The sequence below is a fragment of the Melospiza melodia genome, unplaced genomic scaffold (genome assembly GCF_035770615.1).
Source record: "Melospiza melodia melodia isolate bMelMel2 unplaced genomic scaffold, bMelMel2.pri scaffold_34, whole genome shotgun sequence".
Taxonomy (NCBI): domain Eukaryota; kingdom Metazoa; phylum Chordata; class Aves; order Passeriformes; family Passerellidae; genus Melospiza; species Melospiza melodia.
In genome coordinates, this window is record NW_026948659.1 from 9,340,375 (window position 1) to 9,402,890 (window position 62,516).

A 62,516-nucleotide genomic window follows, 5' to 3' on the forward strand; every position below is an offset into this window, starting at 1 on the left:
AAGGAGCACAAAGGCGTCACCATGGTCCCATTGGTTCCACAGGGCCCCTCAGTGGAACAATGGACCTTTGATTCCATGAGGTTCCTCAGTGTCTCTGTGGCCCCTTGGCTCCATGTGGCCCCACTTTTTCACAGTTCCAGGTGGTTCCATGAGGTCCCACAGTGTCCAAATGTTCTCCTTTTTTTTCTGGGAAGCCCCACAGAGCCACAAGGGACTCTTGGTTCCAGAAGGCCTTGCTGTGTCACAATGGACTTTTGGTTCCAGGAGCTTTCACACTGTCAACAATGGTCTGAGCACTGCAGTGTCACTAGGGATCCATTGTTCCATGAGGTTCCAGAGCATAACATGATCTCCTTAATTCTGGAAGGTTCTGCAGTGTCCCAATGGACCATTGGTCCCATGCAGCCCCACACTGTCACAATGACCCCATGACTCCAGGAGCTTCCACACTGTCAGCAATGATCTCCTTGGTTCCACAAGGCCTTGCTCTGATACAATGGACTTTTGGTTCCACAGGGTTCCAATGCATCACAATGGACCCTTTTTTCCACGGGGTTCCACAGTGTCACAGCTGAGTCCTTGGTTCTGTCAGTCTCTGTGTCACCAAATGTCCAAAATATCAGATTAAGCCTCCTTAACACTCATTTGCTATTTCAGAGGGGATCATTTCTTCAGGCCTAAGGCCCAACATGGGATAACTGCTATCCTTACATGGACATGTAATTCTACCAGTGTGTTGCTCATATACAGTCGCTAAATGTGAATTACAATTTACCCCTTTCCATTAAACCCATCCCAAGTTCCCAGATTCAGTCCTTGTTTTCTCTATCCCTGCACCCATGAGCCAGATGTCTTCTTCTTCTCTTCCAACCATCCTTGCTGAGAAGCATGCCTGGTTCCTGTGCTGAAAGTTCACAGGCATGAAATTGGAATGAACCCTTTTGGTATCAGCCCCAGGCTTTGTGTGGGCAGGATGAGGCAGGCAGGAGGCAGAGTGTCACAGATATCTTTTCATAAAAATCCTTTCTTTTAGGATTTGTCCTTTCTGGGAAGCTGAGGCCCCAGAAGAAAAATGTAAACAATTATTATCTGTTGTTGTGGAATGTACCAGATGCATCTGTGATTGGTCTTCTGTGAGTGTTTGGCTTTACTGACCACTCACAGGAGAGATTGTCCTGCTTTCTGCCTGGACACAGAAACTTGTTTTTAGATTCCTATTCTATTCTTAGCTTAGCAGCTTCTGCAACTTTTCTCTCTATTCCTTTTAATATAGTCATAAAGTATTATATATCTTATATTAATAAATCCAGCCTTCTGATCATGAAGCAAGATTCTTGTCCATCTCTCTCACCCTGAGGAACCCTCTCAAGTCACTGCAATGTCTGGTGACCCCTCGTGTCAGAGCAAAAATTAATTTGATAAGACCAGAGGAGCAAATTGCTGCACTGGGTAAAATCCTGTATGTGTAGCATTTGATGGTTCCTTTAGAAGTGATCACAGAAGTGGATTCAAGCCAGGAGCTGAAGAACTGAAGATCCTGATTTGGACAGAGTTCACAGCCAAGGCTGACCACAAGTGAACCTTCTTCTGGAAGACCTTCAGGACAATGTTAGAAAAGAGCAGCAGAACCATGGAGCTGGCCAGAGCATGCTGGACTCTTTCAAAAGGTACTGTTGGCATTTCTGTCCCTGAGGATTCAGCCTTGCGTAGTTTGTGGCTGTTCATATGGGGGACACACTCCTTGGAGGAAGAGGTTTGTTTCTCTTCTTCAGAAGAGAAACTTATTGCCCTCTGGCAAAAATGGAGTGCAGAGAATGGACTTTTCCTATCAGCAACAGATCTCTATGAGTTCTTTCGATGGGCAAAGCTTTTTGGGTTCTTTGCTGATGTGCTATATGCCTTGGATGTTTTCATGTGGGAGTTCATGGACTCCATTTTCCGATTTGTTTGGGGTCAGGGGTGCGACTTCCCTCCTGTCTACCCAGCATTTAGAAAGCTCTTCCCAGTTTTGAAACGGAGAGCAGCTGTTTTTCCATGGATTTCTAACTGCTATGGGCTTGCTCCGTTCCCCCCATCCTCAGCGGGAGAAGATCCCGGTGGGGGATGAGATTCTGCTTTCCAGCCCCCACTGCTTCGTGGCGGGGGGGGGGGTGAAACTTTGCTGCGCGAAGGAGTTTTTTTACTCTTTTTCTGGAGCCTGCGCAGATGGAGCCTTCTCTTCCCCCACCTTCTCCCTCGTCGGCGGGATGGGAGGGGGTGGCTCCGCTCAAGCCAGCGCCGCGGCTGCCTCCAAGACCTGCGCTGCCTCCGCCTCTGCCGGCCTCTTGGGCCCCGCCCAGCTCAGAGATGGGGGTGGTACTGGTCCCTGAGGCCCCCCCACCCCTGCCAGCACTGCTGCCCCCTCTCCGTACGGTCCCGCCCATGGCTTCACCGGCTTACCCGCCTGCGTCTAAGAATTCAGAAACAGAGCTTCCTGCGCCTGTGCCCTTGTAGCTAGGAGACGTCCTCGACAAAAACACAGACTCGGCGCGACCTTCCTGGGTGATCCCGGCTCCGCTTCTGCTGGCTTCCCCGTTTGCGCCGATGTTGCCAAGCAACAGTGATCATCCGCCACCGCTTCTTCCGGCTGCTCCGGCGCTGCCCGTGGCTATTTCGCTGCCACCCCTCCCGGCTGTTTCGCTGCTGTCAATGTGCGTTCCACTGGCGACTGCAACTCCGCGGCTGACTTCAGAGTCAGCAGCAGAATACGGCACCGACCCCGTGCGATGCCTGCAGCCGCTTTCAGAGCCAAGGGACAAAGCAGCGGCATGTTCCCATGCATCCCCGCCATTTCCTGCAGCTGAGCCATTGTTGCTAGGCGACGAAGACACGTCTGCAGTTTCCAGCTCAGCGGAGGAGGAATCCTCTCCAGCCCCCTCAGCCCCCCCACCACTTGCACCGGCCACCCCAGCAGTTCTGCCGCTGGCGGAGACTCTGTCCTCCGTGTCTGCGTCAGAGGCTGCCCTGGAACCGGGTGTTCGAGCTCGGACCATCCCGGTCCGGTTGCCTCTGTAGCAGTGTCCTCGGCGGCTGGTCTCTCCTTCCGTGGAGGAGGGGGTGCTCGCCAGCTGACTGTGGGGGCAGTGCGTCTGCCTGCATTCAAGATCAGCATTCTCGGTGGGTTGGGGGTGTTTTGTCGGGGATTGTTCCATGGAGGCTGCCAGCTCTGCCACCTCTCTTGCGCCCTAGCAGCGGGGGGCAGGTGCATCCCGAGAGTGCTGCCTTTGGTCCCCAGCCCGCAGGGGGTGGGGGTGATGCCATGGGGCGGATGGGAGACACACCTGAAGCATTTGCATTGCAGAGAGAGAGGGCACAGCTGGAGGAGCTGATGGCTTGTTTGCTGTGGGAAACAAACATTCCTAGAACGAAGATGGGATTTCTGGGGAAGGCTTCTATTTCCCTGCTGCTGGCATGCCTCGGTTGTTTTGGGGAAAGGAAGCATCTCACCACCCATGCTGCCATTTTACTGGCAGCACGGTGCAGGCCTGTGGGAATGCAGAGCCTGCCTCATGGGTTTAGCCTGGGCTGTTGGGCTCAAGAAGTTCCTGGGCCAGGGCCATCACTTGGCCTCCTGATGCCTCTGGGAGTTGTGGTTTCTCCTATGGTTCCCCTTTTCTGGGCCAGTTTTAGGGTTCCTGCTCTGTCATGGGCCTGGGTCCCCAGGGCCTGTCCTTCTATGGCACTGCTCTGCTCTGCGGCTGGTCTTTTCAATTTAAAAAAAATAATTTAAAATTAAATAAAAAAGATTGAAAATAGCTGGTAGCAGCTCTGGAACACTGAAGCATTGAAGGGACAGAAAAGGACATTCCAAAAATTGTTCAAATTGTTTGAAATTATTTTATGACTGTCAATGATTTTTGATAACTATTGATGGACTTTTTGCAGCAATTCTGATTCAGGACCAAAAAGGACTTTCAGATATGTCCAAGAGGAAGGATTTTAGCCCATGGACTGTTCCTGAAACTCAGCTGCTTGGACTTCAATATTCTTGGCATTGTTTTTTGCATTTTCTTAGATTGTAAGATTGTTTTAGTGATTTGTTAGTATTGTATGTTATACAGGTGAAGAAATTTCCTGTTCATTCCACATCAGCATTTTTTCTTTTTAATTTATATAATTTGGAAAGGTGACATGTCACAGACATATTTTCATAAAAATCCTTTCTTTTAGGATTTGTCCTTTCTGGGAAGCTGAGGCCCCAGAAGAAAAATGTAAACAATTATTATCTGTTGTTGTGGAATGTACCAGATGCATCTGTGATTGGTCTTCTGTGAGTGTTTGGCTTTACTGACCACTCACAGGAGAGATTGTCCTGCTTTCTGCCTGGACACAGAAACTTGTTTTTAGATTCCTATTCTATTCTTAGCTTAGCAGCTTCTGCAACTTTTCTCTCTATTCCTTTTAATATAGTCATAAAGTATTATATATCTTATATTAATAAATCCAGCCTTCTGATCATGAAGCAAGATTCTTGTCCATCTCTCTCACCCTGAGGAATCCTCTCAAGTCACTGATATAGCAGAGCTGTCAGCAAAGGAAGGGGCCAGCCAGCTGGGGCAGCCGGGGGATGCCAACAACCTGCAGGGACAGAGGCGCAGGGCAGGGACACCGTGGGACAGCCTGGGCTGCACAGGGCACAGGCATGTGCAGCAGCTGCAAGACAGCCCTGCCAGAGCCAACTTGGGCAGCACTTTGGCCATGGCTGCTGGGCCTGGGCCTGAGGCAGGAGCAGGAGACAAGTGACCCTTGCAGGCCTGGGGCCTCATTGCCTCCTTGTCCCTGCTCAGCAGCCTGGCAGGGGCCGCCCCATGCTCCTGCCCTTGCCATTGCACATCCCCACATGCCAGTGCCCATCCCGGCAAGAGCCCTGAGCAAGGAGGCAGGGACAGCATCTGCCTGGCCAGGGGCTGGGGCTCAGGCCTTGGCCCTTGGCATTTCCTCAAACACATCCAGCTTTGCTCAGCACCAGAGACACCTTGGCCTTGTTTGTCCCCAGCTGTCATCACTGCCTCCAGTGTTCTGCTCTAACTGGAACCTGGGGACACTTTGTGAGTTGTGTTCCTAAGTGGAACGCGTTACAACTTGAAGAAACCTCAGAGTTTCAATAAAACTTTGAGTTGTTGAGAAGTTTTCTGAAGACACTCTGAGGGACTGAGTCTGATGTAAACAACGCCAAAGCCCTGTGAGAATCATTTAAGTTTTCCTAGTCCAGTGATGAAGAAAGATTTAAAATAACTTTTTAGAAATACAGATTTCTATTTTAATTGAGTTTTTATTTTTTGTTTTATTTCTCCTTTGAGCAGAGGTGGTTGCAGCATTCTGTGATTGTTATTGACCCAGGGTCTCTCCTCATCAGTTCTTGCCTGCTCACAGAAGCTGTGCCTGGAGCTCTGACCCAGTGTGGACAACCTTGCTCCACATTGCCCATATCCTGTCTGTCCTCACTCCCCTGGGACCTGCTGTGCTTGCAGAGCTGGCTGCACTCAGCCTAAGAGGGGTTTTCCCTTTTTGTAGTTGTTCAAGCAATCTGAAACTCCTGAGTTTCCCCACTGCAAACAGACACACTGCTCAGGTGTGTGCCAGCCCCAGGTGCCACCAAAGGCACTGCAGAGCTGCCCTGGGCCAGCTGTGAGGGTGGATCATCAGCCCAAGCTGCACTGGGCCACTGCAAGGGGCTGTGGCCATGGGCACTGCACTGACCCCACTGCTGGGTTTGGCTGCCATGGCCACCGAGAGAAATTAAACTGTCCTTGGAAACCCTGGGGAGGACTGGGACATACTGGGGAACACTGGGAACGCTGTGGGAGACACTAAGACATACTGGGAGTTACAGTGTCCCCTCAATGCCCATTCAGGAGCCCCCAAAAGCATCCCCGGACCCCCTGGGTGCTCTCAACCCCACAGATGCCCAGTACAGCCACTTCTGGGAATTCATCTCCTCTCATCCCCCGCGGTCCCAGATCCCCTCAGAACACAGTCCCGCGCCTAAAACTCCTGCTGTGCCCCACGCCCTAAAGAGCCCCGTTGAAGCTCCCCAAGCCCCCCCGCCGTGTGCTCCTGAAACGTTTACGTTACACCCTGAGGATCCGAAGATATGGCTCAGACGCAAAAGTGTCTCCCAAGAGCCTTCCCGAACCCCCAAACATCATGTTCGAACCACTTCTGGGACTACGGCTCCCATCATGCTCCACGGCGCCTGCACAGCGCTATTTTAGTCGGGACTTCATCTCCCGTCATTCCTCGCGCCCCACCGAGAGCCATTGCAGCTGCGCCCAGAACTCCCGTGATGCTCTGCGGCCCCGTTAAACCGTATGATACCCACGCCTACAACTCCCATCACCCCCTGCGCCCCAGACAGTCCCGTTCGAGTCCCCCAAGGGCATGCCTGTACCTCGAAGGGCCCCAAATTCCCTTCCGTGACCTCCAAGGGCCCCCCTTGATCCCCAAGTGCTGCTCCGGACGCTGAACTGTCCCTCAGAATCCCTGAGTGCCCCTCCAAGTGCCCACCCAGCTCCCCCCAAGTGTCCTCCAGACCCTCAAGTTCTCTCTGAATTCCCTCCCCAGACCCAAAACTCCCCAAAATGTGGCCCAGAAATGTCTCCAGGGACCCCTAAGTGCCCCCTTTTACCATGTCTGTGAAAATTATTATAATGACAAAAGGATTTTTAATAGGACTAATTAGCATAAAGAAGAGAAATCAATAGCCAACACTGGTCAATGAATTAATGAAGGGAATTGTGTTACTTAGAACCAATGACCAATAAATCTTTTGCTTGCTAAAAATGTATGGATTTTTACACATAAATATAAAATTCAGTAATACAAATACAGAATAACACTACTATATATAAATTAGAACAAATAATTTTCATTTATTTATTCATTACTTTTTTTTACAGGAAAATGCATAAAGTTTTTATGCTTTGGATTGTCATTCTGTAAGAGACGGTCCAAAGATCCCTCATCTGCCTCACAACTGCTGTCAAGGACAGAGATTGAAGCCCTCCCTGTAATGGGTTAAAACTTTAGGTTTGTTCATCAAAACTGACAAAGTTATTCCAGTAAGACTGCTGCACAACCTCTAGTTTGTTTACGTAAATTTCCAGACTTTAAAGGATAAGGAAGGTGAAACCAAAAGACAATAGGTTTCACAAACATTTGTTTATCTGTTTAGTAAACTGTTAATATGGGAGGGGGGTTTGCTATGATTGATAACACTGTATCAGCTTATCCGCTCAGTAAACCTAGGATTCCAGGAACTCAGCAGATTGAGCCTAAAAATTCCAGGAATCAGACAAAGGAAATTTACCAACCTTCATCTTCAGACCCCAGGAGGTGGACTATGACCACCTAAACACAAAAGAATAATACGCAGAGTACTACACATCAACACGGAAGGAGGACTGTATAAGAACTCCACAGAAAATCAGAAAAGCGTGACAGTGGTGGAGCGGAGACTCCCCGGTCACCCAGGGCTGATTTGCTTATTGCTTTGCCCGCTGTAATCAATAAATTCTCAATTGGTTTTACGTGGCAAATTGTCATCTCAATTTATAACACTCCCCAAGGACTGAGATGACATCCTTAAAATTCTAAGCCAGGCGTGCTGGCCTGACTGGAGCGGGATGTCTGCCATAGGAAGCAGGAGGTTTCCCATAGGAACCAGTTCTGAAAAAACGGGCCCTGCTCACTTCTGGCACTGGTTTGTGCTGTTCAGAACTGGACTGTCTGTACCTGTTCTCAATGGATTTATTCTCCACTGTGCCCTCCATGTGCCGTCCTGCTCCCCTCATGGCGGTAGCTTATAAAAGACCTCTGAGTTAACCAAAGACTTTGAGCCCCAGCCCCTGGCCAGGCAGATGCTGTCCCTGCCTCCTTGCTCAGGGCTCTTGCCGGGATGGGCACTGGCATGTGGGGATGTGCAATGCCCAGGGCAAGAGCATGGGGCGGCCCCTGCCAGGCTGCTGAGCAGAGACAAGGAGGCAATGAGGCCCCAGGCCTGCAAGGGTCACTTGTCTCCTGCTCCTGCCTCAGGCCCAGGCCCAGCAGCCATGGCCAAAGTGCTGCCCAAGTTGGCTCTGGCAGTGCTTTCTTGCAGCTGCTGCACATGCCTGTGCCCTGTGCAGCCCAGGCTGTCCCACGGTGTCCCTGCCCTGCGCGTCTGTCCCTTCAGGCTGTCGACATCCCCTGGCTGCCCCACCTGGCTGGGCCCTTCCTTTGCTGACAGCTCTGCCTCCTGCCTGCCTCTGCCTGCCCACACAAAGCCTGGGGCTGATACTAAAAGGGTTCATTCCATGTTTACCCTGCCTGTGAAATTTCAGCACAGGAGCAAGGCATGCAGTGGCTGCTTTCCCAGCAAGGATGGTTGGAAGAGAAGAAGACATCTGGCTCAAGGGTGCGGGGATAGAGAAAACAAGGAGTGAATCTGGGAACTTGGGGTGGGTTTTATGGAAGTGGGTAAATTGTAATTCATATATACTGACTGTGTAGAAGCAAGACAATGGTAGAATGACATGTCCACGTAAGCTTAGGAGTTTTTCATCATAAGAGCTCAGGCCTGGATAAATGACACCCTCTGAAATACCAAATTAGATTTCAGGAGCCTTATTCTGATATTTCAGAGATTTGGTGACAGCAGGGCCTCATGGCATCAAGGAGTCAGCTGTGACACTTGCAAACTCATGGAACAAAGGGTCCATTGTGACCCAGAAGAACCCCATGGAACCAAAATCCATTTTGGCACATTGGGGCCACATTGAACCAATGGTCCATTGTCACACTGCAGAACCTAGGAGACCATTGTGATCCTGAGAAACCTCTTGGAACCAAGGGGCCATTGTGACCCAGCAAGGCCTGGTGGAACCATGGGTTCATGGGGACACTGCAGAACCTCACGCAACCAAGGTGACCATGTTCTGCTGCAGAGCCTCATGGAACAAAGGGTCCATGGTGACAGTGCAGAACCAAGGAGACTGCTGCTGGCAGTGTGAGAGCTCATGGAACCACAAGTCCATTGTGACACAGGACGGCCTGATGGAACCAAAGATCCCTTGTTAAACTGTGTGGCCTCATGGAACCATGAGCCATTGTGACACAGCGTGGCCACATGGAGCCAAGGGGCCACTGTGACACTGCGGATCCAAGGAGACCTTTGGGACTGAGGAACCTCATGGAACCAAGAGTCCATTTTTCCATTGTGGGGCTGTCAGGAACCAAGTGGAGCACAGTGACATTGCGGGGCCTCATGGATCAATGGAGACTGTTCTGACACTTTGGGACCCACTGGAACCAAGGGGCCATTAGAGCATGGCAGGGCCTGGTGGAATCAAGGGGACTGCAGTGAACACTGTGGGTGTCCATGGGATGAAGGGTCCATTCTGACACCGTGGAACGAAGGATACCATTGTGACACTTTGGGCATCATGGAACCAAAGTTCCATTGTGACACTCTGGGGCTTCATGGAACCATAGAGGCCATTTATAGACTTGGAGGCCTTGTGAAACCAAAGGGCCATTGTGGCACTTCAGGGCCATGTGGAGTCAAGGGGACCATAGTGACACTGTGGGGCTGCATGAAACCAATGGTCTGTTGTGACACTGCAAGGCCTTCTGGGATCATGGAGACCATTGTGACACTACAAGGCCTCATGAAACCATGGAACCATTGTGACACACTGCAGTCTTGGCAGGCCAAGGGGCAGTTGTCACACTCTGTGGCACCATGGAACCAAGAAGGCCATTGTGACACTGCAGGGCCACATGGAACTAAGGAAACATGAAACAGTGTGTGGAGAGCTTGGTTCAAACATGGCTTAAAGAAAGAGGCCATGAAAATGTACAGCTGATGGAAAAGTAAAAGGCCACTGTAAGGAGCAGTTCCCAAGCCTGTTTCTGTAAATAACTAGGTTCTCAGGCACATTTTTATAAACAGCAGGGTTCTCAGGCAGTCTTCTCATAACAGGTAAACATTCTGTCCTTGGCTGTTTTGGGAACAGACATGGAGGTTTTGAGAACCATTCATATCAGGGTGAGAACACAAATCTTGGTTTCAATAAACAAACCACAGGTGTTGAAAACAAAAGGAGGGGTTAGTGTTTAATCTGTAACCCATGATGAGCTCGGGTTTTGCAATATATATGAACTTACTTAACACAATTATAAAAAGTGCCTGATGAATCAATAAATCGGAGTTCGATGCTCATCAATTGGATGGTTGTCTGTCTTCACTTTGTCAAATGGGGACCCCGACGTGATACTGCGACGCACCACAGGGAGTGAAGACATGGGTCGGGTTTCCTAGCAGCCGGGACAGCAGAAGCGCGAAGGAAAAAAAAGCGGAGAAAAAAGAAGCCGAGATGCGCCATGCTCTGGGTGATCGTAAAAGCGAGCCTGGCCGAAACGTGGGGCTGGACCTCGAGGAGCTGCAAAAGCGCTTACAATTTATATGTATGGAGAGGCAAGCCGCATATGATATTTTTATTGCTTTTTTGCAGAAAAGGCAGGTTAAGGGGATAGATTTGCAGAAAGAATTACCAGGACTTTTAGCTTATGGTTATGATAGAGGGGTTTTCCTTAGCCCTCATACAGTTCATGAGTTAACGGAATGGCGCTAAATTCAGTGATATATTATGGCAGGCTACTTTAGAGGACGATAAAACTGCCAAGAAGTTGGGTAAATCATGGCGGGTCGTTCACAATGAATTGCTGCATTTTCAGGCTGAACAAAAGGCTGCTCAACATGACGCTCATGACCGTAATAAAGTTTACGATCAAGACAGGGAATTCGATCAGGAGACAGGAACTCCATTGGGCCCTGCAATGAGGATGGTTTTATTACCTGCCTCGCCGCCCCCCTCGACAAGCCAGGCTACACAGAGCACGTTATTACCCGCTTCGCTGCGGACTACGCAGAGCGCTTCTGAGGCTCGCGTACCTGCCGTACCACAGCAGCCATGGCTGAAACTGCCCAGTCAACTCCCGAAAAACAATCAGCCGATCCCTGGGGCGGAAAACGACCTAGCGGCAGCTATTGTGAGGGAAAGACGGGACACGTGGGCTGCCTTGGCAAGAGATGCAATGGAAAAGGGAGATCAGGAGATTATAAGTGTGGCTACTGAGCTGGCTTGCCTGGTTATCTTCAGTCCTCAGGACGGGGGCGGCATGCAGGCAACTATTACTGCTATTGTTTGGAAATTGTTGTCTCAACTACGAGCTACTGTTAGTCAGTTTGGAGTTAAAAGTGAGCCAGCCAAACAAATGCTAGATTATATTTTTGATACTAGCCTCCTTCTCATTAATGATTGTCGTGGATTAGCTAAATTGATTTTTACCCAAAATCAGCAATTGTTATTTAATGCTCATTGGCAAGCGCTTGTTAATGAGTGTGTGGCAGTTCAGAGGCAGCCGGGTGACCTTCTCCATGGCATCACTGTTAACGAGCTTATGGGCCTGGGACCTTTTCTTTGTATCTAGGCTGTCGACGGAAGGGAACCAGGACATCAGTTTGATCATTACAGGCTCAATTTTATTGATCAGTACGGCGGGTTAAATACAGTTAATAATGAGCTTCATACATATTGCAAAAGTTGAGCTCAGGATTGGTCAACTTACATATCAGCACCTACGCCTACTTCTACATTCCTATGGTTCTACTTTTGATACTTTCTACATATTCTTAGGATATATTCAGGACTAATCTCAACTCCCTATCCTCATGTTGCAGCAAGGTCACTGCTGACTTTTCCTTTCAGCTTGCTGACTGCTGACTTTTCTCCTTCAGTTTAACCAGTGGCATTATATCAGTGTGGCCTTTCTCAGCTAACCAATTATTAATAATGCTCTCCACATTTCCCCCGTTTTCTTCTTGTGCAAGGAGATTAGTTTGCCATGTTTTTGCTATTGTACGGCTGACCATGTTTTGGATACAGTTAAAGATACAAGGCAAAATAAGCAAAAACAGTAAAATTACACCCAGCAGTCCTATAGCATAGATCACAAGGTTCCTCAGCCACGGTCCGAGTCCCAGGCCTTTAAGCCATTCGTCAATTCCTAAACCGTCTTCTTCCTTAAGTTTGTGAAGTCCCTGTTGTAATTCTTTTATCTTAGTGTGAATGGACACTGAATGATCAGACAGATTCATGCAACACATTCCCTCAAACTCTTCACATCCATGCCCTTGTGCTAAGAGCAAAAAATCTACAGCAGCTCTATTTTGCAAAACAGCATGGTTAACACTTTGCACATCTGCAGTTAGCATGTCTAGAATTTGTGATGTCTTGTTCAGCTCATCCTTTGCCCAGCATCCTAATTGTTTTGCTAAATTCATGGCTTTATTGGCAGATCCTCCTGGTAAGATAGTTGAAACCACCACCTGTTTGAATGTGCCCCAAAATCGTGGATCTCCTATCTTGCTGCAGTCTAAGTCATGTATGCTACGTTTTCTCCTGTTTGAATTTTGACTCAGCTGCATTAGCAAGGACACATTAGGATGAAACAGTGACAATTTTCCCAAAAAACAGGGTCCACCCTGTGGTTTAGCTGGTATACCATTCCATGCCCTGTCTCCACAAATCAAAAATATTCCTGTGGGTAATTTCATTGGTGCTGTGATATTTGTGCCGTTACATTGATTGTAATGCTGTGGAGAGAATTCACTCACATTCAGGGATGAATCTAGGGTGGCCCATGTTTCTTTAGGTTGGTTTAAATTCTGAGCACCCGAAAGTTTGAAGCTAAACCATCCACCAGGTGTAGTGTTAGATATGCTGGCATTTGTACTTCCAAAAAGATCCAATTCCTCAGGAGGAGAGTGCAAAGAGGTGTTAAGTGATTGGATTAGTAAGCATTGACGATAGCCATCACTCTGACCTGCAGTATACCCTTGTTGCACCGGCAATGTGATGTTTGACATGTTAGACATACATAAGGTTTGATTGTTTATCAAACTGCAAAATTCTCCCGGAGACCACACCGGAAGTCCCACCAGGCATGTTCGAAATGGGTTAGTGACTCCTCCAAGACTAAGACAAAGTGATGATTGGTTAGTTTGATTAGCAAGCGTTACCCATAAATTTTCCCTTGGTTGACTAAAGTGTGTTACTCCTACTGCTTCAGTTGCTACAGCATTGAGCAGTATTACAAAAACAAACCTCATTTTTCTTTCTGCTTACTTTGCTTCTCCTTTTCTTCCTTCTGCTTACGTTGTTTTTTCTTTCTTCGCTGTCTTTTCCCTGATTTGCTAGATTGTCTATTGTAAGGCTGAGTCAATTCTTGAATATACTGATCTAATTCTAAATCAGCATCCTTGCTCACAAGTATAGCACGAGGTAAGTTTGAAGGCAAATCAGCTTTGCAGCGAGCTGCTATGATGCGTGAGGCTTTAGTAATTTCAAATATTCTAAGGTTTTCCTGTAACTTCCACCTAAGATATGCTATAACCACTTGTTCTGCACTCTCAAAGAGCTGTAATCCTGTCCGTCCTGGCAGGCCAGTACTTTGTTCAAGAGCTCTAACCCAGATATGATTTCGAATCCACTTTCCAAAACAAGATGTACACCATAAATATCCCAATGACTTCTGTGAATACCAATAAACCTGATTACAATCTGCACAATGCAAAGCTACCCATGCATAGCATTTATCTTTATCCTTTTTGCAAACATAACAAGGAAGCGAATGTAAGTAAGGACCAGTATAAAATTGTGTATCTTCAACCCAAAGCAACCAATTCAATGGTGGTGATCGCAAAGCCTCTTCAGCCTTTTTACTATATGAGGCTAACAGCTCAAGGTCTTTCTTTAACACAAGGCGTATCTTATTTCGTAATCGTAGTTCTTGTTCGTTATCCGCCTCAACAACTATATCCTCCTGAGAGTCCCACAACTGTAAAAGTGTTCTAATCATAGAAAATTAATTAGCAATCACTGATACCCCTATTCAAATGAGACCGTTCCCTTTTTTACCTTCTTTTTCTTATCTGTCTTCAATCTTGCTGCTCCTAATTTCACTGGTCCTGCCACTTTCAAACTTAATTTTTGCAACTTATCAATGCAGCAATCTAATGCTCTATCAGGATCCCCTTGGAAGGGTCCTACAACTGAATGCTGTGTTAAAGGCACTAATTTCCTACACCTTATAGAAACTATACGTGATTTACTTTGAACCTTAATTCTATTTACAATACATTGTATTTCCCATTGATAATAAGCAAGAACCTTCTGTTCAGGAGACTCATAAAGATTTAAAGCTATATATGCGTTTTGCCCCGTTTGTCTCCTTAATTCATCTTGCCAGCTTTTTCCCCACGTATGCTCGTGTTCACAAGTATGACACCACAAGTCCCGTAATAATGATTGTTCTATCCAAAAAGTTCTTTTACAACCCCCACAACGTAGAGCTATCCAGGCAGCACAATGTGGATTGTGACAGTCAAGGCAATGTAGTTTCGCTGGATCTGTTAAGTGAAAAGTTGATAATGAGTCAATGAAACCAATCAACTCCTGGGCCGTCCGGTAGTGACGTGTCAGTGCTCTGTCCACCGCTTCCGAGTACCCCTTCAATTGAAACAGTAGTGGTTGTAGGACTAGAAGCAGTTTCTTCCCCAGCCGCTCCTTGTCCTCCTCCGTAAGGCGATCCACCAGAGGCTGCATCAAAAACAGGTTTAGTCCACTTAGCAGGCATCCACAAAGGCCCTGTAGGTGAGGAAACACAAAGATACCCCCGACCCCAATATAATACCTTTGCAGGTTTTTCCCATAATCCTGTACTTGGGTTCTTATACTTAACCCAGACCTCTGTTTCCTTAGTATTTTCCTGACCTGACCTCGGATGATGTTTCATTGCAGGGGGGGTATCATCTTCCCCAAAAATGCATAAATGATTAATCACATATAAAACCTTAGCCAAACATGCTTGTGGATCTGTCAAATCTTGATGTTTTTCAATATACTGCTTAAGGGTACCGTTTGCTCTTTCCACTATTGCCTATCCAGTAGAAGAGTGTGGAATACCTGTCACATGCTTAACAGACCACTGATTCAAAAATTTCCGGACCCTAGCACTTACATAACCTCGACCATTATCGGTTTTGATACACTTTGGAACTCCCATAACAGCGAAACAACTTAACAGATGTCTGATAACCTGTATAGCTTTCTGTCCTGCCTGAGCCGTAGCCCATATGTAATGACTATATGTGTCTATGGTGACGTGCACATGCTTGACTTTACCGAATCTAGCTACGTGTGTAACATCCATTTGCCATATCTCATTTATTTTTAAACCTCGAGGATTAACCCCGATGCCTAGACCTATCCCACCATTATGATAACTACATGTTGGACATGCTCTGACAATGGCCTTGGCTTCTGAAAAATTCAGCTCAAAGTGTTTTGCTAAACCTCTTGCATTTTGATGATATCTACTATGTGCTTCTCTGGCCAATGTGTGCTTGTCAATAGGACAAGAATTATCAATGGGTAGGGTAACCAATTTATCTGCACGTTCATTCCCTTCTCCTAAACCTTCAGACCACTTATGGCTCCTAATATGAATCACAGAATATGCTGCCTTTCTTTCTCGTAAAGCCTTCCTTAACTGTATCAGTAACTCATACAATCGTTTATTATTCACTTCCTTAATTGCTGCTTCCTCTATTCGTTTGACTACTCCTGCAACATACATAGAGTCTGTGACCACATTTAAAGGCTCCTGTAAGTTGGACACCGCCCATACTACTGCTAACAATTCCAAAGTTTGTAAGCTATCTGCAGGGTCTGCTGTGAGGAGTTGATGCTTCCATTGTCCTTTTTCTTGCCAGGTAACAGCAGCATGCCTTGATTTCTTTCCTGCATCTGTAAAAACTGTAATAGCTCCTTCTATGGGGTTTTCTTCTCTCAAAGGTCGAGTAATCCAGTTCCATTCTGTCATCCATTGCAAAACTCTAGGCACTAATTTACTAGTCTCTACTTTAGCAGGTGACATCAATAATGCTTCTTGTAAATTCTTTGAATTTATCAAGTACCAGTCCAAGGTTTCTTTTTCCATAGGTAATCTAATAGTAGCAGGTTCTCTACCATCCACTTCAAGAATTCTGAGACGCCCCTTTTTGATTAATGCAGCCAATTGTTCAATTTTTGAAAATATTGTTTTCTTATGCTGTAGTGGTGGTGATAACCATTCCAACACCCGTATCTCCCCCGTTTTCTTTTGCAACTGAGAGAGAGCACCAAGCAAGTGGCAAGGGCTATTCCAGATAGTAAGGTCAATGGGGTGGTCGAGTTGTCGACGAGACACATACCCTTGCTGTACACAGTTACTAATTTGCTGCAAGGCAAGATGATGCTCCTTTGTCAGGTGTACAGGAGTAGTAGGGTCCACACCTTTTAACAAAGGCCGTAGGGCTTCTAATAAGTGATTTGGTATTCCCACAATAGGCTTCAGCCACTGTAAGTCTCCCAGCAACTTCTGTGCATCATGTAGAGTTTTAATGTCCAATTGTAATTCCAATTTTTGTGGTATTACTATTTGATCCGTCAAAGTCCATCCCAAATATTTCCAGGCCCTTGTAGTCTGAATTTTCTCTGTAGCAATAACAAGTGAATATGTAGCAAGAGTATTTTTAATGGTGTTAATCTGTAAAGAGGAGAATGGCTGTTGCTGTGCAAACAAAATATCGTCCATGTAATGATATATTATAGTTGCTGGCCATTTACGACGTAGTGGCTGTAATGCTGCATCAACATAAAGCTGACATAAAGTGGGAGAGTTGTGCATGCCCTGCGGAAGAGATGTCCATTCAAATCTTTTATCTGGTTCCCCACGATTTATTGCTGGTAAAGTAAAAGCAAATCTCTTCATGTCATCAGGATGCAGGCCAATAGTGAAAAAACAATCCTTTAGGTCAATAATTAAAAGTGGCCAGTGTTCTGGAATCATAGCTGGATTTGGAAGACCAGGCTGTAAGGCCCCCATTGGTTCCATTTGGTCATTTACAGCCCTCAAATCATGTATCAAACGATATTTCCCTGATTTCTTTTTGATTACAAAAATAGGTGTATTCCAAGGGCTTGTGGACAGTCGCAGGTGTCCCTTTGTATACTGTTCCTGTACCAATTCATGGGCATGCATAAGACTCTCCCCTTTTAATGGCCATTGCTTAACCATCACCGGTGTATCCGTTTTCCAGGTGAGTGGAATGGGGAAAGTCCAAGCAATGGCAATTACCCCAAAGGGTGCTGATTAGTTAACACCACTCCCAATTGTGTTAAAATGTCCCTTCCAATTAAGCAGGAAACTGTAGGAGGCAGTTGAACAATTGAAAACACAGCAGATATTTGTTGATTCTCAATGCACACAGACAAAGACGGCGACCTGCTTGCCAATGTAAATCCTCCTACTCCTGTGAGCATGTTTGATGAAGGAAATAGAGGCCAATGTTGTGGCCAGGCTTCTGGAGAAATGATGCTAGTATCTGCTCCTGTATCCAATAATCCATAAAGGGTTATGCTTTGATGCCCATAGGTAATTTCAACCTTTTGTTTTGGTCTATTTTGTAAATCCACAGTTAAAAGTGTAACACCAGTAGAGCCAAAACCTTTTTCATCCCGTGTTTGACCAGTAAATGATTGTATTCCTGATGTCATTTGTGACAGTGGTACCAATTGTGCAATGCGTTGTCCTTTTGTAATTTTAATCGGAGGATAAAGGGTGTAAACCATAATTTGTATTTCCCCTGTAAAGTCCGCATCGATAACACCAGGCAAAACAAATAATCCCAACATAGTTATAGAGGAACGTCCCAGCAATAATGCTCCACATGTTTGTCCATTTAGTATAAGAGGACTCTTTATTCCAGTGGGAATCCTCTCAGGCTGGTTTGTCATTAGTGTGACGTCTACTGCTGCTGATAAGTCCAAGCCGAGGCTCCCGGTTGTTGCGGGTTGCAGACAGGAGGTGGCAGCGATGTCACGGCAGCTGCTGGTGTCTCCGATGTCACGGCGGCAACTTGTGTCTGGGCGCGGCCCCCATGATTCGCGCTCCGCAAATGGTTTCCCGACCGGCGCCTACAAGCCGTAGTGTTGTGGGAGCTGGATCGGCAGTGTTGACACCATACGCCAGTTGCTCGGCACGTTCGGCGTGTATGTCCTTCGTTGCCGCATCGGTAACACTTGATGAATGGCTTCGAACCTCCTTGAGTGAATGCCAGAGAGCCATTTCGGAGAGGAGCAAGAGCAGCTAGCACCTGATTTTGAGTGGACTCTGCTTGCTTTTGCAACCCCAATCCTAATTCCTTTAAGGCTTCTGCTATAAATGCCTGTGAAGCTGTTGGCATTAATGCCATTCGCTCTAATGCTTCCTCAATAGTCCAATTTGCCCCTAAAGTAGCTAACACTCTCTGGGTTGCTGGAATGCTATTTTGCAAGGTACACTGCTTCAATAGCGCCCCCTTCATGTAATCTGCCACACCAGCCCGATCTATAGCAGTAGCTGCTCTATCAATAAAATTTCCAAATGATTCTTCCCTTCCTTGCTTAATACCCATATAAGCCGGTAACCCTCCTGGCTCTTTAACCATATCTATTGCAGCACGCACCAACCTCATACACTCTCTAAGTTTATCAGCTCCCGATATCATCTGTGCCTCTGTACGCAAATATGCCCCTAAGCCCATCAGCTCCTCTACTGTCACCCCATGTAATGGGTCTCCCTGGGCTCGTTGTACAGCAACCGATTCATTTACCAACGCGTGCCAATGGGCATTAAATAATAACTGCTGATGCTGAGTGAATATCAACCGAACTATTCCTCTTAAATCATTAGGACATAAAACCTGAGTATTAAAAAGATAATCTAACATTTGCTTAACAGGTTCACTTTTTACTCCAAACTGACTAACCGTAGAACGTAGCTGAGTTAACAGCTTCCAATCTAAGGGAGTATATTCTGCTATATTATGCGTAAGGTTCCCCTGTGCATCATACTGTGGTGTGTATGTAACTGGACATGCAAGACTAGAAGCTATTTCAACCGCCTCACCATCCCCCATTTGCATTACTTCTTTCGCCAAAGCAGCCCAAGCTTCCCTCCTCTGTTTAGCCATCTCCCCCCATGGATCACGGTGTGCCCCTGGGATGGGATCTGGCCCTTTAAGGGTGCTATGCTGCAGGCGCTTCGGTGCAGACACCGAGGTTTGGCGCGGGGGGGGCAGTGAAGCAGGGGCTGGCTCGCGCGGGGGAAGCGGGAGCCCCCCCTCCCCCGCTGGAGCTGACAGTGAAACCGGAGCCGGCTCACACGGAGCCAGCCTGCGGGGGGCAATCAGCCCCCCCGCTGTAGCCGGCTCGGGCGGGGGAGGTGACCCCCCCACCGAAGCTGTAACCTGAGCCAGCTCACTGAGGGGAAGCGGCGGAGGCAAAGCTGGCGGCGGAGGCGAAGCTGGCTTGCCCCTACCTCCACCATCCGACCCGCCTGAAGCTGGTGGCGGAGGCAAAGCTGGCTTGCTCCTACCCCCACCATCCGACTCGCCCTCCCCCTCTGACAGGAAAGGTGCAGACGGTTCCACTGCGCCTATAGAGAAATCCTCCACACCACTTTGCTGGGGACTCTTAGGCATAAGTACCTTAGTTACAGAAGGTGCCAGGGGATCATCTTCACGACCATACCCTATATTCCTCTTATGAGCTTCTGTTGCCCTTTCTGCTGCCTTTCTCTCAGAGACCTGCTGAAGTAACGTGTTATACACCACCCGCCATAACTTCCCAAATTTCTTTGCTGACTTATCATCATCTAGTACTGTATCCCACAATATTTCCCCAAACTTTCTCCACTCTGATAACTCATGAACTGTATGAGGATTAGAAAAGATACCCTTAGCATGGCCATAAGCTAATAACCCTGGTAACTCCTTTTTTAAATCTATCCCTTTTATCCCACGCCGCTCTAAATAGGCGGTAAATAAATCATATGCCGCTTGCCTATCCATACCTATTAATCAGCGCGCGCTGTTGCAGCTCTCCAGACTCCGGCGACACGTATTGGCTTAAGTCACAGTTGTGAACCTTAAGGGTGCTTCAAATTCCGGCACCGTCCCGGCTGCTGGGACCCAAACCCAACTTCCAGACCGTGGCGTAATCCCTTTTTCTTTTAACCCGAGAAAAAGGGCAGAGATTCGGTTATGCCCGCATTCTCCACCATTTGTCGACGGAAGGGAACCAGGACATCAGTTTGATCATCGCAGGCTCAATTTTATTGATCAGTACGGCGGGTTAAATACAGTTAATAATGAGCTTCATACATATTGCAAAAGTTGAGCTCAGGATTGGTCAGCTTACATATCAGCACCTACGCCTACTTCTACATTCCTATGGTTCTACTTTTGATACTTTCTACATATTCTTAGGATATATTCAGGACTAATCTCAACTCCCTATCCTCATGTTGCAGCAAGGTCACTGCTGACTTTTCCTTTCAGCTTGCTGACTGCTGACTTTTCTCCTTCAGTTTAACCAGTGGCATTATATCAGTGTGGCCTTTCTCAGCTAACCAATTATTAATAATGCTCTCCACACTAGGCACAAGCTCTACTGGGCCAGGAGAAGTGCCGGGAGGCTATGAGGTTAGTTAGACTCGCTATAGAAAGGGTAGAAGAACCAGGAGGGGTACCTGTGTATATCGGAATCAAACAAGGCAGAGAAGAATCGTTTGGCTCTTTTATTGATAAAGTTGCTTCTGCAGTTGAAAGAGCTGGGGTACCAGAATGTATAAGGGGGGCGCTACTCAAACAGTGCACTCTTCAAAATTGCAATTCTGCTACTAGGAGCATACTTAATACCCTAGGTGCCAATTGGACTATAGAAGAGGCATTAGAGAGGATGGCCTTAATACCTACCAGACAGCAGGCTTTTGTGGTAGATGCGATCAAACAGTTAGGAATAGGCTTGCAAGAACAGGCAAAGTCCTCTCAGAGTCAGGTGTTAGCTGCTCTTGCACTGCTCCAAGCGTCAGCTGCATTGGCACCAGCAAATAGAGGAGGCCGCATGAAATGTTACCGATGCAGAGGCATGGGCCACATGCGCCGGGAATGCCAGGCTGCAGGACTCTGGTGCCAGAAATGCCGTTCGGACGCTCATAATATGGGCGCTTGTAGACGGAAATCGGGAAACTTCCCCAGGAGTGCGCTTCGCAGCAGTGGCTGTGCTCAGACACAAGTCGCCACTGCAGCAGCAACAGCACCCCTCCTGCCTCCAACCCACCACAGCAGGGAGCCTCGGCATGGACCTGGCAGCCACAGTAGATGTTACGTTGATGGCCCCGCACCCGCAAAAAATCCTGACAGGGATCCAAGGACCTATTATCATGCAGGATAAAGCGGTGGGTGCTTTGCTCTTTGGAAGATCATCTGCATCTATGTTGGGACTATTTGTTTTGCCTGGTGTTATTGACGCGGACTATACGGGACAGATTATGGTGATGACATACACCCCTTTTCCCCCACTTCAAATTAATAAGGGACAAAGGATTGCTCAGTTGGTACCACTTGAACAAATGACTAAGGGAATACAATCCATAAAAGGTCAAGAGAGGGGAGAAAGTGGTTTTGGCTCTACGGGAGGCCTTACCTTGTTGACTCTAAACCTTTCTGAAAGACCCAAGAAAAGGGTGGAAGTAGAGTTCAAAGGACAAAAAAGGTCATTTTCAGGCCTACTGGATACTGGAGCAGATTCCAGCATCATTAGCCCTAGCTGCTGGCCTCAACACTGGCCTTTGCAGCCAGCAGCCACTGCAGTAACCAGGGTTGGAGGATTTACCCTAGCTAGCCGTTCGCCTTCCCTCCGAGTTCACATAGACGGAAAACAGCTCACAGCGATTTTTTTCAGTGGTCCAGCTACCACCTACCGTGCAATGCCTTATAGGGCGGGACATTATTCCCCAGATAGGGGTGGTCTTGACTAATGAACACCCTTTGGAGTAAAAGCCATTGCTTGGACTTTCCCAATTCCCATTACCTGGATTGTTGACACCCCGGTATGGGTTAAGCAATGGCCTTTGAAAGGGGAAAGTCTTCAACACGCACATCAGCTCGTCTCAGAACAATTTCAACAGGGACACTTGCGCTTATCTACTAGCCCCTGGAATACTCCAATTTTTGTAATAAAGAAGAAGTCTGGAAAATACAGGTTGCTCCACGATTTGCGTGCTGTTAATGATCAGATGGAACCTATGGGCTCATTACAACCTGGATTACCTCACCCGGCCATGATTCCAATGAATTGGCCTCTGCTGATTATTGACCTAAAGGATTGCTTTTTCACTATTGCCCTCCATCCACAGGATATGCGACGGTTTGCTTTCACATTGCGTGCGATTAACAGAGAAGGACCTGATCAAAGGTTTGAGTAGACCGTACTTCCACAGGGAATGCGCAACAGCCCCACCTTGTGTCAGCTTTATGTTAATGCAGCATTACAGCCACTTAGGAAACAATGGCCTAATACAGTGATATATCATTATATGGATGATGTATTATTTGCTCAGCCTATGCCTTTTACACAACAACAAATCCAGAAAATAAGGACCACACTGGCACAATATTCTCTAGTAGTAGCTCCTGAGAAGATCCAAACAACTGCTCCATGGAAATACCTGGGATGGTCCATGACAGAACAAACTGTCAAACCTCAGAAATTATGACTAAAAACAAAGATGACCACTTTAAATGATGCTCAAAAACTTTGGGGTGATTTACAGTGGTTAAAACCAATAGTGGGAATACCCAATGAACTACTCAATGAGCTGCGCCCGCTGTTAAAAGGAACTGACCCAACTTATCTGGTGCGTATCACTGACAAACAACAGCAGGTCATTCAGCAAATTATGGACTATGTTACATATGGGCATGTTTATCAAAGGGATCCAGACTTACGCATAGACTTGACCATTTGGAGTGGCCCACAATATCTTTTGGGAGCACTTACGCAATGTAAAGAAAAAACGGGGGAGACACGGATATTAGAATGGATCTCCCCTCTGCTACAGCAAACTAAGACTCTTTTTCAAAAAATTGAAATGTTAGCGGATTTAATAAAGAAAGGCAGAGAAAGGATGTTGCAGATGGCTGGGGCAGAACCAGCTACCATCAGGATGCCAATGAAAAAGGATACTTTGGACTGGTATTTGACTAATTCAGAAGAACTGCAGGAAGCTCTCTTAGGTGCATGTTACCCCATTGAAACAGATAAGCTTTGATCAGCTTTGATTCAGTGGATAGGGGACTGGGACTGGATAACTCGTCCAAAGCGAGAAAATTCTCCTATATCAGGTGCCATTACTGCATTTACAGATGCTGGCAGGAAGTCAAGAACTGCTGCAATAACTTGGCAGGAAAAGGGAGTATGGAAACATCACATTCTGCAAGCGGAAGCAGTGGACAGTTTACAAACCATGGAACTGTTAGCAGTGGTATGGGCAATGGCACAGCTTAAGGAACCTTTGAATGTTGTTACAGACTCTGTATGTGGCAGGAGTTGTAGCAAGAATTGAAGATGCCTCCATAAAAGAGGTGCAAAATCAAAGACTGTATGAACTGTTAATGCAGTTGAAGAGGGCCACAAGATCCAGGGAGCATGCTTATGCTGTAATTCACATTAGAAGTCACAAATGGAATGTTGGTTTAGGAGAAGGGAATGATAGGGCAGATAGATTGATTACCATTACCCAAAGCACACCTCTGTCAAGTCACCAATTGGCGCGAGAAGCCCACTCAATGTTTCACCAAAACACAAAAGGCTTAAGTAGAGAATTTAAGATAAATATATAACACTTAGAGAAGCTAAAGCCATTGTGAGGGCCTGCCTGACTTGTAGTCACCATAATGGGGGAGGTGGTTGAGGCCTAGGAGTAAATCCACGAGGCCTGCAAACAAATGAATTATGGCAAATGGATGTTACACACGTCCGTAGTTTTAACAGACTAAAATACGTACATGTGTCTATTGATACTTATAGCAAATATATATGGGCAACAGCTCAGACAGGAGAAAGAGCTATACACGTGGAAAGGCATTTGTACAGTTGCTTTGCAGTGATGGGTACACCAAAAAGAATTAAAACGGATAATGGTTCTGCCTATATCAGTCAAAGGATAGAGAGATTCTTAAGAAGTTGGGGAATTGAACATGTTACAGGTATCCCAAATTCCCCAACAGGGCAGGCTATCATCGAAAGGGCAAATGGTACCTTGAAAAAGTACTTAGCCAAGCATGAGGAAGTAACTGACCGCCAGGCAAAGTTGTTAAAAAGTCTATTTGTGATCAATCACTTGTGTGTATTTGGAGATGTAGGGCAACCCCCGGCAGAACTGCACTATAAGCCACAAGAGACTGTTGAGCAGAAAAAGGAAATATGGGTAAGATACCGAGATCCCAAGACAGGGTTATGGAAGGATCCTGCTAAGGTCCTGTTCTGGGGAAGGGGATATCTCTGTATTTCCACCCCTGCAGGAGCATTGTGGGTACCTGCCAAGTGGACTAAACCTGTTCTTGATGCAGCAATTGGTGGACCGCCTCACGGAAGAGGACAAGGAACATCTAGAGAAGAAGCTGCCCCTGATCCTGCCACCACTACTGCTACAACTGAAGGGACACTCAAAAGCAATCGGCAGGGCAATAACACACCGTTGCCGGACGGCCAGGGAACTGATTGACATTGTCAAATCATTATCATCTTTCCACATAAGAGGACCGGCAAAAGAGAACTGCCTTGAATGCCACAGCCCGAATTGTGCTGCTTGGGTTGCACTGTGTTGTGGGGGTTGTGATAGGACCTTTTGGGTGGAACAGTCGTCGCTTTTGCGTTTGTGGTGTAGCCCCTGTAACTATAAACATACATGGGAACATAATTGGGAGGGGGCACTACGGAGTCAGACAGGACTAAACACCGCCTCAGCTTTAGATCTTTATGAATCTCACGAGCAGAAAATCTTGGCCTACTATCAGTGGGAGGTACAGTGTATTTTGAAAAGAGTTAAAGCTCAAAGTGGGTCATACATACATACATAGCCTCTGCAAGGTGTGGAAAACTGGTACCCTTAGCACAACATTCCGTTGTAGGGCCCATAAGAGGAGATCCCAATAAGGCATTAGATCACTGCATTAGGAAATTACAGGGGTGTGGACTACAAGTGTCCGGAACGGTAAGGTTAAGAACTGATAAGAAAAAGAAAGCAAGAGAAAGAACAGAAAAATGAGGTTTGTTTTTGTTATACTGCTTAGTGTAGTGGTGGCTGAAGAAGTAAGGGTAACACACTTTAATCAACCTAGAGACAATATATGGATAACTCTTGCTAGACAGATTAATCAGTCATCGCTTTGTCTCAGCCTTGGAGGGGTTACTAACCCATTTCACACGTGTTTGGTAGGACTTCCAGTATGGTCTCCTCAGGAATTTTGCAGTCTTATTAATAACAGCACTCTATGCATGCGCAATATGACGAACATTAAATTGCCCTCTCAAAGAGGGTATACTGCCAGTCAGAGTGACGGCTACCACCAATGTTTACTAATTCAATCACTTAATACTCCTTTGCACTCCCCTCCTGAGGAGTTAGATCTTTTCGGAAGTGCAAACGCCAGTATGACCAGCACTTCAAACGGTGGATGGTTCAGCTTTGATTCCTTAAATCTTCAGAAGGTGAATCAGCATAGACGGACATGGGCTACTCTAGATTCATCCCTAAGTCTGGACACGGTGTCCAAGCAACTTTATAATCAATGTAAATGCTCTAGTATTATGACACCTAAGAAATCGCCCACAGGGATATTTTTAATTTGTGGAGATAGAGCCTGGAATGGTATACCAGCCCAGCCGCAGGGTGGACCTTGTTACTTAGGCAAATTATCATTATTTCACCCCAATATATCCATATTAATGCAATTAAGTCAAAATACAACCAGACAGAGGCGTAGCTTACATGACTTAGACTGTAGTCAAATAGGAGATCCATGGTTATGGAGTAAGCTGAAACAAGTGGTGGTTTCAACTATCCTGCCCGGAGGGGCTGCAAACAAAGCAATGAACTTAGCAAAACAACTAGGGTGCTGGGCTAAGGGTGAATTAAATAAAACATCACAGATATTAGCTATGTTAACTGCAGATGTACAAAGTATTAATCATGCTGTTTTACAAAATAGAGCCGCTATAGATTTTCTGCTTTTAGCACAAGGCCACGGGTGTGAAGAGTTTGAAGGGATGTGCTGCATGAATTTATCTGATCATTCTGTATCTATTCATGCTAAGATAAAAGAGCTACAGCAAGGGCTTCACAATCTCAAGGAAGAAGAAGGATTGGGGATTGATGAATGGCTTAAAAGTTTAGGATTGGGACCATGGTTAAGGAACCTTGTGATGTATGCTATAGGGATATTATGTGTACTTTTAGTGCGTTTACTTTATTTTACCTTGTCTTTGTAGTTGTATTCAAAATATGATTGGTAGGATGATAGAGAAAACTTGGCAAACTAACCTCCTTGCTCAAAAAGAAAGAAACAGGGGAAGTGTGAAGAGCTTGGTTCAAACATGGCTTAAAGAAAGAGGCCATGAAAATGTACAGCTGATGGAAAAGTAAAAGGCAGCTGTAAGCAGCAGTTCCCAAGTCTGTTTCTGTAAATAACTAGGTTCTCAGGCACATTTTTATAAACAGCAGGGTTCTCAGGCAGTCTTCTCGTAACAGGTAAACATTTTGTCCTTGGCTGTTTTGGGAACAGACATGGAGGTTTTGAGAACCATTCATATCAGGGTGAGAACACAAATCTTGGTTTCAATAAACAAACCACAGGTGTTGAAAACAAAAGGAGGGGTTAGTGTTTAATCTGTAACCTATGATGAGCTCGGGTTTTGCAATATGTATGAACTTAATTAACACGATTATAAAAAGTGCCTGATGAATCAATAAATCGGAGTTCGATGCTCATCAATTGAATGGTCGTCTCCCTTCACTTCGTCAACAGTGCAGGACCCCATGGAAACAAAGGACCATTGGGATATTGCAGGGCCTTGGGAATCCTGGAGGCCATGATGACACTTGGAGGTCTCGTTGAATCAAGGGGCTCTGCAGGGCCTCATGGAACCAAGGAGGCCCTTCTGACATTGTGAGTCCCCATGGAACCAAGGGTCCATTGTGATACTGCGGCACCAAGGAGACCCCTGTGACACTGCAAGGCCTCATGGATGCAAGGGACCATTGTGACACTCGGGAGCCCTATGGAAACAAGAGACCAGTGTGACACAGGAATGCCTCATGGAACCATGGAGACCATTATGACGCATGGGGCCTCATGGAACCAAAGGAGCATTGTGAAACAGCAAAGCCTCATTGAACCAAGGGCACAATAGTGACACTGTGGGGCTTCAAGGGACCAAGGGGAGATTCTTAAAGTGCAGAATCAAGGAGACCATTGTGACACTCTGGGGCATCATGGAACCACTGGTCCATTGTGACACAGCATGGCTGCAGGAAACCATGGGGGCCATTTCTACACCTTGAGGCCTTGTGAAACCAAAGGGCCATCTGGGCACTTTGTGTCTCCATGGAACCAAGGAGTCCATTGTGACACTATGAGCCCCTGTTGGGCAATTGTGGCTCTGTGTGGCACCAAGGAACCAAGGGCCCATTCTGACACTAAAGGAACTAAGGATGGGACATCCCCATGGAACTAAGGATTCATGGAACAATGTGGGACTCGTGGAACCAGAGGTCCATTGTGATATTGTGGGGCCTCATGGAACTAAGGGGAGGGACAATTGTGACACTGTGGGGCCCAATGAAAGCAAGGGGCCGGTGTGACACAGCTGGGCCTCATGCAGCCAAGGGCCACTGGGATCCTGAGGAACCCAAAAGAACCAAGGGGCCATTTTGACACTGCAGCTGTAGAGACCCTGAGAGGCATTCCCTGGGTTAGGGAGACACAAGAAGCTTCCCTCAAAAGCTGTTTGACCCCATTGGTTCCTTCCCCTTGTTCTGTGTCCCTCAGCCCCTTCCTCCCTATTCTCCCATTGGCCCCATTTTTGTACTGCCCCCATGGCACTGATCAGCCCCTTCCTCTCGAGATACAGAAACCTGGACTCCCCCCAGGAGTCCTGCCTTGTGACCCTGAACATCTCACCGCACGGCTGAATTAAATATCTGTGGATACCAAGCAAAGGCCCTTTTTGGTTCTCTATATTATTGTTTTGCATAACTTCTGCTTTGTCAGCCTTGCAGAGCTGAGCTGGCATCCTGCTTGCATTTTGTGTGACTTCTGCTTTCCAGAGGTACATCCTCAATCAGTTTCTCCAAGGCTGTTCTGTTCTACTGTCCTTGACAAGAGTAAATGTTGTTCTGTTCTCCTGTCCCTGTCTCAGTGCTCGCCCCACATGAGGCGTCTGCAACCCCCCAACCTATGGGCCTGGGGTGGGCAAGTGTTCCTGGGGGACAGGGATGGGACAGCTGGGCTGGACTGACCCAAGGGATGTTCCATTCCGTGTCACACCATGATCAGAAATCAAGTTAGAGAAGCGGGAGGGCAAGAGTGGTAGGGAATATTTTTTTTTTTAAGATATTTTTCTTTGAAAAAAGCAGCTGCAAATACAGAATCCTCTCCTGCCACAGAGTGGTAAAACATTTTCTGCTGATAGGAGATTTGCTTTTCTTCTGTTTATGGTCTTTTCTTTTTGTGGTTGGTTTGTTTGTGGGGTTTTTGTGTTGTTGCGGGTGGGTCTTGCTTTGGTTTTTTTTGGTTGGGTTTGGTTTTTTTCACTATTGAACTGCCTTTCTTCTGATGCATAAGTTTTTCCTGCCTTTTCTTGTGGCTTGCTTGGCACCTGCTGGCCTGGTCACTTGGTGTCCCTCCGTGCAGGGACAAAAAATCTCCTGCAGGTGGGGACAGGCCAGTGCTGGCAATGGTGGTTGCAGGGGCTGGTGTGGGACAATTGTCCTGGGGCACCTTCCCAGGCTGTCCCAGAACAGAGACACAGCCCAGGCCCTACTCTGCTGCTGCCCCAGGTCCATGCCAGCAGCTCTTGCTGTGCCAGGACACTGCTGTGAGCCCCCCTGCACACTCCCCCCCCTGCCCCAGGCCCTGGGCTTTGCTGTGCCAGGGCATTCCTGGAGCACATTGCTGACAGCAGCTCTGGAGGGGAGCAAAGCCTCCCTGCCCTGCCCTCAGGAGATGCCCTTTGCTGCTGGAGCTGCTGTGCTGGAGCCCAGCTGTGTCCCAGCAGTGCCCATGGCCTGGCCCTGCCTGTGGCCACAGCAGGGACACGCAGCAGGACAGTGACCAAGCTGCCAGAGCACTCCGGCCTTACAGCCACAGCAGGGCTGGCAAGGACAGGGTGCAGTTGGGCAGAGCAGATGTGGGAAGAGGCAGGGGCATTTTCCCTGGCTGTGCTGCTGTGCTGGAAGTCTCTTCCCTCCCCATCTGCTCACAGGCACTCCCCCTGCAGGGACAGAGAAGGGCTGAGGAAGAATCCTGGATAAACAGGCTGGGGCAGGCACTTGTTTTTATTTAAATGCACAGGGAACAGACCGCTTGTAAGTCTTTGTGCTTCAAATAATATAGATATTAATGCAGAAATGCGAACAATATTACTACAATATTTTGCAGAAAAAACAACAGTAGTCAAAGAAGTTACTGAAAAAAAAAGATCAAATAGGGGAAAATTCTGAGATTGTAAAGAGTTACATTCTAAAGGCTCTGCAACAGAAAAGAGACAGTTTAATGCTTCTGAAACCATCCAGTCATCATTTTCCTCAGGGCATCCTTGAGCTCCTGGTTCCTCAGGCTGTAGATGAGGGGGTTCAGGGCTGGAGGCACCACCGAGTACAGAACTGACAGGGCGACATCCATGGAGGGGGAGGAGATGGAAGGGGGCTTCAGGTAGGCAAAAAATGAGGTGCTGACAAACAGGGAGACCACAGCCAGGTGAGGGAGGCAGGTGGAGAAGGCTTTGTGCCGTCCCTGCTCAGAGTGGATCGTCAGCACAGCCCTGAAGATCTGCCCATAGGAGAAAACAATGAACCCAAAAAAGGCAAATGATAAAAAAGCACTAACAGCAAGAAGCCCAAGTTCCCTGAGGTAGGAGTATGAGCAGGAGAGTTTGAGAATCTGGGGAACATCACAGAAGAACTGGGCCAGGGCATTGCCGTGGCACAGGGGCAGGGAAAATGTATTGGCCGTGTGCAGCAGAGCATTGAGAAAGGCACTGGCCCAGGCAGCTGCAGCCATGTGGGCACAAGCTCTGCTGCCCAGGAGGGTCCCATAGTGCAGGGGTTTGCAGATGGACATGTAGTGGTCATAGCACATGACGGTCAGGAGGGAAAACTCTGCTGAAATGAAGAAGACAAAGAGAAATAGCTGAACAGCACATCCTGAGTAGGAGATGTCCCTGGTGTCCCAGAGGGAATTGTGCATGGCTTTGGGGACAGTGGTGCAGATCATGCCCAGGTCAGTGAGGGCCAGGTTGAGCAGGAAGAAGAACATGGGCGTGTGCAGGTGGTGGCCGCAGGCTACGGCGCTGATGATGAGGCCGTTGCCCAGGAGGGCAGCCAGGGAGATGCCCAGCAAGAGGCAGAAGTGCAGGAGCTGCAGCGCCGTGTGTCTGCCAATGCCAGCAGGAGGAAGTGCCTGATGGAGCTGCTGTTGGACATTTCCTGTGTGTGCACATTTCAACGTACAGAAGGAGGAAAGACTGGGCAATGGAGGGGAAATTTCTCACAGAAAAATCAAAACTCTTTGTCGTAGCCTCTTTCTTTCCACTAAGCACCTCCCCCTTGTGTATGTCTAGGAGATCTTCCTTCACCATTGTTTCTGGAGCTCTGATTGCTGCTGGCCAATGCTGTGTGAGGAGCTGGACCTTGTCCTGCAGGACACCTGGGAGTCAGCCCTGACCCCCAGTCAGTGCAGGGGAACAGTGAGGGCAGGGCCCAGTCCTGGTGTTCAGGCTTGGATAAAGAATCTTCCTGTAAGGCTGCAGAACTGCCTGGGTGAAGGGATGGGGATAACAGAAGGCAGAACGAGGGATTCTGCTGCACCTGGGGAGAACAGAGAGTCCAGGGAGGCAGGAGGGTTGTCTGAGGCTTAGTGCAGACTGAGGAGAGCTGCTCTGTCCCTCTCTCCTGTTCCAGCTGCCCTGTACTTGCACCTTTCTGAAATCCACTCCCGTGTTACCCTGGACAGCCAGGAGACACAGCTGAGAGCAGAGGGATCTCTGGCACACAAGGTGGCTCCTGCCTTTCCCAGAGTCAGGAGAGTCAGCTCATTGCCAGCCTCCCAGGCTGCCCTGCCCAGAGCTGCCCGGGCACAGGGAGCTGGGACACCCCATTGCTGTGCTCAGCCTGCACAGGAGGAGCCCAAGGGCTGGGCCTGGCCCTGCAGCTGGAACTGCCATTGCAGAGAGCCCCTCAGCAATGCCAGCAGCACCTGGGCAAGGAAAGGAGAGAGAGAGAGCTGGGCCTGAGGAAAAGCCTTTCCCTGGCCAGCCCTGCCCAGCCCCTGCCAGGCAGCAGCAGGGCAGGACAGTGGCCCTCAGGCCCTGGTCACCAGGGAATGGGCACATGGCCGCAGAGATGCCCTTCATCTCTGGGGCTGCTCTGCCGGCCCAGGAGGGACTGAGGGCCCCGAGGCCCCAGGCTGAGGGCTGTGCTGGCTGTGAGGGGACACAAGAGCTGTGCTGCTCAGGGCAGTGTCTGCCCTGCAGGGCAGGCCCGGCAGGTGCCACATCTGCCCTGCAGCAGGGCTTCCCTCAGCACTGCCTCCCTCCCTGCCTTCCCATGGCTCTGCTGCTGGAGCTGTCCCAGCCCCAGCTGCTCCTGTGGCCCCGGGCTCCTTCCCTGCCAGAGCTGCCAGAGCCCAGCCCAGCCCCTGGGCCAGCCCTGCACTGCAGCTCCTGGGCCCTGCAGGGATTAAAGAACAGCTCCCCCAGCCTGGGCATCATAGAAAAGTGATGCTGCATGGATCTGGAGGCTGGGCAGGTGCAGGCAATTGCTGAGGTGCCCAGGAATCCTCAGTGTGATGGTTTAAGAGTGTCAGCCCCTGATCTACCCTGCACAGTTAATTTTCTATTGCCACCAAGCTGAGCCAGGGAAAAGTGGGAGCAGCGATTCAGGAAAGCAGAGACCCAAGAAGGAAACTCCTGCCCTGAATGAGCTCATGAAAAGTCACCCTGGGCATGAGCTGGAGCTCTGAGCAGTCCTGGCTGCAGGCCCAGCTTCACCCCCTGCAGCCATCCCTGGCAGCAGGAGCCGTCCTGCCCTGTCCCTCTGACGGTGCCCAGGGCAGCCCCACTCTGCAGTACATCCTCCCCCAAAGCAGAAACAGCAGCAGAGCCATCCTTACAGTCACATCAGACCTGTCCTGGGTCAGCTTCAGGAGATCCCTCCAGGAGCACAGGGGACATTGCCCTGCACCCACACGCTCACCATGCACAGGGCTGTGAAGATCTTTCCCCAAGTGAAGTCTCAGCTCAATGTCTTCCCAATCCTGATTGCCTTCAGCCTGTCTCTGCCTGGCTCCTGTCCCTTAGTGCCTGCAGGCAGAGCCCTCAGCCCTGCAGGGCTGGGAGAGGAGCTGGCCCTGGCAAGAGCTGTTCCTTTAAAGCTCAGCAGCACAGAAACATCAAAAGGACTTTAATGAGCCTCTTGGGGATTTGGTGTTGTTTACATTAGACTCGGTCCCTGAGAGAGTGTTCAAAAACTTCTCAAGAACTCAAAATTAAATTTAGACACCAAAGTTCCTTGAAGTTTTAATGGGTCCCACAGATGGACACAACTGAGAAATTGTCCCCAGGTTCCAGTTAGAGCAGAACACTGGAGGCAGTGATGACAGCTGGGGACAAACAAGGCCAAGGTGTCTCTGGTGCTGAGCAAAGCTGGATGTGTTTGAGGAATGCCAAGGGCCAAGGCCTGAGCCCCAGCCCCTGGCCAGGCAGATGCTGTCCCTCCCTCCTTGCTCAGGGCTCTTGCCGGGATGGGCACTGGCATGTGGGGATGTGCAATGGCAAGGGCAGGAGCATGGGGTGGCCCCTGCCAGGCTGCTGAGCAGGGACAAGGAGGCAATGAGGCCCCAGGCCTGCAAGGGTCACTTGTCTCCTGCTCCTGCCTCAGGCCCAGGCCCAGCAGCCATGGCCAAAGTGCTGCCCAAGTTGGCTCTGGCAGGGCTGTCTTGCAGCTGCTGCACATGCCTGTGCCCTGTGCGGCCCAGGCTGTGCTACGGTGTCCCTGTCCTGCGCCTCTGTCCCTGCAGGCTGTTGGCATCCCCCGGCTGCCCCACCTGGCTGGGCCCTTCCTTTGCTGACAGCTCTGCCTCCTGCCTGCCTCTGCCTGCCCACACAAAGCCTGGGGCTGGCCCAGGCCCCTTCTGGCAGATGTTCTGCACCACAGCCCTGCTCTGGGAGAGAAACTCCATTGTCTTTGTTCTGAATCTGGTCCTCCCCTGCTGCCCTTGGCATTAATTTGGGCTTTTTCTGGCTTTTCTCTGCTATGTCAAAAGGAGCCACCATCTCTGACACCACCCTGCAGTCCCTCCCATGGTTCTCCTCTGCTGTCCTCAGTCCCCACCTGTTGGGAATTTCGCTGACTAGAGACTGGAAAAGCACAAGGCCGTGGCTAATTCCAAGTCCTGCACCTGCAAGACAGCGCGTCCTTGGGCCTAGCTGGGTATGATAACGAGTGGACAGAGAGACATGGGAAATAGAGTACGTTGGCCCAAAGGAATGAGAGAGAATTGATGTTTAGTTTAACCAATAGATCGCTTGGCTCACAGAATATTCATGAGCTCATTACTTGCTGGATAAGTGTCTGATGCTCTCTTCAATAAACGGAACTTGCTGTTGACTCATATTGAGTGTCCGAGTTTTCCCTGCACCCGACAAATGGCTCATCCCCGACAAAGGCCTCATTCTGCGACAATTCTTCATTTATCAGCCCAATTTCCCCTTTTTTGCGTCCAAATTCCCTTTTTTTTCCCACAAAAAAATTTCCATTTTTTGAACCCAAATTTTCCTTTTTTTCAGCACAAATTCCATTTTTTTTTTTACCCAATTTACCTTTTTTGTTGCTCAAATTCCCCTTTTTGAGCCCAAACTTTCCCTTTTTGGCCCCAAATTCCCCTTTTTTCTCCCCAAATTTCCTTTTTTTGGTCCAATTTCTTTTTTCCTGGACCCAAATTTTCCCTTTTTTCAGCCCAAATTCCCCTTTTTGTTGCTCAAATTACCTTTTTTGGGCACAAATTTCAATTTTTTAGTCCCAAAATTCCATTTTTGGGTCCTAACTTCCCATCTGAGCACCCGAATTCCCATTTTTGGCCACAATTTTTCCTCTTTTCACCCAAATTCCCTTTTTAGGTCCAAATTTCTCCTTTTTGTTGCTCAAATTCCCTTTTTTGAAGCAAATTCTCCTTTTTTCAACCAAAATTCGCCTTTCAGGACTCGAATTTCCCTTTTAGGACAAAAATTCCCATTTTTGGACCCAAATTTTCCCTTTTTGGGCACAAATTTCCATTTTCTTCGTCCAAATTCAACTTTTTTGGTTGAAATTCTCCATTTTTGGACACAAATTCTTCTTTTTGACCCAAACTTTCCCGTCCTGGACCCAAATTCTTTTTTTTAGTCCCAAATTCTCCTTTTTGGATCCAAATTTTCCCTTTTTTCAGCCCAAATTCCCATTTTTTTGACCCAATTTCCCCTTGTTGTTGCACAAATTCCCTTTTTTGTGCACAAATTTCCCATTTTTTAGTCCCAAATTCTCTTCTTTGGACCCAAATTTCCTCTTTTTTAGTCCAAATTCTTTTTTCCTAGACCCAAATTCCCATTTTTGGCTCCAAACCTCCCCTGAGTGCCCAAATTCCCATTTTTGAGCACAAATTCCGATTTTAGACCAAAATTCTCCTTTTTTGACCCAAACTTTCCCTTTCTGGTCCCAAATTCCTGGTTTTTTCTTCGCGGTACTTTCGCTCTTATCCAGGACTACATTTCCCATCACGCCCTTCGCTCACTTCCGCTACAAACCCCGCTCACTTCCCCTCTGTACTCCCGCTCTTTTCCGGGACTACATTTCCCATCATTCCCTTTGTCAACTTCCGCTTCAAACCCTACGCCTTTCCCAGCTGTAGTCCGGCTCCCTTTCGGGACTACATTTCCCATCACCCCCTTCGCCAACTTCCGCTCTAAACCCCGCCTACATCTCCTTTAATCCTGAGGTGACTTCTGGTTCTTTTTCCCGTCACCGCCGCCATGTTCCTGCAGTGCTACGAGAACGAGCGCGGGGAGCGCGTTTATACCCTCAAGGTACCGAGGGGATTTTGGGGCGAATTTTGCAAATTTTGGGCAATTTTGGGCGATTTGGGGATTTTGGGGAGGGTTCTGAGGGGATCCGCGGGGTTTGGGTGCCTTGGGAGCGGTTTGGGAGCGATGAGGGAGAGGTTGGGTGGGCTGAGGGGGGAATTGGGACGGGAGTTGTGAGGCGAAAACGGGAAATTTGTTAGAAAAAAGGGGAATTTGGGAATAAAAAATGGGAATTTGGGACGGGAAATGGGGACTAAAAAGGGAGAATTTGGGACTAAAAAAGGGAAATTGGGGAATAAAATAAGGAAATTTGGGACTAAAAAAGCGGAATTTGGGGCTAAAAAGGGAAATTTGGGTTTAAAAATGGAGAATTTGGGGCAAATAAAGGGAGAATTTGGGGGTAAAAATGGGAAATTTGTAACAAAAAAGGGGAATGTGAGTCCAAAAAAGGAGAATTTGGGACTAAAAAGGGAAATTTGGGTTCAAAAATTGAGAGTTTGGGGCCAAAAGTGCAGGATTTGGGTCCAGAAAAGGGAAATTTGTACCAAAAAAGGAGAATTTGGATCTAAAAGGGAAATTTGGGTCTAAAAAAAGGGAATTTGGGTCCAAAACTTGGAATCTGGGGAGATTGGACCCAAAAAACGAATTTTGGTCTAAAAAAGGGAAATTTGTGCCCCCAAAAAGGAGAATTGGGGACTAAAAATGGGAATTTGGGTGCAGGAAGGGAAAGTTTGCGGTGAAAAAAAGGGAAAATTTGGACTAAAAAATGGGAATTTTGGTCCAAAAAGGGAGAAATTGGAACTAAAAATGGGAATTTGGGCACTCAGGTGGGAAGATTGGAGCCAAAAATGGCAATTTGGGGCCAAAAAAAGAGAATTTGGGGCCAAAAAGGGGAATTTGGGCTCAAAAAAGGGAAATTGGGGACTAAAAAAGGAGAATTTGTGTCAAGGAAGGGAAAGTTTGGGACTAAAAATGGGAATTTGGGGGATTTTGGTGTCCCAGGGGGGGAATTTGGGGGATTTTGGGGGGAATTTATGGGAATTTATGGGAATTTGGGTGTCCTGATGAGGAAATTTGGAGGATTTTGGGGAGAATTTGGGGATTTGGGGTGTTCTGAAGGGATAATTTGGGGAATTTTGGGGGAATTTGGGGATTTTGGAGAATTCTGGGGGAATTTGGGTGTCCTGAGGGGGGAATTTGGGGAGAATCTGGGGAATTTTGGAGGATTTTTGGTGTCCTGAGGGGGAATTTGGGGGAATTTGAGGGATTTTAGGTGTCCCAAGAGGGAATTTAGGGGGGATTTGGAGGATTTGGGGGAAATTCAGGATATTTTGGGAGAATTTGGGGGATTTGGGGTGTTCTGAGAGGGAATTTTGGGGGAATTTGGAGAATTTGGGTGGAATTTTGGTTTCCTGAGGGAGGAGCTTGGGGGATTTTGGGTGTCCTGAGGGGGGAAATTGAGAGGAATTTGGGGGATTTTTGTGTCCCTGAGGGGATAATTGGGGAAACTTGGAGAATTCTGGGGGAATTTGGATGAATTTGGGCATCCTGAGGGGGAATTTTGGGGGATTTTTGGGGATTTTGGGTGTTCTGAGGGGGGAATTTGAGGGGATTTGGGAGAATTTGGGTGCTCTGAGAGGGGAATTTGGGGGATTTTGGAGGATTTGGGGGAATTTTGGTTTCCTGAGGGGATAATTGGGGAAATTTGGGGGATTTGGGGGGAATTTGGGCATTTTGGGTGTCCTGAGGGGCACTTTGTTCTTTTTGGGGCAATTTAGGGGATCCTGAGGGGGAATTTGGGAGATTTTGAGGGAATTTGAGGGATTTTAGGTGTCATGAGGGGGGATTTTGGGGCATTTTGGGTGTTCAGAGGGGGAATTTGGGGGAGTTTGGGAGGAATTTGGGAGATTTTTGGTGTCCTGGGGGAGAATTTGGGAGACTTTGAGGGGATTTGGGTGTCTGGGGTGGGGGAAATTTGGGGCATTTTAGGGGAAATTGGGGGGTTTGGGGAGGGTTTTGGAGGATTTTGAGGGGAAATTTGGGAGATTTTGAGAAGATTTTGGGGGGAATTTGGGGATTTTTGGAGGAATTTGGGGAATTTTGGGGTGTCCTGAGGGGGATTTTGAGACACGTTGAGGGGATTTTGGTGAATTTGGGTGTCTGGGGTGGGGGAAATTTGGAGCATTTTAGGAGAATCTGGGGGAGTTCGGGAGGAATTTTGGGGAGTTTGTGTGTTCTGAGGGGGAATTTGAGGGGATTTGGGAGAATTTGGGTGTCCTGAGAGGGAATTTTGGGGATTTGAGAGGAATTTGGGGGATTTTGGGTGTCCTGAGGGGGAATTTTATGCATTTTGGGGCAGTTTGGGGGATCCTGAGGGGGGAATTTGGGAGATTTTGGAAAATTTTGTGGGGAATTTGGGGGATTTTGAGTGTCCTGGGGGGGAATTTGAGGAATTTTGGGGGCAATTAGGGGATTTTGGTTTCCTGAGGGGAAATTTGGGGAATTTGAGAGGACTTTGGGGGATTTTTGTTGTCCTGAGAGGGAATTTGGGTTATTTTGGAGAATTTTGGGGCAATTTCGGTGTCCTGAGGGGGGAATTGGGGAAATTTTGAGGACTTTTGGGGGAATTTGGGAGATTTTGGGTGTCCTGAGGGGGAATTTGGGGGATTTTGAGGGAATTTGAGGGATTTTAGGTGTTCTTAGAGGGGATATTGGGGGAATTTGGGGAATTTTGTGGAGATTTTTGTGGATTTTGGATGTCCTGAGGGGGAATTTGGAGGAAATTTGGGAGGAGTTTGGGGCATTTTGAGGGATTTTGGGGGAATTTGGAGGATTTTGGGCATCCTGAGGGGGCAATTTGGGGCATTTTGGGAGGAATTTGTGGGATTTTGAGTGTCCTGAGGTGGCAGTTTTGGGATTTTGGAGGAATTTTGGGGTGTCGTGAGGGGGGAATTTGGCGGGAAATTTCGGGTGTCCTGAGGAGAGGAATCTAGGGGGAATCCTAAGGATTCTGAAGGGAATTTGGGGGGATTTCGGGGGATTTTGGCTGTCTTGAGGGGAAATTTCGGGTAATTTATACGATTTTATACAATATTTTAGGATTTTGTGTGATTTTCCCCTCAGAAAGTGTCCCCGTCTGGGCTCCCCACACGCTCGGCCCACCCCGCCCGCTTCTCCCCCGATGACAAATTCTCGCGGCACCGCCTGGCCCTGAAACGGAGATTCGGGGTCCTGCTCACCCAGCGGGGCCGGGCCCTGCTCTGAGGGACCCCAAAAACCCAAAATCCCCCCAAAAACCCCCATGGAGCAGATGGAGCTCAGTCAAACCCGCTGAGCTGAACGGCGTGGGAGAAGGGGGTTAAACAAGAGGAAATTGTGAATATTAAAGGATTTGGGAGCTTGGAGGTGTCTGAGTGTTGGTGGTCAAAGAAATTTGGGGTTTTTTCATTGTTTTGGGGGTTTTTGGGGTGTGGGAGGGAATTAATGGCGATCTGAGGGGCGCGGGGGGTGATGGGAGTTGGAGGCGTGGGTGTAATGGAGCTCTATGGAGCGCGGGGGGTGATGGGAGTTGGAGGCGCGGGTATAATGGGGCTCTATGGGGCGCGGGGCATGATGGGGGATAGAGGCGCTGCTTCTATGGTGCCTACATGAGCCGCGGGGCACGATGGGAGCTGTAGTCCCGGAAGTCGCTATAACGGAGTGCTTGGCGGTCCGGGAGAGCATCTGGGGGGACCCTGTGGCCTCGGAGAGCCCTTGGGGGGCACCTGGAGGGCTCTGAGGGGTCTCCTTGGGGCGCGGGACGTGAACGGGACTGGCAGGGCCGGAACTCGGCCGTGAGGGGGCTCTGTGGCCGCGGGGGAGGATGGGAGATGTAGGCCCGAAAGCGGCGCTCGGAGGCCTCTGTGTGCCCTGGGGCGTTTGGGGTTCCCGGGTGGGCTCTGGGGGGGCAGCCGGGGGTCCCGCAGGGTCTGGGGGCGCCAGTGGGGCTCGGGAAGGCGATAACGGGCGCTGTGGGGAGGGCGGGGCATGACGGGAGCTGTAGGCCCGGCTCCATTAGGGGGCTATTTGGCCGCGGGGCATTACGGGAGTTGTAGGCCCGGCTCCATTAGGGTCTATGGGGCCGCGGGGCATGACGGGAGTTGTAGGCTAAACGTCTCTAAAATGGGGGGGCCGACTCCAGGCCCCGTCCCCAAGTCCTATTCCCAGGCGCTGATTGGTTGCAGGAAGTGACGGGCGGGAGCGTCAGCCAATGGGAGGCGGCAGAGGCGGGAACAGCCCCTTTAACCCTTCCAGTGCCTTCCAGTTCATCCCAGTATCGCTCCCATTATGTCCCAGTTTGCCCCAGTGCCCCTCCAGTCCCACCCAGTCCATCCCAGTCCCTCACAGTGCTGTTCCCAATCTGTCCCAGTTCATCCCAGTCCATCCCAGTATCAATCCCAGCCCATCCCAGTTTACCCCAGTGGATCCCAGTATATCCCAGTGCCTCCCAGTATGTCCCAGTCGATCCCAGTTCCCCCCAGTTTGTCCCAGTCCCTCCCCGGCCCCTCCTCAGCTCTAGCCCCGCCCCTTCTATGGCCACGCCCCTTCTGTGACCATGCCCCCTTCCTTAGCCACGCCCCCTCCCAGTCTTCCCCCCCCCCCGATTTCCAGTTCCAGCGGCTGCACTGGGAAGGTGAGTGGGACCCCAGTGACTCTCAGTTCATCCCAGTAACCCCCCAGTAACTTCCCAGTAACTCCCAGTCCATCCCAGTAACTCCCAGTACTCCCCAGTCCATCCCAGTAACTCCCCAGTTCATCCCAGTACATTCCCAGTAAGCCCCCCACTGCTCCCCAGTCCATCCCAGTAACTCCCAGTTCATCCCAGTAACTCCCAGTCCATCCCAGTAACTCCCAGTACTCCCCAGTCCATCCCAGTAACTCCCCAGTTCATCCCAGTACCTTCCCAGTAATTCCCAGTAAGCCCCCCCACTGCTCCCCAGTCCATCCCAGTAACTCCCAGTTCATCCCAGTAACCCTCCAGTAACTCCCAGTAACTCTCCAGTAATTCCCAGTAACCCCTAGTGACCCGCCCAGTCCATCCCAGTCCCCCCCAGTCCCTCCCAGTCCATCCCAGTAGCCCCCCAATAACTCCCAGTCCTCCCCCAAGTCCCCCCCCAGTTTGTTCAGTTTGTCCCAGTCCCGCCCTGCTCAGGAATCCCAGTGACTCATCCCCACCCCCCCAGTTGTTTCCAGTCCCTCCCAGTTCCTCCCAGTACCCGCCCAGTCCCTCCCAGTATAACCCAGTCCCCGCCCAGTCCATCCAAGTCCCCTCCCAGTTCTCCTCAGTCCCTCCCAGTTTGTCCCAGTCCCCTCCCAGTTTGTTCCAGTTCCCCGCAGTTTGTCCCAGTCCCGCCCTGCTCAGGAATCCCAGTGACTCACCCGGCCCCAGTCCCTCCCAGTTTAACCCAGTCCCTCCCAGTATAACCCAGTCCCTCCCAATTCTCCCTCTGTCCTTCCCAGTTCCCTCCCAGTCTCTCCCAGTTTGTCCCAGTCTGTCCCATTCCCTCCTCCCAGTATCCCTCAATTCCCTCCCAGTGCACTCCCAGTCCCTCCCAGTATAAACCAGTATCTGCCAGTCCCCTCCCAGTCCCTCCCAGTATAAACCAGTTCCTCCCAGTTCATCCCAGTCTGTCCCAGTTCCCTCCCAGTCCATCCCAATCCCCTCCCAGTTTATCGCAGTTTATCCCAGTTCCTTCCCAGTATCCCCCAGTCCCCTCCCAGTATATCCCAGTCCATCCCAGTGCTCTCCCAATCCCCTCCCAGTTTATCCCAGTCCCTCATGGTTTGTCCCAGTCCCCTCCCAGTATAACCCAGTCCCTCCCAGTATCCCCCAAACCCATCCCATTTCCCTCCCAGTCCCTCCCAGTATAACCCAACCCCTCCCAGTCCATCCCAATATAACGCAATCACTCCCAGTCCATCCCAGTCCCTCCCACTATAACCCAATCACCTCCCAGTTTATCCCAGTCTCTACCAGTTTATCCCAGTCCATCCCAGTCCCTCCCAGTATAACCCAACCCCTCCCAATTCTCCCTCAGTCCCTCCCAGTTCCCCCCAGTCCCTCCCAGTTTGTCATAATCCCCTCCCAGTATCCCTCAATCCCCTCCCAGTTCATCCCAGTCCCTCCCAGTATGACCCAGACCCCTCCCAGTGCACCCCCAGTCCCTCCCAGTGCCCTCCCAGTATAAACCAGTCCCCTCCCAGTTCCTCCAAATTTTCCCCCAGTCCCTCCCAGTATCCCTCAATCCCATCCCAGTTCGCTCCCCGTATAACCCAGTATAACCCAGTCCCTCCCAGTTCATCCCAGTTCCCCTCCTGTCCCCCCCAGTTTGTCCCAATCCCTTCCCAGTCCCCTCCCAGTATAACCCAGTCCGTCCCAGTTCCCTCGCAGTATATCCCAGTCCCTCCCAATTCTCCCCCAGTTGCCCCCAATCCCCTCCCAGTTTGTCCCAGTTTGTCCCAGTGCATCCCAGTAACCCCAAAACCATCCCAGTCCCTCCCAGTATGACCCAGTGCCCTCCCAGCCCATCCCAGTCCATCCCAATCCCCTCCCAGTCCCTCCCAGTCCCCTCCCAGTCTCTCCTAATTCTCCTCCCAGTCCATCCCAGTCTGTCCCAGTTCCCTCAAAGGTCACGGAATGGAGCGAGAACGGCTGCGGGCACTGGTGATACTGGGAGGTACTGGGACAAACTGGGAGGGACTGGGACAAACTGGGAGGGACTGGGACAAACTGGGGGGAACTGGGATAGACTGGGAGGGACTGGGAGGGAACTGGTTTATACTGGTTTATACTGGTGTGAACTGGGATGGTTTGGGGGTCACTGGTCTGAACTGGGCCCGGTGCCCCCCCCATACTGGTTTACCTGGTGTCCCCTCCCCCCCCAGTGCTGTCCCTGGCCAGAGGAGACCCCCCCGGTGAGTGATACTGGTTATACTGGTTTGTACTGGGATTGAACTGGGTTATACTGGTTTGTACTGGGAGGGACTGGTTTGGATTGGGATTGAACTGGTTTATACTGGGAGGGACTGGGACAAACTGGGCATACTGGTTTATACTGGGAAAGAAAGCCCAAACTGGTTTATACTGGGAGGGAGGGTCCATACTGGTTTATACTGGTCCGTACTGGTCCATACTGGTCTCTGACCCCTCCCCTGTCCCCCAGGTGCCTCCAGTCCGTTCCAGTACGGTGAGTGACAAACTGGGACAAACTGGGAGGGCCCCAAAATGTCCCCAAATGTCCCCAAATGTCCCCAAATGTCCCCAAGTGTCCCCAAATGGCCCCAAATGTCCCCAAGGTGTCCCCAGGTTTTTCACAGGTGTCCCAAAATTGTCCCCAAAGTGTCCTCAAGGTGTCCCTAAGATGTCACCAAGTGTCCCCAGGTGTCCCCAAGGTCCCCTCAGGTGTCCCCAGGTGTGTCACAGGTATCCCCAAAGTGTCCCTGTCCAAGCTGTCCCCAAGGTGTCCCCAGATGTCCCCCAAGTGTCCCCAGGTGTCCCCAAATGTCCCCATGTGACCCTGAAGTGTCCCCAAAGTGTCCCCACGTATTCCCAGGTGTCCCCAGAATGTTTCCAAATGTCCCCAAGGTGTCCCCAGGTGTGTCACAGCTGTCCCCAGGTGGCCCCAAAGTCTCCCCAGATCTCCGAAAATGTCCCCAAATGTCCCCAAAATGGCCCCAGGATGTCCCCAAAGTGTCCCCAAGGTGTCCCCAGGTGACCCCAAATTGTCTCCAGGTGTCCCTAAAGTGTCCCAAAATGTCCCCAAAATGTCCCCAGCTGTCCCCCAGATGTCCCCAAGGTGTCCTAAGGTGTGTCACGGCTGTCCCCAAAGTGTCCCTAAAATGTCCTCAAAGTGTCCCCAGGTGTCCTCAGATGTCCCCAGGTGTGTCACAGGTGTCCCCAAAGTGCCCCAAAATGTCCTCAAAGTGTCCCCAAGCTGTCCCCAGATGTCCCCAAGGTGTCCCCAGGGTGTCCCTGTGCGTTCCCAAAGTGTCCCCAGGTGTGTCACAGGTGTCCCCAAGGTGCCCTTAGGTGTCCCCAAATGTCTCCAAAGTGTCCCCAGGTGCCCCAAAGTGTCCCCAAATGTCCCCAAGTGTCCCCAAGTGTCCTCAGGTGCCCCCAGGTGTTTCTAAAGTGTCCCAAAATATCCCCAAGGTGTCCCAAGCTGTCCCCAGGTGTGTCACAGCTGTCCCCAGGTGTCCCCCAAGTGTCTCCAAATGTCCCCAAGGTGTCCCCAGGTGTGTCAGAGCTGTCCCCAGGGTGTCCCCAGGTGCCCCCAAAGTCTGCCCAAGGGTCACCAAAGGTCTCCAAAATGTCCCCAGGGTGTCCCTAAGGTGTCCCCAAGGTCCCCTCAGGAGTCCCCAGGTGTGTCACGGCTGTCCCCAGAATGTCCCAAAGCGTCCTAAAGTGTCTCCAAAGTGTCCCTTAAATGTCCCCAAAAGTGTCCCCAAGGTGTCCCTGTGTCCCCAGACTGGTGTCACCTGCGCGTCGGTGGCCTCGTGGTGGCCGCGGTGCTGAGCGTGCTGGGGATCGCCGTGCTCTTCAGTGAGTGACACCTGTGTCATCGTCATTGTCATTGTCACCTGTGTGTCATTGTCACTGTCACCTGTGTGTCGTCACCTGTGTGTCATTGTCACCTGTGTGTGCTGGGGATGGCTGTCCTGTTCAGTGAGCGACATTGTCATTGTCACCTGTGTCACCTCCCTGTGTCACCTGTGTGTCACCTGTGTCCCCTCTGTGTCACCTCCCTGTGTCACCTGTGTGTCCCCTGTGTCCTGTGTCCCCTGTGTCACCTGTCTCTGTCACCTCCCTGTGTCCCCTGTGTCACCTGTGTGTCACTGTCCCCTGTGTCACTGTGTCACCTGTGTCACCTGTGTCACTGTCCCCTGTGTTACCTGTGTCCCCTGTGTCATCTGTCTCTGTCACCTCCCTGTGTTACCTGTGTCCCCTGTGTCATCTGTCTCTGTCACCTCCCTGTGTCACCTGTGTCATTGTCCTCTGTGTCACTGTTACCTGTGTCACCTGTGTGTCATTGTCACCTGTGTCCCCTGTGTCACCTCCCTGTGTCATTGTCCCCTGTGTCCCTGTCCCCTGTGTCACCGGTGTCCCCTCTGTGTCCCTTCAGGTGGGAAGTGCAAGGCCAGGTGGGACCTGGGGACATTTGGGGACATCAGGGGACACTTAGGGACATTTGGGGCAAATTTGTGTTTTGGGACATTTGGGGGAATTTGAGGGATTTGGGGACATTGGGGACATTGAGGACATTTGGGGACATTTGGGGGATTGGGGACATTGGGGAGGTTGGGGACACTTTGGGACATTTTGGGGGCATTGAAGGGATTGGGGAAATTTGGGGACACTGAGGATTTGGGGTCATTAGGAACATTGGGAACACTTTGGGGACATTTGGGGGGGATTTGGGGACATTGGGGACACTCTGGTGACATTTGGTGACATCGGTGACGTCACTCTGTCCCCTCCCCCCCCCCCCGCAGCCGCCGCCGCCCCCCCCCGGAGCTACCACCCCCGTGTGGGACAGGTGAGCGCTGTCCCCTCCCCCCCTGGGGACATTGGGGACACTGAGGGGACACCTTGGGGACAGCGAGGGGATAGCGCCACCCCTGACCCGCCACTCTCCCCACAGGAGCCTGAGATGTCCCCAAGCGTCCCCAGAATTGCCTCAAAGTGTCCCCAAAATGTCCCCAAATGGTCCTAAATGTCCCCAAAATGGCCCCAAATGGCCACAAAATGTCCCCAGATGTCCCCAAATGGCCTACAATGTCCCCAAATGTCCCAAAATGGCCCCAAAATGTCCCCAAATGGCCCCAAGTGTCCCCATATGGCCCCAAAATGTCCCCAAATGGCCCCAATTGTCCCCAAATCCCCCAAAATGTTCCAAAATATCCCCAAATGACCCCAAAATGGCCCCAAATGGCCTCAAATGGTCCCAAAATGTCCCCAAATGTCCCCAACGAAGGCAATGAATAAAAATGGCTGAAAAATGGATTTTGGTCACTGGGGGAGGGGACACGGGGACAGCGGTGACACCAGGAGGGGACATCGGGGTGACAATGGTGGCCCTGGGGACATCAGGGCCATGGTGGCCTTGGGACACTGAGGCGATGGTGGCACCAGAAGAGGACACGAGAGCAGCAGTGACACTGAGGTGACAATGGTGGCTCTGGGGACATTGAGGAGATGGTGGCACCAGGAGGGGACATAAGGCCTTGGGGACATTGATTGATGGTGGCCTTGGGGGACATTGAGGTGATGGTGGCACCAGAAAGTGACACAAAGCCAAGGGTGACATCGGAGTGACAGCGACTCTGGGGACATTGAGTGATGGTGGCACCAGGAGGTGACACAAGGCCTTGGGGACACCAGGGTGATGGGGACCTTGGGGACATTGGGGAGATGGTGGCACCAGAAGAGGAAGGACACGAGACCAGAGGTGACACTGAGGTGACAATGGCCTTGGGGACATCGGGGCCATGGTGGCACCAGGAAGTGACACAAAGCCTTGGGGACATTGAGGTGACAGCGACTCTGGGGACATTGAGGTGATGGTGGCCTTGGGGACAGTGGGGCATTGGTGGCACTGGGGACATCAGAGCCATGGTGACCTTGGGGACAATGGGGCGATGGTGGCACCAGGAGGGGACATTGGGGCGATGGTGGCCTTGGGGACATCAGGACAATGGTGGCACCAGGAGGGGACACGAGTCCTTGGGGACATTGGGGCCATGGTGGCACCAGAAGAGGACACGAGAGCAGAGGTGACACCCAAGTGACAACGGTGGCCTTTGGGACACCGGGGAGATGGTGGCACCAGGAGGGGACACTGGGGTGAGGGTTGCCTTGGGGACACCTGGTCACTGATGGCACCAGGAGGGGACACAAGGCCTTGGGGACATCGGGGCCGTGGTGACACTGGGGACACTGGGGACTTGGTGGCACCAGCAGGGGACACAAGGCCTTGGGGACATTGATTGGTGGTGGCCCTGGAGGACATCAAGGCATTGGTGACACCAGGAGGGGACCTTGTGTCAGTGGTGGCCTTGGGGACATCGGATCACCTGTGGCACCAGGAGGGGACACTGAGGTGACAGCGGCCTTGGGGACATCGGGGGGGGGGGGTGGCACCAGGAGGGGACATTGAGGCCATGGTGGCACCAGGAGGGGACAGAAAGCCTTGGGGACATTGAGTGGTGGTGGCCTTGGGGACATTGGGGTGATGGTGGCACCAGAAAGTGACACAAAGCCAAGGGTGACATTGAGGTGACAGCGACTCTGGGGACATCGGGGCCATGGTGGCCTTGGGGACATCGGAGCAATGGTGGCACCAGGAAGGGACAGAAGGCCTTGGGGACATCAGAGTGATGGTGACACCAGGAGGTGGCATCAGGGCATCCGGTCGTTGGTGGCTCTGGGGACATCAGGTCACTGGTGAACGTGGGAGATGGTGGCACCAAAAGGGGACATTGGGTCAAGGGTGGCCTTGGGGACATCTGGGTGAGGGTGGCTTTGGGGACACTGGGTCAGCGGTGGCCTTGGGGACATCGGGGTGAGGGTGGCCCCAGGTCCCGGCTGTGTCCGGTCGATGTCCCCGCGTCCCTCAGGTCACCGAGCCGTGGGGACATCCCCAGGTCCCTGCAGCTCCACAAGGCCGCGGTGGTGGCACCATCCCCACGGTGTCCCCACAGCGTCCCCAGAATGTCCCCATCTCCATGATGCTGTGGTGGCCACCATCCCCACGTCCCTCCAGATGTACCACCAAGTGTCTCCTGATGTCCCCTGATGTCCCCAGCTCCACAACATCATGGTGGCCACCATCCTCAGCTGCCACACATCCCCATGATGTCCCCTGATGTCCCCATCTCTACAAGATCATGGTGGCCACCACCCCCACGTCCCTCCAGATGCCACCACCACGTGTTCCCAGCTGTCCCCATCTCCACAAAATCGTGGTGGCCACCATCCCCACGTCCCTCCAGATGCCACCACGTGTCCCCTAGGTGCCGATGTCCTCGGTGACGTGTGCGTAGATCTGGCTGTCCCCATGATGTCCCCTGATGTCCCCAGCTCCACAAGATCGTGGTGACCACCATCCCCACGTCCCTCCAGATGTCCCCATGATGTCCCCTAGGTGCCAATGTCCTCAGTGACGTGGCTCTCCCCACGATGTCCCCATGATGTCCCCATATGTCCCCAGGTGTCCCCTAGGTGCCAATGTCCTCGGTGACGTGTGCGTAGATCTGCGTGGCGCCCTTGAAGCTGGTGGCCAGCAGGAAGTGTCTCCGCGCGGCAGTGACGGGGACGAAGGCGCGGGGCGAGGGCACGGGCAGCTCCTGCCGCGGCTCCAGGCGCCCGCCCGCGCCCGCGGCCAGCACGCGGCTCGGCGCGAAGTCGTTGCCCAGCAGGACGAGGCGGCGCCCGGCCAGGAGCAGGGGCTGGAACACCAGGGAGCCGCGCGCCGGCACCGCCTGCACCTCGCGGAACATGGAGCCCTCCCAGCGCATCACCTGTGCGTGGGGGGACCGTGGGATGGTGAGGGGGTCAGGGGATAGAATGAGTTGGGTTGGGTTGGGTTGGGTTGAGTTGGGTCAGGTTGGGTTGGAGCCCTCCCAGTGCATTACCTGGACATGGTAGGTGGGGTTTGGGGTCATGGGATCAGTGGTGGGACCATGGGGTCATGAGATCAGTGGTGGGGTCAGGGGATCCGTGGTGGGACCAGAGAATGGGTGGTGGGACCATGAGATGGGTGGTGAGATCATGGGATGGGTGGTGGGACCATGGGATGGGGTGGGAGGAGTTGGGTTGAGTTGGGTTGGATTGGGTTGGGTTGAGTTGGGTCAGTGGCGACACCATGAGATGGGTGATGGGTCATAGGATGGGTGGTGGGACCATGAGATCAGTGGTGGGGTCATGGGTTGGGTTGGGTTGGGTTGGGTTGGAGCCCTCCCAATGCATCACCTGGATGTGGGTGGAGTCATGGGATCAGTGGTGGAGTCATGGGATAGTGGTGGGACCATGGGGTGGTTGGATTGGTTTGGGTTGGGTTGGAGCCCTCCCAGCGCATCACCTGGGCACGAGGGGGGACCATGAGATGGTGGTGGGGGCGTGGGATGGGTGGTGGGACAATGGGGTCATGAGATCAGTGGTGGGACCATGGGGTGGGTTCATTGGGTTGGGTTGGGTTGGGTCAGGTTGGGTTGGAATGCCCCCAGGGCATCACCTGGACATGGTAGGGTCAGTGGTGGGACCATGGGATGGATGATGGGTCATGGGATGGTGGTGGGACCATGGCATGGTTGGGTTGGGATGAGTTGGGTTGGTTGGGTTTGGTTGGGTTGGGTTGGAGCCCCCCCAGCGCCTCGCCTGGGCACCAGGGGGGGTGTGGGGTCATGAGATGGTGGTGGGACCATGGGGTGGGTGATGGGATCATGAGATGGGTGCTGGGACCATGGTTGGGTTGAGTTGGGTTGGCTTGGGTTGGAGCCTTCCCAGCGCCATCGCCTGGACATGGGGTTGGGTCAGCAGTTGGACCATGGAGTAGGTGCTGGGACCATGACATGGTTGGGTTGGGTTGGTTTGGGATGGGTTGATTGGGTTGGGTTGGTTGGGTTGATTTGGGGTGGGTTTTGGGGTCAGTGGTGGGACCATGGGGCAGTGGTGGGACCAAGGGGTGGGTGATGGGACCATGGGATGGGTGATGGGACCATGGGGTAGGTGATGGGACCATGGGGCGGTGGTGGGACCATGGGGTGGGTGATGGGACCATGGGATGAGTGATGGGACCATGGGATGAGTGCTGGGATCATGGGGTCAGCAGTAGGACCATGGGGTGGTGGTGGGACCATGGGATGGGACCATGGGGTGGTGATGGGACCATGGGATGGGTGATGGGACCATGGGATGAGTGATGGGACCATGGGAGGAGTGATGGGACCATGGGGTGGTGGTGGGACCATGGGATGGGTGCTGGGATCATGGGGTCAGCAGTGGGACCATGGGGCGGTTGGGTTGGGTGGGGTTGGACCCGTCCCAGCACCATCACCTACCTGCACATGGAGTCAGGGGGTCAGAGGTGGCTCACGTGACCCCAGTTGGCCCCCGTGGCCATGTGGTGACCATCATGACCATGGTGGTCCCACATGACCCTGGTGACCCCCCTTGAGCACATGATCTTAATGGAACCCCATGACCCTGATGGACCTCCATAACCACACAGCCTTGATGGAACCCCATGACCCTGATGGAACTCCACGACCATGATGGAACCCCAAAACCCATGACCCAGATTACCTCCCATGACCACATGACCTTGATGTACCCCCATAACCCCATAACCCTGATGGACCCCCATAGCCACATGATCCTGGTTACCCCCCATGGTCACATGACCCTGATGGACCTCCATAACCCCATAACCCCGGTGGACCCCCATAACCCCATGATCCTGATGGAACCCCATAACCCCATAACCGTGATGGAACCCCATAACCTTATGACCTTGATGGACCCCATAACCTCATAACCCCATGAACTTGATGGAACACCATACCCTCATGACTCCATGACCTTGATCGACCTCCATAACCACATCACCCCATAACCCTGATGGAGCCCCATAACCACAAGACCCTGACAAACCTCCATAACCCCATAACCATGATGCCATAACCACATGACCCCATGACCCTGCTGACCTCCCATGGTCACATGACCTTGACGGACCCCCATAACCGCATGACCTTGATGAACCCCATAACTCCATGACCCTGCTGACCCACCATGACCCTGATGGACCCCCATGACCCCATAACCCTGATGGACCCCCATAACCACATGATCCCATAACCCTGATGGAACCCCATCACCACATGACCCTGATGGACCCCCATAATCCCATGACCCTGCTGACTTAACATGACCTTGATGAACCTCCATAACCCCATGACCTTGATGGACCCCGAGGACCTTGATGGACCCCCATGATCCTGATGGAGCCCCATAACCACATGACCTTGATCAGCCCCCATAACCACATCACCCCATGACCCTGATGGAACCCCATCACCACATGAGCGTGATGGACCCCCATAACCCCATAACCTTGATGGACCTCCATAACCCCATGGCCTTGATGGAACCCCATAAACCCATGACTCCATGACCTTGATCGACCCCCATAACTATATGACCCTTAGGGACCCCCATAATCCCATGATCCTGGTTACCTCCCATGATCTTGATGGACCCCCATAACCACATGACCCCATAACCCTGATGGAACCCTATGGACCCATGACCCTGATGGACCTCCATAACCCCATGATCCTGCTGACCCACCATGACCTTGATGGACCCCCATGAGCCTGATGGACCCCCATGAGCCTGATGGACCCCCATGAGCCTGATGGGACCCCCATAACCACATGACCATGATGGAACCCATAACCTCATGACATTGATGGAACTCCATAACTCCATAACCTTGATGGACCCCCATAACCTCATAACCATGATGTACCCCCATGACCCTGATGGAACTCCATAACCCCATAACCATGAGGGACCTCCATAATCCCATGACTTTGATGGACCCCCATAACCCCATGACCTTGATGGACCCCCATAACCACATGACCCTGGTTACCCCCATGATCTTGATGGACCCCCATGACCACATGACCCTGCTGAGCCCCCATGGTCACATGACCTTGATGGACCCCCATAACCCCATAACCATGATGGACCTCCATAACTCCATGACCTTGATGGAAACCCCATAACCCCATGACCATGATGGAACTCCATAACCCCATAACCATGATGGACACCCATAACCACATGACCCTGATAGACCTCCATAACCCCATAACCATGATGGACCCCCATAACCCCATGATCCTGATGGAACCCCATAACCCTGATGGACCCCCACAACCTCAATAAACACCCCTAACCCCACCACCAACCCCTCCCACCCCGTTCCTCACCTTGGCGTCCCCCAGGAACCTGGTGAGACACAGGAACACATTCCCCTCCACCCGGAAGTGCTTGGCGGCGTAGACGTCGGGCACGTGCGGGATGTCCGTGTGCGGCGCGAAGCCGCCGGCGCCCCACAGGAACACCTGGGGTCTCCTGGCGGCGCCGCAGGCCACCAGCGCCGCGCGGCCGCCCAGCTCCAGGAACTCCAGGTGCGTGTCGCGCCGCCACGGCCGCAGCGCCTGCTGCGGGTAGAAGGCTCCGGAGGCCCAGCGGAACACGGTGGAGGCGCCACCCTTAGAGCTGTCGGCCACGCCCAGGTACAGGTGCCCGCCCAGGTGCGCCGAGGTGACGGCGTGGGGACGGCGCAGGCGGCCCTGGCCCAGCGCCTGGTGGCGCACGAAGGAGGAGCCCGAGCGGCGCCACACCCAGGAGCCCCCACGCAGCTGGGCCACCACCAGGAACAGCGTGTCACCCACCACCACGGGGTGGCAGGACACCGGGGACGAGCCTGGGGGGGGTAGAGGGGATGTTAATGGGGACAATGGGGACGTTGGAGATGTTGGGGACCTTGGGGACATTGGAGATGTTGGAGTGATGGGGACATTGGAGATGTTGAGGACATTGGGGACATTGGAGATGTTGGGGTGATGGGGACATTGGGGACGTTGGGGAGCTTGGGGACATTGGAGATGTTGGAGATCTTGGGACCCTGGGAACATTGGGGGCACTGAGGGTGTTGGAGACCTTGGGGACATTGGAGATATTGGGGTGATGGGGACATTGAGGAGCTTGGGGACATTGGAGATGTTGAGGAACTTTGGGATCTTGGGGACACTGGGGACCTTGGAGATGCTGGAGTGATGGGGACCTTTGGGACACTGGAAGCCTTGAGGACCTTGGAGATGTTGGGGTGATGGGGACACTGAGGAGCTTGAGGACATTGGAGATGTTGGAGATGTTGCAGATGTTGGAGACCTTGGGACACTGGGGACATTGGAGATGTTGGGATGATGGGACCACACCCAGGAGCCGCTGCGCAGCTGGGCCACCACCAGGAACAGCGTGTCACCACCAGGACAGCGTGGCAGGACACCGGGGACAAGCCTGGGGGGGATAGTGGGGACATTGGGGTGATGAGACCTTGGGGACATTGGGGCATCGGAGACATTGGGGCACTAGGGATGGTGGGGGCACTGGGGACACTGGGGACCTTGGGGACATTGGAGATGTTGGGGTGATGGGGACCTTGGGGACACCGAGGACACTGGGGGCACTGGGGACATTGGGGACCTTGGAGATGTTGGGGTGATGGGGACCTTGGGGACCCTGGGGACATGGGAGATGTTGGGGACCTTTGGAACCCTGGAGACACTGGGGGCACTGGGGATATTGGGGAGCTTGGGGACATTGGAGACGTTGGGGACCTTTGGGAACTTGAGGACATTGGAGATGTTGGGGTGATGGGGCCTTGGGGACATTGGGGACCCCACACAGCTGGGTCACCACCAGCAGCAGGGTGTCACCCACCGGGACAGGGTGGCAGGACACCGGGGATGAGCCTGGAGGGGACAGTGGACATTAGGGGGGTGTTGGGGACACTGGGGGCAATGGGGACATTGAGGATGTTGGGGACCTTTGGAACCCTGGGGACACTGGGGACATTGCAGACCTTGGGGACACTGGAGATGTTGGGCTGATGGGGACCTTGAGAAGTTTGGGGAGATCGGAGATGTTGGGGACCTTAGAGACCTTGGGGATATTGGACATGTTGGGGTGATGGGGACCTTGAGCATTATGGAAATGTTGGGGACGTTTGGGACATTGGAGACCTTGGGGACATCGAAGATGTTGGGGTGATGGGACCTTGGGGACATTGGAGATGCTGAGGACCTTTGGGACCTTGGGAATATGGAGGGTGTTGGGGACTTTGGAGATGTTGGGGTGATGGGGACCTTGGGGACATTGGGGACATTTGAGATGTTGGAGATCTTGGGACCTTGGGGACATTGGAGATGTTGGGGACCTTTGGGACACTGGGGGCACTGGGGATATTGGGGAGCTTGGGGACATTGGAGACGTTGGGCTGATGGGGACCTTGAGAAGTTTGGGAACATTGGAGATGTTGGGGACCTTGGAGACCTTGGGGACATTGGAGATGTTGGGGACCTTGCGGACATTGGGCATCGGAGATGTTGGGGTGATAGGGATCTTGGAGACCTTGGGACCCTGGGAACATTGGGGGCACTGGGGGTGTTGGAGACCTTGGGAACATTGGAGATGTTTGGGACCTTAGGAACCTTGGGGACATTGAGGACCCAGGGGACATTGGAGATGTTGGTGTGTTGGTGACACTGGGGACCCTGGGGACACTGGAGATGTTGAGCACGTTTGGGACCTTTGGGACCTTGGGGACACTGGGGACCTTGGGGACATTGGAGATGTTGGGGTGATGGGGACTTTGAGGATCTTGGGGACCTTGAGGACCTTGGGGACATTGGAGATGTTGGGGTGATGGGACCCTGGGGACAGTGGGGGACATTGGAGATCTTGGGGGCCTTTGGGACCTGGGGATATTGCAGACGTTGGGGACACTGGGGACCCTTGGGGACACTGGGGACCCAGGGGACATTGGAGATGTTGAGCACATTTGGGACCTTTGGGACCTTGGGGACATTGGAGACCCTTGGGGACACTGGGGACCTTTGGGACCTTGGGGACATTGGAGATGTTGGGTTGATGGGGACCATGGGGACATTGCAGACCTTGGGGACACTGGGGACATTGGGGACATTGGAGATGTTTGGGACCTTTGGGACATCTGAGGACCTTGAGGACCTCGGGGCCATCGTGGCGCTGCCCTCGTTCTCCCTAAGGCCACTTTGGGGTCCCTCAGCCCATTCTGGTGTCCCCAAGGCCATTCCTGGGGTGGCACCGTCACCCTTGGTGTCCCCAAGGCCATTCCTGGGGTGGCACCGTCACCCTTGGTGTCCTCGGGCTCCATCCCGATGTTCCTCACTCATTGTCACCATTCCCACCCCATTTTTCACCAATTCTCCCCAAATTTTCACCATTTTCCACCTAATTTTTCACCATTTTCCCGTTTTTTTTCCCAATTTTCCCATTTTTCCCCATTCCCCCCCCCTCATTTCCCCCTTTCACCCCAATTTTTAAAAATTTTTTTTGCCATTTTCCTCCATTTTCCCCCCATTTTCCCACATTTTCCCCTCGGTTATTCCATTTCCCCCCATTTTTCCACCCTTTTTCCCCATTTTCCTCCCATTTCCTCCATTTTGCTCCTGTTCTTTCCCATTTTCCCCATTTTCCCCACATTTTTCACCATTTTTCCCATTTCCCCCATTTTTTACATTCCCCCCCCATTTCCCCCTTTCTCCCCAATTTTTGATTTTTTTCACCATTTTTCTACATTTTCCCACATTTCCCCCCGTTTTTTCCATTTTCCCCCATTTTCCCCTCATTTTTTCCCAGTTCTTTCCATGTTCCCCATTTCCCTCATTTTCCCCCATTTCCTCCATTTTGCCCCTGTTCTTTCCCATTTTTCCCCATTTTCCCAATTTTTCCCCATTTTCCCCCATTTTCCCCTTTCTCCCCAATTTTTAATTTTTTTCACCATTTTTCACCATTTTTCACCACTTTCCCACATTTCCCCCATTTTACCTTTGTCTTCCTCCATTTTTCCCCATTTTTCTCCATTTTTCCCCATTTCCCCTCATTTTTTCACAGTTCTTTCCATTTTTCCAACCTTTTCCCCAGTTCTTTCCATTTTTCCACCCTCTTCCCCCATTTTCCCCTGTTTTTTTTCATTTTTTCCATTTTTCCCATAATTTTTAATTTTTTTTCCATTTTACCCAATCTCCCCATTTTTCCCCCCAATTTCTCTCACCGCTCGCCACGCTCTGTGCCCGGAACCTCCCCCTCATTTTCCCTTTGTTCTCCCCATCATTTCCCCATTTTTTCCCATTTTACCCCTGTTTTTTCCCATTTTTTCCCAATTTTTGGCCAATTTTCCCCCAATTTTTAATTTTTTTTCCATTTTTCCCAATTTCCCCGTTTTCACCCCAATTTCTCTCACCATTGACGATGCTCTGGGCTTGGAACCTCCCCCACATTTTTCTTTTGTTTTTCCCCATTTTTCCTCATTTTTTTATATTTTTCTCCCAGTTTTTCGCATTTTTCCCATTTTTTCCCCATTTCCCCATTTTTCCCCAATTTCTCTCACCCTTCACCATGCTCTGTGTCCAGAACCACCCCTCATTTTCCCCCTATTCTCCCTGATTTTCCCCCATTTTTCCCATTTTTTCCCCGTTTTTTCCCCAATTTTTGCTATTTCTTCACCATTTTTTCCATTTTTCCCAATTTCCCCATTTTTCCCCCAATTTCTCTCACCATTGAAGACACTCTGAGCCCAGAACCTCCCCCTCTTTTACCTTTTGTTTTCCCCCATTTTTCCTTTCTTTTCCCCATTTTTTCACTGATTTTTCCCCATTTTCCCCGATTTATCTTTTTTTTCATTTTTCCCATTTTTCCCCATTTTTTCCCATTTTTCCTCCCATTTCTCTCACTGCTGATGATGCTCTGTGCCCAGAATCTCCCCACATTTTCCCCCATTCTCTCTGATTTTCCCCTATTTTTCTCTGTTTTTTTTCCTATTTTTTCCCCATTTTTTTCAATTTCCCCCATTTTTCCCAATTTCCCCATTTTCCCCCCATTTCTCTCACCATTGACCACGCTCTGTGCCCGGAACCTCCCCCCGAGCTGCTCCCACTCCCATTCCATTTTCCCCTCATTTTCTCCCCATTTTTTCCCATTTTTCCCCTGTTTTTTTCCCAATTTTCCCCATTTCTTCACCATTTTTTCCATTTTTCCCAATTTCCCCATTTTCCTCCCAATTTCTCTCACCGTTGACCACGCTCTGGTCCCGGAACCTCCCCATCATTTTCCCTTTCTTTTTCCCCATTTTCCCCCCTTTTTTTGCCTACTTTTTCCCCGTTTTTTCCCAAATTTTCCTGGTTTTTCCATTTTTTTCCATTTTTTCCCATTTTCCCCCCAATTTCTCTCACCATTGACCACGCTCTGAGCCCAGAACCTCCCCCTCATTTTCCCTTTGTTTTTCCCCATCATTTCCCCATTTTTTCCATTTTTTCGCTGATTTTTTCCCCATTTTCCCCCAATTTTTCATTTTCTTTCATTTTTTCCCATTTTTCCCCATATTTTTCCCATTTTTCCTCCCATTTCTCTCACTGCTGATGCTGCTCTGTGCCCAGAATCTCCCCCACATTTTCCCCCATTCTCTCTGATTTCCCATTTTTTCCCATTTTTCTCTGGGTTTTTTCCTATTATTTCCCCTTTTTTTCTTCCATTTTCCCCCATTTTTCCCAATTTCCCCGTTTCTCTCCCTATTTCTCACTGTTGATGACAGTGGGCACCCAGAATCTGCCCCCACATTTTTTCCTAATTTTTTCCCCATTTTTTCCCAATTTTTTACCCCATTTTTTCCCCTTTTTTTTCCCCAATTTTCGACATTTCTTCACCATTTTTCCCATTTTTTCCCAATTTCCCCATTTTTCCCCCCAGTTTCTCTCACCATTGACCACGCTCTGAGCCCGGAACCTCCCCCTCCTTTTCCCCCTATTCTCCCTGATTTTCCCCCATTTTTTCCCATTTTTCTCTGTTTTTTTTCTTATTTTTTCCCCATTTTTTTCAATTTCCCCCATTTTTCCCAATTTCCCCATTTTTTCCCAATTTCCCCATTTTTCCCCCCATTTTTCCCCCCATTTTTCTCACCGTTCACCACGCTCTGAGCCCGGAACCTCCCCCTCATTTTTCCTTTGTTTTTCCCCATTATTTTCCCATTATTTCCCCATTTTTTCCCATTTTTTTGCCGATTTTTTTCCCCAAATTTTCCTGTTTTTTCCATTTTTTCCATTTTTCCCAATTTCCCCATTTTTCCCCCCATTTCTCTCACCGTTCACCACGCTCTGAGCCCAGAACCTCCCCCGAGCTGGTCCCACTCCCATTCCATTTTCCCCTTATTTTCCGCCATTTTTTTCCATTTTTTTGCCAATTTTTCCCCCGTTTTTTCCCATTTTTCCCAATTTCCCCGTTTTTCCCCCCATTTCTCTCACCATTCACCACGCTCTGAGCCCTGAACCTGCCCCCGAGCTGGTCCCACTCGAGCAGGGCGCAGGCGCCGAGCTCCGGCTGCGCCACGAACACCCAGGGCTGCCCCCCGAGGGACGCGGAGGCGGCGCCCAGGGACGAGAACGGCAGGGTCTGGAACGGCCGCAGTTCTGAGGGAAAAACGGGAAATTTGGGTAAAAATGGGGAAATTTGGGTAAAAATGGGGAAATTTGGGGAAATTTGAGATTCCTGAGAGGCTGGAACGGCCGCAGCTCTGGGGACACAAATTGGGGACATTGGGGACATGGAGGCAGCGCCGAGGGACGAGAACGGCAGGGTCTGAAATGGACGTAACTCTGGGGACAAAATGGGAAATTTGGGTAAAAATGGGGAAATTTGGAGTTTTTCACACCAAAATCTGGTTAAAAATGGGAAAATTTGGTTAAATTGGGAAAATTTGGGGAAATTTGGGATTCCTGAGAGGCTGGAACGGCCGCAGCTCTGGTGACACAAAATGGGGACAAAAATCAGAAAATTTGGTTTAAAATGGGGGGAAAAATGGGAAATTTGGTCCAAAATGGGAAAATTGGGTTAAAAATGGGAAAATTTGGGGAAAATTGGGATTCTGCAGAGACTGGAATGGCCGCAGCTCTGGGGGAAAAACGCAAAATTTGGGTAAAAACAGGAAAATTTGGGAAATTTGGGGTTCCTGAGAGGCTGGAACGGCCGCAGCTCTGGGGACACAAAATGGGGACAAAAATCAGAAAATTTGGTTAAAACTGGGGGGAAAAAATGGGAAATTTGGTTAAAAATGGGAAAATTTGGGGAAAATTGGGATTCTTCAGAGGCTGGAATGGCCGCTGCTCTGGGACACAAATTGGGGACATTGGGGACATGGAGGCGGTGCTGAGGGACGAGAACGGCAGGGTCTGGAACGGCCGCAGTTCTGGGGAGAAAAACAGGAAATTTGGGTAAAAATGGGGAAATTTGGAGTTTTTCACACCAAAATCTGGTTAAAAATGGGAAAATTTGGGGAAATTTGGGATTTTTGAGAGGCTGGAACGGCCGCAGCTCTGGGGACACAAAATGGGGGGGAAATCGTAAATTTGGAGTTTTTCAGACAAAAAATTGGTTAAAAATGGGAAAATTTGGGATTCCCGAGAGACTGGAACGGCCGCAGCTCTGGGGACAGGAAATAGGTTTAAAAAAATGGGAAAATTTCGTTAAAATTGGGGAAATTTGGAGTTTTTCACATCAAAATGTGGTTAAAAATGGGAAAATTTGGTTAAAAATGGGAAAATTTGGGGACATTTGAGGAAAAATTTGGGATTTTTGAGAGACTGGAACAGCCACAACTCTGGGGACAGGAAATGGGGACAGAAAGTGGGAAACAAAAATTGGAAAATTTGGAGTTTTGCACATCAAAAATTGGTTAAAAATGGGAAAATTTGGGGAAATTTGAGAAAAATTTGGGATTCTTGAGGGACTGGAACGGCCGCAGCTCTGGGGACATTGGGAAAAGCTTGGGGACACTGGGGACATTGGGGACATCACTGGTGACATTGGGGACATCATTGGGGACAGCCCCAGGGACACGGGGACACAGCCAGGGACAGCTTGGGGACATTGGGGACACAGCCAGGGACAGCCCCAGGGACACGGGGACAGACCCAGGGACAGCTTGGGGACATTGGGGACACCTTGGGGACATGGGGGACAGCCCCAGGGACACAGGGACAGCTTGGGGACATCGTTGGGGACAGGGGAATGGACACAGGGACATTGGGGACGCCACAGGGACACCCCCAGGGACAGCTTGGGGACATTGGGGACAGCCCCAGGGACACAGGGACAGTTTGGGGACATTGGGGACAGCCTTGGGGACATTGGGGACACAGCCAGGGACAGCTCGGGGACATTGGGGACAGGCTGGGGACATTGCTGGGGGCAGGGGGACAGCCCTGGGGACAGCCCGGGGACACAGGGACAGCTTGGGGACACTCCCAGTCCCTCCCAGTATAACCCAGTCCCATTTCCCCTCTAAATCCCCATTTTTAACCCTTCAATCCCCATTTCCACCCCTCAAATCCCCCTTTTTTGACCTAAAACCACCAAATTTTCTCCCCCCAGTACAACCCAGTACATCCCAGTTCCCTCCCAGTTTGTCCCAGTTCCCTCCCAGTACAAACCAGTCCCATTTTAACCCTTCAATCCCCATTATTAACCCTAAAATCCCCATTTTTTTGACCTAAAACCACCAAATTTTCACCTCCCACCCCATACCAGTCCCTCCCAGTACATTCCAGTATAACCCAGTCCCATTTCCCCTCTAAATCCCCATTTTTAACCCTTAAATCCCCATTTTTAACCCTAAAATCCCCATTTTTTACCTAAAATTCCGATTTTTGACCCTTAAATCCCCGGATTTTTTACCTCCCGTCCCTCCCAGTTTGTCCCAGTCCCTCCCAGTCCCATTTCCACCCCTAAACCCCCAATTTTTAACCCTGAAATCCCCAAATTTTTACCTAAAACCACCAAATTTTCATCCCCCAGTCCCTCCCCATCCCTCCCAGTTTGTCCCAGTACAAACCAGTATAACCCAGTCCCATTTTCCCCTCTAAAACCCCGATTTTTAACCCTTCAATCCTCATTTTTAACCCTAAAATCCCCGAATTTTTGCCCCCCAGTATAAACCAGTATAATCCAGTCCCTCCCAGTATATCCAGTCCCATTTTTCCCCCCTAAATCCCCAATTTAAACCCTAAAACCCCCATATTTTTCCCCCCCAGTCCCTCCCAGTATAACCCAGTCCCTCCCAGTATATCCCAGTCCCATTTTCCCCTATAAAACTCCAAATTTTTACCCTTAAATCCCCATTTTTTCTCCAAAAATGCCCGGATTTTTTCCTCCCAGTCCCCTCCAGTCCCTCCCAGTCCCTCCCAGTATATCCCAGTATATCCCAATCTCATTTTTAACCCCTTCAAGCCCCATTTTTAACCCTTAAACCCCCGGATCTTTCCCCCCCAGTCCCCCCCAGTCCCTCCCAGTCCGTCCCAGTTACCGTGCCGCTGGCACTGGAGCTGCTGGGGGCGGAGCTGCGCCAGGGCCACGCCCAGCTGGGGGAGGGGCGCTCGGCACCGGCCCTCGGGGGGGGAGGGGCGGGCGCGGCCCCAGGCCAGGAGCCAGCGCAGGGCGCAGTCACAGCGCAGGGGGTTCCCCCGCAGGTCCCTGCCAAAGAAATGGCACAAAAATGGCACCGAATGGCACCAAAGTGGCACCAAAGGGGTGCCAAGGGGTGGCAGGCGGCACTAAGTGGCACCAAAGTGACAAAAATGGCACGAAATGGCATCGAAGTGAGAAAATATGGCACCAAGTGGAACCAGGTGGCACCAGGTGGCACTAAAGGGACGTCAAGTGGCACCAGGGTGGCACCAAATGGCACCAAAGTGGCACCAAGTGGCAGAAAAGTGGCATCAAAGTGGCACTGAACTGACAAAAAGTGGCACTAAAGGGTGCCAGGGGGTGCCAGGTGGCATTAAAGTGGCAAAAAGTGGCACTAAAGGGGCCCTAAGTGGCACCAAATGGCACCAAAGGGACTCCAAGTGGCACCAGGTGGAACCAAAGTGGCAAAAAAGTGACAAAAAGTGACACTGAGGTGGCACTAAATGGCACCAGAGTGGCACTAAGTGACAAAAATTGGCATCAAAGTGACACTAAATGGCACCAAAGTGACAAAAAGTGGCACTAAATGGCACCAAAGTGGCACTAAAGGGACACCGAGTGGCATCTAAGTGTCAGCAGTGGCATCAGAGTGGCACCAATTGGCACCAAATGGCACCAAAGTGACACAGAATGGCACCAGGTGGCACTAAAGGGCACTAAGTGACACCAAATGGCACCAAAGTGACAAACAATGGCACCAGGTGGCACCAGGTGGCACTAAGTGGCGTTAAATTGGCAAAAAGTGGCAGCGAGTGGCACCAAAGTGACAATAAAGGGACACAAAAATGGCACCAGGTGGCACCAAGGTGACATTGAGGGACCACAAAGTGTCCCCAAACCCCCCCAATGTCCCCAAAGTGTCCCCAATGTCCCCAGTGTCACCCACAGGTGTCACAGTGTCCCCAATGTCCCCAAGGTGTTCCCAATGTCCCCAAGGTGTCACCCACAGGTGTCTCAGTGTCCCCAATGTCCCCAATGTCACCCACAGGTGTCTCAGTGTCCCCAGGTCCCTCAGCAGCTCTCTGGGCAGCGTCTCCAGGTTGTTGTTGGCCAAACTCCTGCGGGGACACAAACGGGGACATTGGGGACAGTGGGGACATTGGGGATATTGGGGACACTTGGGAACATTGGGGACAGTGAGGGGATTTGGGGACATTAGGGACATTGGGGACATTAATGGGGACATTAATGGGGACATTAATGGGGACACTGAGGGATTGGGGGACATTGGGGACATTGATGGGGACAGCAATGGGGACATTATTGGGCACATTGATGGGATTTGGGGACAGTGAGGACAATGGGGACATTGGGGACATTGGAGAGGATTGGGGACATTGGGGACATTAAGGGGATTTAGGGACAGTGAGAGGGTTGGGGACATTTGGGGACATTTGGGGACATTGGGGGGATTTGGGACAATGGGGACATTTCAGGGATTTGGGGACATTGGGGACATTGTGGGGGATTGGGAACCCCGGGGGGACTGCGGACATCAGGGACATTGGGGGGTTTGGGGACATTGGGGACATTGGAGAGGATGGGGACATTGGGGACATTGAGGGGATTTAGGGACAGTGAGAGGGTTGGGGACACTTTGGGACATTGGGGACTTTGGGGACATTGGGGACAGCGTGGGGATTTGGGGACATTGGGGACATTTTAAGGGATTTGGGGACATTGGGGACATTGGGGACACTAAGGGAATTTAGGGACAGTGAGAGGGTTGGGGACACCTTGGGACATTTGGAGCCATTTTGTGACATTTGGGGACATTTGGA

The 62,516-nt window shown here is 50.7% G+C and overlaps 3 protein-coding genes and 1 long non-coding RNA gene across 4 annotated transcripts; 2 read left to right on the top strand and 2 right to left on the bottom strand.

Moving 5' to 3' along the window:
• The first annotated feature begins 35,282 nt into the window (after nt 1–35,282).
• LOC134434291 (uncharacterized) lies at nt 35,283–38,749 on the top strand. Its single transcript, XR_010031838.1, has 2 exons — nt 35,283–35,348; nt 38,445–38,749. It is a non-coding gene; the product is annotated as an uncharacterized LOC134434291 (long non-coding RNA).
• Nucleotides 38,750–40,000: 1,251 nt separating this feature from the next.
• LOC134434235 (phospholemman-like) lies at nt 40,001–45,351 on the top strand. The gene is made up of 7 exons (XM_063182919.1): nt 40,001–40,017; nt 41,983–42,061; nt 42,270–42,299; nt 42,548–42,571; nt 43,852–43,926; nt 44,877–44,920; nt 45,026–45,351. The coding sequence occupies exons 2-7, from the start codon at nt 42,022–42,024 to the stop codon at nt 45,095–45,097; spliced, it is 285 nt and encodes a 94-aa protein (XP_063038989.1). The 5' UTR covers nt 40,001–40,017; nt 41,983–42,021; the 3' UTR covers nt 45,098–45,351.
• Nucleotides 45,352–45,685: 334 nt separating this feature from the next.
• Nucleotides 45,686–60,665, bottom strand: LOC134434234 (leucine-rich repeat LGI family member 4-like; the record flags this gene model as incomplete). The annotated part of the gene is made up of 4 exons (XM_063182918.1): nt 45,686–47,903; nt 51,384–51,883; nt 57,519–57,683; nt 60,575–60,665. Coding segments are annotated over 4 exons (1,059 nt in total), but the record flags the coding sequence as incomplete, so codon positions are not given.
• Nucleotides 52,646–54,442, bottom strand: LOC134434233 (uncharacterized). Its single transcript, XM_063182917.1, has 3 exons — nt 53,860–54,442; nt 53,542–53,797; nt 52,646–53,505 (listed from the first exon to the last, which is right to left on the bottom strand). The coding sequence occupies exons 1-3, from the start codon at nt 54,374–54,376 to the stop codon at nt 52,875–52,877; spliced, it is 1,404 nt and encodes a 467-aa protein (XP_063038987.1). The 5' UTR covers nt 54,377–54,442; the 3' UTR covers nt 52,646–52,874.
• Nucleotides 60,666–62,516: the final 1,851 nt, after the last annotated feature.

What these genes read in the sequence shown, in the direction of transcription:
- LOC134434235 (XM_063182919.1), top strand. Translation starts at nt 42,022, where the DNA reads ATGGAGCGAGAACGGCTGCGGGCACTGGTGATACTGGGAG. An exon ending in GGCACTGGTGATACTGGGAG is followed by an intron (nt 42,062 to 42,269) that starts GTACTGGGACAA and finishes CTCCCCCCCCAG; the next exon opens with TGCTGTCCCTGGCCAGAGGA. An exon ending in CTCCAGTCCGTTCCAGTACG is followed by an intron (nt 42,572 to 43,851) that starts GTGAGTGACAAA and finishes CTGTGTCCCCAG; the next exon opens with ACTGGTGTCACCTGCGCGTC.
- LOC134434233 (XM_063182917.1), bottom strand. Translation starts at nt 54,376, where the DNA reads ATGGAGCCCGAGGACACCAAGGGTGACGGTGCCACCCCAGGAATGGCC. An exon ending in ACATCTCCAATGTCCCCAAG is followed by an intron (nt 53,798 to 53,859) that starts GTCCTCAAGGTC and finishes AATGTCCCCAAG; the next exon opens with GTCCCCAGTGTCCCCAAGGT. An exon ending in CGATGCCCAATGTCCGCAAG is followed by an intron (nt 53,506 to 53,541) that starts GTCCCCAACATC and finishes AAGGTCTCCAAG; the next exon opens with GTCCCCAACATCTCCAATGT.